Source organism: Triticum aestivum, chromosome 1A (genome assembly GCF_018294505.1).
Source record: "Triticum aestivum cultivar Chinese Spring chromosome 1A, IWGSC CS RefSeq v2.1, whole genome shotgun sequence".
Lineage (NCBI taxonomy): Eukaryota > Viridiplantae > Streptophyta > Magnoliopsida > Poales > Poaceae > Triticum > Triticum aestivum.
This window is the reverse complement of record NC_057794.1, coordinates 468,256,633-468,328,721: the sequence shown is the minus strand read 5'-3', so window position 1 is coordinate 468,328,721 and position 72,089 is coordinate 468,256,633. Positions and strand designations below refer to the sequence as shown.

General features: G+C 47.3%; 1 protein-coding gene across 10 annotated transcripts; it reads left to right on the top strand.

The window, feature by feature from the left end:
• The first annotated feature begins 36,438 nt into the window (after positions 1-36,438).
• Positions 36,439-41,696, top strand: LOC123057454 (uncharacterized). 10 transcript variants are annotated; one of them, XM_044480424.1, is made up of 16 exons: positions 36,440-36,689; positions 36,771-36,997; positions 37,392-37,487; positions 37,586-37,758; positions 37,874-38,646; positions 38,721-38,873; positions 38,967-39,224; positions 39,309-39,499; positions 39,634-39,702; positions 39,808-39,882; positions 39,979-40,198; positions 40,407-40,602; positions 40,703-40,795; positions 40,881-41,122; positions 41,213-41,288; positions 41,398-41,696. In XM_044480424.1, exons 5-8 carry the CDS (start codon positions 37,882-37,884, stop codon positions 39,426-39,428), a joined length of 1,296 nt encoding a protein of 431 aa, XP_044336359.1. In that variant the 5' UTR covers positions 36,440-36,689; positions 36,771-36,997; positions 37,392-37,487; positions 37,586-37,758; positions 37,874-37,881; the 3' UTR covers positions 39,429-39,499; positions 39,634-39,702; positions 39,808-39,882; positions 39,979-40,198; positions 40,407-40,602; positions 40,703-40,795; positions 40,881-41,122; positions 41,213-41,288; positions 41,398-41,696. The 10 variants fall into 10 exon arrangements, with proteins under 10 accessions (XP_044336398.1, XP_044336405.1, XP_044336387.1 ...); XM_044480463.1 differs by having other exon boundaries at positions 36,439-36,689; positions 37,392-37,758; positions 38,967-39,193; XM_044480470.1 differs by having other exon boundaries at positions 36,439-36,689; positions 37,392-37,758; positions 38,967-39,193; positions 39,309-39,529.
• The last annotated feature ends 30,393 nt before the right edge of the window (positions 41,697-72,089 follow it).

The window sequence follows — 72,089 nt, the reverse complement described above, 5'->3', positions numbered from 1 at the left end:
CGCACCTGCCTGTCCTCCTGGTAGGAGGAGGAAGACCACTCAGCCCCTGGTGGGCTGGGCCTCTTCTGCCATGTAAGGCCCAGGTACTCCCTCCTTCTCTGTTTTCTATTTTAATTACTGTTTTCTATTTTATTTCCTCTCTGTTTTGATTTAGTTTTAGCCACTAAATCATTTTCATAAATTCTGTAGGTTATTATATGGCTTGCTAAAATATATACAAAGCCACTCACAAACTTCTAGAATTATTGAAGTTATATTTAATATATATTAAATATAAATCCAAAGCAAATAATTATTGGATTAATTCAAATGGCTAAAATAAATGTTTCTGAGCTCATAAAAATATTGGTTTGAATTTTAGCTCTTGCCAATAATTCTATGGAATAACAGGAACATTTTATTGGACTCATTTGAGAAGATTTTTAAAGTTGGTTATTTTTGAACTGATTTCTGAGGGTTTCAACAAACCTCAATTCAACTTTCAGAAATTAGACATGATGCATGGATGCTCTCTTATGCAACTATTGCAAACAATTCTAGGGCTGTGAAAACTCACCCCCACTAAACAAGAATCTCGTCCCGAGATTCAGGACGTGAGGTAAGAAGACAGAGGGGACACAAATCTAATTCAATCCTCATGACCCAACTGCTCTTCTCGAATATATTGATCCATTGCATCATATTGATCTTGGCGTCTTGCTTTGAGAACTACGTCCAACATGACAACGAGTAGAAAGGGACAATTTTTACAAGAATCGATCTTCTTGAGGTTCGAGCAACTTAGGATCATCTTTATGATCACAAGATCAACTCTCGGAATGAGACATAGAAACATCTCTGGAGCTGAGAGGCAAAAATTGCATCAGGAGCGATAGAAGAAACAATTTGACGAGGTTTCAAAGTGGCGAGGAAATTTGCCATGATCCAAAACGGGGCACCTCAGGGAAGGTGACTCGAAGAACTATTCCCTGAAGTGGAAAAAAGAATTACTTTTGATACAAGATCATTGAAATTCTTTATACCAGCCTAAGGCATTCACAAATGATTGTGTGAACGAATTCGAAAGAATGGCATACCCATACCAGAATGGATGATGTGGACTACCTTGTTGAAGACAACACAATGGATGATTTTGCTTATCATCGGGGATGGATGGGACCCATAGTAGGACCACTTTTGAAGATGACCCTAAACAGTAATTACTGAGGTGCAAGCTGGGAACAAAATGCAAATGCTGGGAATGATTCTGGTAACTGGGAATAACTCAACGAGAGTGATTCCACCGTTCGAATGGTCATAGCTTAATCGAGGAAACCAAGAGCATAAGAATCCCTAAGGAACAACTTATAGGATAAGCCGCATGAAATCCTCGCGGAGAAGATGGACAAATTGCCCAATCAAGATACTATAGTGATAGATTCTCTGGCTAGGTGCGTCGGCCAGAACATCAACCTTGTCGGGACCTACATCATAGATCTTGGAGAGGTTCCAACCATCATATCTGCCTGAGATTCAGATATGGTTGGTAACGGGATATTTTAGGCAACATGTCTAGAAAGAAAGTTTGCAACACAAACCAACGAGACGATGTTGCGAGATTCTCGGGATTTGAACTACGATAGTAAACTCCAAAACATGAGCGGGTTCTGCTACACACATGTGAACACGTTGTCCAAGACAAGAATGGCCACATAGTAGTCTTATAATAAAACACTATCGAGTTCAGGTGGGGAACCATCATCGAGGATATCAAAGTCCTTGCATAAGGCATGCTCTTAAGAAGGAACTTCTTCTCCTTGAACAATTCAATCAGTGGCTTGGTGTGCTAGGGACACATATAGAATGAAGGTTGCAAGTCTCCAAACCACAGAATACTTCGCACGTATGCATGACTGATTTGGGATGATTCCAGAGGAAGCAAAACAAACTTTCTCAAATCCACGGCGGCAACTTGCATCAAATGCACGTGATTCAAAGGAAGTCACTTCTTTCATCCAAGCATATGCTTCATGAGCTAGCATGAAGAAATGCTTACAAAAGTTTCCAACACTAGCTTAATGTTCAACATGAATCATGGAGGAGATAAGATGCTACTAATGGGCTCAACAACAACTCATTAGGATTTCCATATAACTGGAATTCCACCATTATGTGAACAAGGTGATAGCACTGGTCAGTCCCAAAGATATAATGGTGCATGCTCGAGGGGTCAACCACGAGTAAGACAACATTACGAATATCGTTGGTTTTGATTTGATTTGACAATAGCCCATACTCAAATCAAGGTTTGGACAAGACAATAGATCCAATAACTGATCACGAGGACCAATCGATGAAGATATCATCTTTCTTCAACACACACACACAAGGATATCCCTTTGGAATAAACTAATTTAGACAAGCTTTTCTTCCAACTCTCCAAGTTGTTGTTTGGCTTAACCAACTAGCCCAGGGATATCCAACATAGATTCTTGGAGAAAGAGTGGTTTATTGGAAAACCAACTTGATCACGAACTCAACATATCGGTCAGGTGACAACCTGGTAATACTTCCGAGAAGATATTCGGAACATCACGAACCACCGATATGTTATTAAGCTCGAGAACAATCTTGCTTTTCAGAGCAAGATGACATGATCAAATAAGCAAGGGATTGAATAATCCTAACTCATTGATCGAAGAGTGCACTGGAGATAAGGACTAGGTGGCGCAATCTATCTTAGAATGATGATTCAATAACCAACACGCTAAGAATGAGAATATTGTCCATTTACTACTAAGCAACGGGGTTGCTAGTAGTATTGATTTCACACATCATGGTTCACTTCTCGGCATTCCGGTTGCGACAGCACGGGACCGAGGAATGAAACAATGATAGCGAGAAGTATCACTGCGTCAAGAATTCATAAGAGATGGTGCAATTCTCATGACAATCCTGACATAAAGGGGGTAATACTCCAGGGTAGAACAGAGCAAAAGCTGGATTGGCATTTGATCTGCAGAGCACAACTACTTTGACCCAATCCTGGAAATGGACGAGGTACTAGAGTTTGTTTCTCCTAGACATTCCGGAATAGAACGACTTGACAGACCACAAGAATAAAAGGCATCGATGAACACAAACGCACACACACTCTTGGCTATCAACTGATAGAGGATGGTCGGAATACAACTGAAGAGGAACAACTCAAGGAACATATAACTTTCTGAGTTGTGGATGCATAGATTAGTATGTCGAGCAAAACCCAACATTTCTTCCGGACAACCCATGCAGAAAGGTAGGACTGGCAGATTCACAATGCAGAATGGAGAACTCATCAAGAGCACTCTTATTGTGATCTTTTGGTTCAAAAGAACTCCTGCCAAGAATGGTTCATGGTAATTGGAAGAAGGATGTGCCATGAACCTCAAGGACTATCGCAAAGGTTACTAATATCCTAAAGGAACTAGCAACACTATCAACATGAGGTAAGTAGGGTGAATCTTGGGTCAAGAACCCAGGAGTAGAATACCTACTACTAAATGGCATCATCGGATGCTTTCGAGAATGGTGGCCAGAATCATCACAACGGGAACACAAAGCATTGCTAGATTCCTAGGTGACTCCCTAAAACACCTAGGGACATAATAATAGCTCCAACATATATGTCGAGGCAATAGAGTACCTCAACTCACAGATTAGTGTGGTTGAACTGGCCCAAAGGAACATCGGGAACGGAAAGAAGCGATTTGCAAATGCATCAGACTATTTAGAAACCTGGGATGACTCGGACATCATAACGGCTGTAAATGCTCAAAATGATTTGAGACATCCTGCAAAATGGTGGCATAACCACTTAACATCACAATATCAAAGTTCTAAGATGAACTACCAACACACAGAAGTAGTAGGAACCAACTCGGGCTTAAACTCAACAATCCTAGGCAACTACGGTTTAGTAACACGTCATCCTGATAGATAGAGGAGAAGACCTAGTTCTTAATCCCCGTAGAAAAGAAGAGGTTGAGTCAGATCAGAAGGGCATAGGGTAAAGGAGTAAAAAGAGCCTTACGTTCCCTTCCACAATCAATTCCCTTACATAACTAAGCATTTCTAGACTCAACTTCGATCAGCTTGGCTTGGTAATCCTACAGGTAGTCAGGCTCTGATACCAACCTTGTCAGGACCCTGGTTCCAAGTCACATCGATCTAGCCGGTAACACTTCATATCACTTTGCGGCCTCACACACGGTATTCCCACGGGTGTCGCCTTACCATGGCCCGGGACCGTTTGCGCCTTTCAGCTCACGTATATGATAGTGTCGCTAGCATCCATATGACAGGGAGCCTTGGCCGACATGGCTAGTCGTGAACCCAAAGCGGCACCAACCTATGGGGACAAGCATACATGAATCACATCGAGCATGTCGGTCAGCAGCGTGTGAATCCGGGCTGTAGCACTAGGCTAACAGGACTCCGGGAACCCGGGCTGTAGCAGGCTAGGCAGGACTTCCGATGTCACCGTGTGACATTTCCCCAAAGGGACAGACACAGGAACAAAGTGAAACACATCCCGGCCAGTCAAGTGTCCTGAGCAGTAGTGCTGGGCTAACAATACTCCGGTGAACCAGGCTGTAGCGGACTACTATGGCTCATGGAAGCACTAGACTACATTTCCCCATAAGAGAGGCTGCCAAGGATAAACAACTAGATTGTCGGATCCCACACATACCAAGCATTTCAATTATACACACAATATGCTCGATATGTGTAAATACAACATGGCATCACAACATAACTCTACAACTCAAGTATTTATTCATTAGGCTCCAAGGAGCGAGATATTACAAACATGGGTCTCATGACCCAACAATCATAGCATACAAATAAAAGCACATGCGGAAGCTTAACATGTCTGAGTACATACATCTACAAATGAAAAAGGCTAAGAAGTCTCACTATCTACCAGATCCTGCCGAGGGCACAAGATCGTAGCTGAGGTATCAAGCTAAACGTCGAAGTCCATGCGAAACTACTGGCGATACTGAAGTCTCTCTACAAAACATAAATTAAGCAAACGTGAGTACAAAAGTACTCAGCAAGACTTACATCATAACTAGCTACATATGCATCAGTATCAACAGGGGGGTGGTGGAGTTTAACTGCAGCAAGCCAGCTTTGACTCAGTGGCTATCTTAAACTACGACTGCAAGTAACTCTTTTGAGGTGGCGCACACGAGTCCACATATTCACCATATCGATACACCACTATGGATTCGCTCCCGTCTCCCTACGAGAACGCCATCCATAGCACTCATGCTTATCTTGCGCATTTTAGAGTATCCACTTTCACTTGTCTATGAACTGTTATAGGCAACCCAGAAGTCCTTTACCGCGGACGCGGCTATTCGAATAGTTTTATACCCTACAGGGGTGTACTTCACACATGTTTCCACCACTTAGCGTCTGCACACGACATGTGCTCGGCAGACTTCAAGCGAAAGCCGACGTGGGTGTAGACCACAACCTGACTAACCGCACAAGTCTCTAGTCCAGGTTTATCGCCTATTCGGGTTCCATCCGCGAGGAGATCCGGCCGGAGTTTCGCTCACAGCCCCAAACGATGTGTGCAGGGTTCTTGAGACACCAAACGGGCGCCCGGTACACCGTGCCACGGTGTATCTACCGCATCATAGCCCACCCCTAGGGTCAGCGCTACGCACGGCCGCCAACACATATCCTATAAACACTAGAAACTAGTTGCAACTCCTGGACAGAGGACGAGAGGGGCCAGTAAGTCGAGCGGGGTCATATTTTAGGGCCCAATGTGTGGTAGTAGCTGTTTCATGGATCACAAACACAGAACTCAGTTCCGAAGGACATCTTCAATGAAACAACCCACCATGTACTCCTACATGGCCTCTCATCGCTACCTTTACCAAATCATGTTCACACACTTAGCTCTTAACAGTGGGACATGTTCACACATCTCCGATTCATCCCCGATGAATCAGACCTGACACAATTCTATGCAATAGCAGGCATGACAAACAAGCATGAATGAGTAGGCACATCAGGGCTCAAACAACTCCTACTCATCTAGTGGGTTTCATCTATTTACTATGGCAATGACAGGTCATGCAGAGGATAAGGGGTTCAACTACCGCAACAAGTAACAGATGAATCATTGTTGTCCTAATGCAGTAAAAGAGAGCATGAGCGAGAGAGTGGGATTGTATCGAAATGAGCAAGGGGTTTTTGCTTGCCTGGCACTTCTGAAGATGATATAGCTCTTCATCGGTGTCATCGATCACGTCCTCGGAAACATCGTCTACTAAGACGGAACAACCACCGACAAACACAAAAGGAACCACAATCAATGCAATGCACATTTATATGAATGATATGTCATATTAAAGTACTGAATTGACCTAGTGCAACAGTTAGTCATATTCATTGAAGTGGAATTCAAACCTATAGCAAATTCCAACTTCAAAGCTAATTACCATCTATTCCATAATCATGAATTTTCCTATTTAGTGAGGTTAACTTGTTCAAACATGCATGAAAATTCCATAAACAGATTCTTTGGATTTTTCTGATCATTTTTCATATATAAATTATTTCCATTGGAGTGATAGATTATTTTCTATGATTTTTTTGAAGTTTTGAAATTTTTCTGAAAATAATAAATCATTTCTGATTTATTTCAAAATTCCAGAAAGTAATTACTACGTCAGCCTGATGTCAGGGTGATGTCAGCAGGTCAAAGGCGTCGACCAGGTCAAACCTGACCAGTGGGACCCACTGGTTAGTGACCTAGTCAACTAACTAAGTTAGTTAGCCCTAACTAACTAGCTTGGGCCCACTGGTCAGCGACTGTAGTGACTAACCTAACTAGTTAATTAGTGCTAACTAGAGTAATTAGTCGGGCGGGGCCCGTAAGTCTATGAGAGAGAGAGGGGGTCAAACCGGGCAGCGGGGTCAACCCACGCCGGCCAACGGGTCAGCGGTCGCCGGCGTTTAGCCGCCGGCGACGACAGAGACGGCGGGGCGGCTCGAAAATGCTTTACAGGGCACCATTCGACGCACGAGTTGCACCTACAGGTTCCTAGGAGTGAGGCGCATCCATTGGTGGTGGTGGTAGGAGCTGCGGTGGTCAGGATCGACAGCGGCAACCAAATCGGCGGCGGCCGGGAGTTCGGACAGGTGCGGTTTGGCGCTAGGGGGCACAACAGGTCAAATGGGTGGGCGCGCCCGGCTCTTGGGAGAGTGATGAGCATGGAGCAAAGCTAGGATGCAGGTGGCAGCAGCTGTGGCCACGACGGTGATGAGGCACGACGCCGGCGAGCTTCGGCGTCCGCGCAACTACGGCATAGAGGAAGCGACGAGCAACGGGGTTCGAGGAAGGAGGGAGAGAAGCTCACCGCGAGCACGATGGGAAGGTAAGTGGGCGCGGGGGAGGTCCAGAGCGAGCAGGGCGACGGTGGCGATCTCGGCGACCCGAGGTGGAAGAAGAGGTCAGGGCCGGCGCTTCGGGGCGTTTGGCGTCGCGTGAGTCGACAGAGAGACGTCGGCGATGGTGGCGGAGCTCCTGGGCATGTCGGAGAGGGGAGGGGGAGGCGGTGGCCGCGGTGGTGCACGTCGGCGGCGACGAGCTCTGCTCGGTCGCGAGAAAGAGAGAGAGAGCAGAGAGGGGAGTGAGGTCCAGGGAGAGGAGGGGAAGCGAGAAGGAGCGCTAGGCGTCTCCGTGGCACGTCTGGAGGGCCGGGGTCGTGCGGCTGAAGCAGGATGTGGCAAGGCGTCGTCGGCGCGCTCGCCACGCACCTGCCTGTCCTCCTGGCAGGAGGAAGAAGACCACTCAGCCCCCTGTGGGCTGGGCCTCTTCTGCCAGGTAAGGCCCAGGTACTCCGTCCTTCTCTGTTTTCTATTTTAATTTCTGTTTTCTATTTTATTTCCTCTCTGTTTTGATTTAGTTTTAGCCACTAAATCATTTTCATAAATTCTGTAGGTTATTATATGGCTTGCTAAAATATATACAAAGCCACTCACAAACTTCCAGAATTATTGAAGTTTTATTTAATATATATTAAATATAAATCCAAAGCAAATAATTATTGGATTAATTCAAATGGCCAAAATAAATGTTTTTGAGCTCATAAAAATATTGGTTTGAATTTTAGCTCTTGCCAATAATTCTATGGAATAACAGGAACATTTTATTGGACTCATTTGAGAAGATTTTTAAAGTTGGTTATTTTTGAACTGATTTCTGAGGGTTTCAACAAACCTCAATTCAACTTTCAGAAATTAGACATGATGCATGGATGCTCTCTTATGGAACTATTGCAAACAATTCTAGGGCTGTGACAGCATCCGAGTGATGTAGACGCGTCCCGCGGAGTGGCACGAGCGGGGCGTCCGAGTGAAGTAAACGCGTTTCGCGGAGTGGCGACGCATGGGGCGTCCAAGTGAAGTAGACGTGTTCCATGGAGTGATGCGCGGGGCGTCCGAATGATGTAGACGCGTCCCGTGGAATGGCACGAGCGAGGCATTCGAGTAAAGTAGATGCGTGCCACGGAATGACGATGCGTGGGCCGTCCGAGTAATGTAGACGCGTCCCGCAGAGTGGCGACGAGCGGGGCGTCAGGCTAATGTAGACGCGTGCCGTGGAATGGCTATGCTAGGGGAGTCCGAGTGATGAAGACGCGTCCGGCCGAGTGAGGAGTGAGGAGGACATGTCCAGCCGAGTGACGATGCATGGGGTGGCCGAGTTGGACACGTTGATGAAGGCATGTCCAGCTGAGCGATGGCGTGCGGGCGGCCGAATCTGCACGTTCAACGCATTGAAGGCGTTGAAGGCGTTGATAGTCGGACACGTTCAACGCATTGAAGGCGTTGCCCCACGTCCAGAATCTGCACACCTGATCTACATGCAAGAGGCATTAATGCTAATTAGCAAGAGTTAAAATCCCGTTAAGCATGCTAGGGACGTTTCCTTTTCCTGCGGCCATTTACCCCCTGCATGCAGGAAATGAATGGGATGGAATTAAGATTAGAAAGAAAGAGGAAGGCGGGGCAGGGCTCCCTGGTCGGCCATGACGGCAGCGCGCTCACGGATCCAGCGTGAGGTGAGGCGGCCTGCGACAGATCCAAGTACGGGGCGGCGTTCTCCTGCGAGGCTGCACAGGCAGAGCTTGAGGCGACGCTGAGTCGACATGCGGCCGCGTCTTGCAGTCGACTGCTCGGGGGAGCGCTGTGGTTGGGGACGTGGCTAGTCCCGACATCGGTGTCGCGTCAGGGCCGTGCGTCCGCTCCAGGGGTGCGCTGTGGTCGGGGACGTGGCTAGTCCCGGCATCGGTGTCGCGTCAGGACCGTGCGTCCGCTGTGGGGGTGGTCGTCGCGCATTTGAGTCCAGGCGTGTACTGCGAAGGCCATCGTCGAGCTGTTGCCTTCATCGTGGAGGTTGCTGTTGAAAGATCGATTGGAGAAAAGGTTGGGCTTGTGGCTAGCATCTGTGCTCCCTTTTCTTTTCTCCTTTTGTTTGATCTGTACTATAGCAATAACAAGATCACAGGTGATTGTTCCTACAGGAACAAAAACCAACAGATTTGTTAGATCGTCGATGATTAGGAATGCATCAGGTAGGACAGATTTTTCGGCTAATTTTCTCGTGAATCGTCGTGCATGTCCACGATGTTGGGTGAGGATGTATATTTTCCCCTTATTTTTTTTCTTGTTTGGATTACTCACTTCAGAGATGAACATTATGCATTGTACGAATAGGAATTAACGTAGATGAATAAATGAAAAACCATCTGCATAACGGCTCGATAGACGCCATGCCCCACGGTGGGCGCCAACTATTGTGTGAATGATTCCGACAATAAGAGAGGGGTAGGATAAAGGAGCATGATCTATCAAGATGCAAATAGATGACACGTGGTTTTAACGAGTTCGGGCCTCTCACGGTGGAGATAACAACCCTACATCTTGTTCTCCGGAGAGCCTTTGTTTATCCGAGTCTGTATCCGGAGATTACAATCTATGTGAGAGCAAGGAGAACGGATCCCCATGCCTGAGCTAAGTCCTAAGACTAGAGAGGAAGGAGAGAGAGAGAGAGAGAGAGGTGGAAGAAAAAGCCCCTGCCCCAATTCTAGTGGTGGGGGTGGCTTATATAGAATGCGCTACCCCCTCACCTCCTATGTTACAAAGCGGGGGTATGAATGCCATAATGCCAGCCCACTACCAAGCCTTCACTATGAGAATGATGCTTTGACTGCTTTGCTGCCTCCTGGTCTTCGTATACCCGAGTGAGTCGTACGGTCGAGTGGTAAACTATCATCTGAGTGGATGGTATGCTGCTTGGTCGAGTGGATAGTATGTCTATATGAAATTTATCTGGACCCACATGTTGTGTGGACCCCATGCTTGATGATATTTTGACCCTTCGTGGGCCTACATGTTATGTGTATCCCCAACACAGGCCACGGAGCGCAGCAGGCTAAAGGAGCTGGAGCAGAAGCTGCGGGCAGAGAAGGCCGAGCTTGACGCCAAGGCAAAGGTCCTGGCTGAGGACCGCGCGGCCTTCAAGCTCCTTGAGGAGAGGTCTCGAACGGTGCTGTAGTCACTCTACGAGAAGGGCTTGGAGGAGCTGCTGGCCGCCGACGACGAGGGCCCCACCCAGCTGCTTCCTTATCTGGTCGGTGCACTGGAAGACGTCGTGAGCGGTATCGGCCCCATGGTGGAGGAAGAAGCCCGCATTCTTTCCTCAGCCGCGCTGACGCGCGTCTTCAGTCACCTCCATCTCCACGATCCTGCCGCCCGCCTTGACGAGCTGCTGGAGCCTGTGGACGACGGGCATTGCACGGCCGCTGCTGCAGCCATGAAGGGTCAGGTGGAGGACCTGCTGAAGAGGTTCCGCGCCTTCGCTCCGCGCCCCGACCGGCGGTGCTACTGATCCTGCAACTCCGGCTGGTGGTACAGGTGAAGGTGACACCGTTGAAGGAGAATCATCCCTTGCAGGCGACGGTGGTGTCCATGGATGACTTGCTGGCGGCTCCTTTCCTGTCTAGTTTCTGCAATATGCACCATGCCTCGTGAAGGCGTTAAACTCGCGTTTGGTTTCAGGAGAACAATATGTATTGTAATTTATCTTTGAAATTCTGCGATTTCCATTCCATTTGCTTTACGTTCTATGTCGGCAGGACCCGACCCCACGCATACCTCAGCCACCATTGGGCCGTCCGGATCACTAGGACGGACCAAGGAGTGAGGGTCTACATGATCAGTTAGGCTCCTGAGTCGCGATGCTCAGGAGTCCCCCTTGACGCGCAAACAGCCTATAGGAAGGATATCTGGGAGTAGGCCTAGTATTCTACGTCGGCAGGGCCCGACCTCGCGCATACCTCAGCAGCCATTAGGACGTCCGGATCACCAGGACGGACCAAGGAGTGAGGGGCTACGTGGTCAGTTAGGCTCCATAGTCGCGATGCTCAAGAGTCCCCCTTGACATTCAAACGACCTTCGTACCTTAGCTCCGCTTGGGAGGGCACGCGATGACCAGGTCCGAGGGACCTGGCAGGGTGGCGTATGCTTGGGTGTGACCCGAGCGCCACCCCTGTGCCCAGCCCCCTCGCGCGACTCTCCCGAGGGGAGGTGTTGCGATCAGGCTAGACACCGAGCTCGGAGGCTCCTTGAGGTTGATACGGCGTGAGGCCGCCCTCTGTTGTTTATCACCAGCGCGGAGCATAGTGCTTCCGCACTTGCACGGGCATAGCCGCTCCTCGGCGGTGTTGACTCCCAGCGTGGAGCATGGTGCTTCCACTGGCACGTGGGAGGGGACTCCCTACTGCGGAGAGCCCCCGGGGCATGTACAGCCCCGCCCTGACACGTGGTGTAAGTGCATCTAGTGCCACCCCTAGTTGGTTTTGGAGTATTAACGACAAACCTAGTTGAGGGACTAATGTGTATGTGAGAATTGCAGGATAACACAGGTAGAAGTCCCTCATTGATTCGGTTTTCCTACCAAAGATGACCCCTAAAAATGTATGAAGACATTGAAGTCAAAGGTGGTAAGTGAAGACATTCACCTTGAAGACTATGACAAGAGAAGACATCGCATGAAGACTATGGAGCGCGAAGACTTAGATCTTTCGTAGTTCTTTTTCTTCTTTGTTGAGTCATAGGAACCAACGTACTGTTAAGTGGGGTCCAAGAAAACCAGTCAGAATGACTGAAGTGATGCTTAACCAAAATCCTATGTCTTCGAGTGAAGACTATGAGAGCGAATCTTGTTCAGAGTTGGACAAGTCAGCTTTGCTTGTAGCCCAAGTAAAGTTGTCGTGTGTGTTTGAAATCTGACCGTTGGAACGCGTGTCAGTTCCTTAGTGACCCAGGGTCATTTCAGACAAATCAGGTCGGGTTGCCTAGTGGCTATAAATAGCCCACCCCCTACAACCACAAACGGTTGGCTGCTCAGAGTTAAAATATGGCTTTTGTCATTTGAGAGCAACCCACCTCGAAGCCTTTGAGAGAGAATTCCTTGAGAGGATAAAGCCCTAACCACCCAGAGCCAAAGAGTGTTAGGCATCACTTAAGTCTTCTTGTCTGTGTGATCTGAAGACTTATTACACTTGAGGACTGTGAATCCTCCAGCCGCTTAGGCGTCGCGTTCTGAGCATCCAAGAGTCATTGTGGATCGCCGGTGAACGAAGTCTGTGAAGGTTTGGAAGTCTACCTTGAAGACTTACCAGAGTAATTGGGCGAGGACTGGGTGTCCTTAGCTCAAGGGGAATAAGGTGAAGACGAGGTCTTCTGAGTTGAATCTCAGCCTCCCTAACCAGACGTACAGTTGTCACAGCAACTAGAACTGGTCCAACAAATCATTGTCTTCAACGAGTCACTGGTTTCATCCTTCCCTTCCCTTACTTACTGTTGGTTCTTGTGAAGTCATTGTACGATAGCATCACCACTTGACTTCACTAAGTGATTACGTGTACTGATTGGCTTCTCAACATCTTCCTACCTGATCCTTACTGCCTAGCTGCTATTTGTCATTGTGCTTTCACTTCATTGAATACATGACTATGGTTTCCCTAGTATAGTCTACCTTCCGCTGCATGATAATAGGTTTATTTCTATCGTTTGTCTTCGAAACCCACATGTTTTGAAGACTTTCATAAAAATCGCCTATTCATCCCCCTCTAGTCGATCACTAGCACTTTCAATTGGTATCAGAGCAAGGTACTCCCTTGTTCTGTGTTATTCGGTTTAACCACCTGGAGTTTTAGCTATGTCGACTACAGGGATAATTAAAGTCTCTGCTGCGTGCCCCGTCTTCGATGGAATTGAATATCCCTACTGGAAGAATAAGATGTGCATGCATCTTGAAGCCATTGATGTCGACCTATGGTATGTCGTCAAGAACGGCATTCCCAAGGCTGGAGAAGGTGTCACTGCCGCTGATGTCAAGAAGTTCGTTCAACTGGACTCTACTGCCAAGAATATCATCTGTGGTCATCTGACCAAAGGACAGTATGGCCGCGTGAGTGCTTTGGAAACATCTAAGCTAGTCTGGGACTGGCTATCCAAGGTCAACGAAGGTGTCTCAACCCAGAGAGATCAGAGAATCAGTGTCCTTCGCAACCTCTTGAACTGCTTCAAGAGAAATGACAATGAGAATGTCCAGCTCATGTTCGATCGACTCACTGACATCACAAATGAGCTTCAAGCCCTCGGTGCTACTGAGATCACCAAGCATGAAGTCGTCAAGACACTCCTCAGATCACTTGATAGTTCGTTTGACACCCTAGCCCTGATGATTCAAGAACGTCCTGATTTCAAGACACTCGATCCGTCTGACATACTTGAAAGGCTCAACACACACGAATTTCAGTTTTCTGATAAAAGAGACATCTACGGTCCCAACTATGGGCGAACTCGTGCCTTGAAGGCAAAGGCTGTCTCCTCATCTGAAGAAAAGTCTGACAGCAGTTTTGATGATCCTAAAGACATTGGAAGGGAGCTTGCTATGCTTGTGAAGAATTTCCAAAAATTCACCAAGAAGAAAGGCTTCAGAAAGTCTTCACGATCAAGCTCAAGGAATGATGTAGCTTCTTCTCATGACTACAAGAAGAGAACATGTCACAAGTGCAAGAAACCTGTCCACTACATCTCTGAGTGTCCACAGTGGGACAATGAGAACAACAAGAAGAAGAAGAGCAAGGAGTATGACTCTGACGACAAGAAGAAGAAAATATACTAAAAATCTTCTTCCAAGTCTTCCTCCAAGTCTTTATCACACAAGAAGAGCTCATCTGGCAAGGCACGTGCGTTTGTTGGCAAGGAAATGGACTCTAAGGATGAGTCCGCTTCTGAGGAGGCGGAGGTGGAGTCTAAGGAGGAGTCCGATTCTGGCATTGCAAGTCTGGCTACAGCATACGTTGCCAAGTCCATCTTCAACACTGAAGAAAATGACTTCATCACCGACACCGATGCAAATGACAAGGACTACTTCACTCCTTCCTACTGCTTCATGGCACGTGGTGCCAAGGTAAACACACGCACTACTCACTATCAAACATCTAGTGACGATGACTCTGATTGTGTTTCCAAACCTAGCTACAAAACACTTATTAAAATTGCAACTGAACAACAGAAAACCATGGAACACATTCAAAAACTGTTAGACAAAAGCGATGATCTGTTAGATGCTGAAATGACTCGATCTCAGTCCTTAATTGAAGACATAACAAATCTTCATATTAAGTATGAGGAACTTGAAAGTCGTCATGAAACGCTCTCAACAGCTCATGAAAGGCTTTCCTATGATTATCTTCAAAGGAAGCAAGATCTTGAGAAATTGAGAGCGGCTCATGAAGATCTTCAAAAAGAAAACGAGTCACTTCGCGCCGAACAGATCAGTTCAGCTTAGGAAAGATTTGAACCACCATGTCTTAAATGTATTGAGCATGATACCGCTACTTCTGTTGCTGAATGTTCTACTGCTGCTACTGTTGCAATATCTTCAACTGTTGATGTGGAAACTAACCCCTCTGCTGAGGACACCACTGCTATTGCTGATGAGAATGCTAGGTTGAAGACACTGCTTGAAACAGGGATGTACAAAAGTCTCAAAGGGCATCAGACACTATGTGATGTCCTCAAAAGGCAGATCCTAAATCGCAAGTATTGGCCGACTTTGTCGCCGAATGGACGGAAGCCGAACTCCCTAAAGAGTACGACGCATACTCCAATTGGATCATGTACTTCGACGGCTCCAAAATGCTGGCTGGTCTGGGGGCTAGCATCGTCCTGACATCCCCAACCGGAGATACAGTTCAATACATACTGCATATACTGTATACAGACTCCAACAACGCAGCCGAATATGAAGCCTTGTTACATGGTCTTCGGATGGCAGTTTCCATGGGCATTCAACGCCTGGAGGTGCGTGGGGATTCGAACCTCGCAATATCGCAAATAAATGGAGACTTCGATGCCAAGGATCCGAAGATGGCGGCTATCGAAACGCTGTCCTAAAGATGTCAGCTCGGTTCGAGGGGCTCGAATTTCACCATGTGGCTCGGGAAAACAATCAGGCGGTGGATATCCTCGCCCGCATCGGCGCAAAACGCGATGCGTTCCCCCCGTCTTTTTGGAGAGGTTGTTTAAGCCATCTGTGGTATGGGAAGGGGACACCGGTAACAATAGTCTAGACCAGGCCAAAATGCCCGATACCGAACACTCTGACATAATCGGAGGCTCTGCCACCAAAATAACACCTTCAGCCCATGTAATAATGGCCATCATCGCCCCGTGGATAGAACCATTCCTGGCCTACCTAACTAGGCAGGAACTTCCAGAGGACCAAAATGAGGCATGCTACATAGTGCGGCTATCTAAAGCCTACAGGGTCCACGAGGGAGAGCTGTATAAAAAAAGCACTACCGGAGTCCTTCAAAGGTGCATCTCCAAAGAGGAAGGGCGGAAGCTTTTGGCAGAAATTCACGCCGGACTCGGCGGCTACCACGCCGTAGCCCAGGCCCTTGTAAGCAAGGCCTTCTGTACATGTTTTTATTGGCCGACGCCCCGGGCAGACGCACATGACTTGGTCCAACGCTGCGTCGGTTGCCAGCTTTTTGCAAAGCAAAGCCACATGCCGCCCATCGCGCTCCAAACAATCCCCATTACCTGGCCCTTCGCGGTCTGGGGGCTTGACATTGTTGGACCCCTTAAAGGGGGAACCCATAAAAAAATACTTACTGGTCAGGGTGGATAAATTCACCAAATGGATAGAAGCCAAACTTGTTAAAACAGCCAAATCCGGACCGGTGATAGACTTCATATCCGGGGTCATACACCGTTATGGCGTCCCCCACAGCATCATCACTGACAACGGCACGAACTTTACGGCCGATGAGGTAAAACTCTGGTACAGCAACATGGGCATCAAGCTCGATTATGCTTATGTCTATCACCCACAAACCAATGGCCAAGTTGAGCGAGCAAATGGTCTTATCATGAGCGGCATCAAACCCAGACTAGTGCAGTACTTAAAGGAGTCTAACACGCACTGGGTTGAGGAGCTCGACTATGTACTCTGGGGGTTGCGGACCACGCCGAATCGTACTACCGGATACACACCATTCTTTATGGTGTACGACGCAGAGGCGGTTTTGCCCTGCGACATAATTCATGACTCACCTCGAGTGCGCATGTATGAAGAAAGAGAAGTCGAGCTCGATCGGCGGGACAGTCTGGACACCCTGGAGGAGGAGCGCGACATGGCAAAATCCCGTTCCACATTCTATCAGCAACTGGCTCGCAGATACCAAAGAAGAGAAGTACGGGCCAAAACTTATAACGTTGGCGAGTTAGTTCTATGCCCGTCGGAGAAGAAAAAAACCAAGCTCGAGCCCAAATGGGAAGGTCCCTTCATTATTGACCAAGTTCTGTCCGGTGGAGCGTACCGTCTGCGGGACACATCGAATAATTGACTTGAGCCGAACCCGTGGAACGCAGCCAGACTCTAAAGATTCTACGCCTAGCGCCAGACTCTATGTTCGTCTCTTTCCTCTGTCCATTTTTTGCATATACATTATCTATCTTTTTTTCTCTTTCTTTCTTTTATTCTTTCTCCAAGCCTTCAAGGGCCAACTTGTGCCTCGCTTGCACACTATAGATGCGCTAACCGCGCTCATTATACCTCGGGGCTTCTTACAGAGAATCTTAATTATTTATCTAGGCTTCATGCCCCGCACATGTGTTATTCTTCCGCATGTACCTTTTCTTCGCCATTATATGCATCGATATGACTTAAGTTTTGGCCAAGCTGGGTTGCCTGGCTCTTGTATTTATGCCCTATGTTTCCGTTAATTCGGCTAGGGCATAAGGGAAGCACCTCTGCGATTGTTACTGCCGGGTCAGACGGATGTGTACCTCTGACTGGGTGAAGCCGAAAGCTAGCGTTCTTAAGGGAATATTCGGCCGGTGAACAAAATATGATTTTTATTTATTTTCCATATATGCCCCGGATGTTTTTGCCTGCGTCTCCTCTCGCAGTCTGGGCATGCACTTTAGGGCATGCGTACTCAGGGAAAGGAACCCCTAACGAAACTATTCTCCCTGGAAGATGTTTCTTACTACCCATGTAATATGACATAACTAGTTGGGTACTTGTCTGTTCAAGCACTAATGACCCCTACGCCTGGTTTCCACGCATACCCCGGTTCTTATATAACTGAGCGGGTGTTCGGACACACTCCGGACTATCGGGTCCCGAGGTTGAAGTGAAAAGGTCCGCCATGACAAATGATTTACAATCTGGCTATAAGGCATTATACATGTCACTTTAATTACATAGTCATGTAGACTGACTAAATTACTCTTCTATACCATCCAATAGGCTGTCTAGCCTGCAATCCTATTGGGAATACTTTGCGGCTAATTCTACTTTCCCATACACTAATCTAACGGGGATCTCTTTCCCATCGGGCCCCACAGGTCCGACCTCGGCCATGTGGTTTGGGTCAGCCTTGGTATACCGCGTCTTCACCATGGCCCAGGCTTCTCTGGCACCTTGACGGCATGTCGATATCTTCCATAATCGAAAGCGCCGCCGTGCTCCCTTGAGCTTCTCCGCAAGATCTCCAATGCCTTCTGGAAGGGAGACGGATGGCCACAAGGCCTGGGCAATACCTTGCATCACCTGCCGAACTTGTTCGTGCAGTTGTGAGAGCTCGCATAGAAGATCACTCGCAGACCGGGACATCTCCTCCGCGGGACGACCCGTCAGCATACCTGCAGACATAACTCTGTTAGCCGGCTTCTCCACCGCCCCCTTTTAAGGGTTCGTTCAAGAACTTACTGAAAATGCCGCGTCAAAGCCGCTTATTCTCCTTCTCGGAGGCCGCAAGCTGGGCTCGAACATCTTTCAGTTCCACGCTCAGCTTGGTATTGTCGTCTTGGAGATTGCTTTTCTCCTGCATGACCATAGTCAGCACGCGTTCGCCAGCCTTTAGCTGTCGTACGACATGCTGGTCCTCCAGATTCTCTCTGGATTCATCTGCAATATCTATTGTTAGATCTGCAGCCACGCCGCACGCTATATGGTACCTATCATTCTTTGAAACAAATGTTACTAGCGGGGGACTTTTTAGGTTCCTTTAATGCAGCAACGGCGGCCCGAAGTTGGGTCTTGCATTCGTCTAGCTCCTGTGACACTCGAGTATTCTTCTCTGTAAGAACCTGCACAATAGATGACCATTAAATCAGTTCTGCTAACTGTTTCAAGTCTTAGGGGCTACTGATACATATAATCGTCAGATTTGCTTACCAGTACATCCCTTACATACTGGTCCGTGGCTCTGGCTAGACATTTTGAGCAGCACGGAGGTACGCGTCTCTAGAATTGAAGGCATCAAATGCCTCTGGTGAGAAGCAAGTGTCATGGAGTACGGCCCGGCGACGCCTATGATTCATGGCGCTCTCCACTTATGAACTCGTAGCGGATAGTCTATCCGCATCCTCTGTAGAGGGAGTATCCGACGTCCGCCCCATGTCGGCTTCTGCCTATATGTCCGGTCCTGGAGCCCGACTGGTGGAAGCATGATCGGCAGCCTCACCGGACATATTCCGGCGAGCGTTTTTTCTGTTAAAGAAACATAGACGCCATTACATTTTGAGAAAGATGACAACCATGGAGAGGGGTTTTTGTCATACCTCTACACTGGCGTCTCCGTCCTGACCGCCTTCCTTTTTGGCCTACCCGGCCTTGGTGCCTCTTGTTGGCGAGTTGCTGCGGGTTCGGCATGGCGTCCCGAATACCTTCCCTGTAAAACACCATATGTATATGGTAGGTGAAGTATCTAAAAGGGGATCCTAGTTTTTCTAGTTGGGATTTTGGTTTTTCTTACGAGCAACGCAGGGAGCAGTCCGGGATAGTCGGCCAAAATGGCCACCATGGCATCATCACAGCTCAGTTGATAGAACTGCCGGTCTATCAACTCCACGAATATGTCCGGATCTTCTTCGAGTCCGGAACCGAGGGCCCGGTCGGGGTCCTCTGGTTGTGGGGGCGGGCTGTTGACCTCCCTTATGGCTTTTCGCAGTTCCTGCCTTAAAATGGCAAGGTGAGTACCTCCGACAAAGAATGTGGGAAGAATGGAAGTGAGGAGATATAACTCACCCAACTTGGAGGGTTGTACATGGAGAATCCATCCCGTGGTTTGACGCGGATGAACTCCTCTTCCTCTCCCTTGAACAGCTCGGACATGATTTTTGCTAAAGCAGCAACGTTGTCCGGACCCTTACGCCCGCAACAGGTGGCATCGTCTTCCCCGTTGAAACACCACAGGGGGTGCCCTCGATATTGAAGTGGCTGCACTCCCAGCATTATGCATATTGAGATAACCTCGATTACTTTCCATCCTAATTGAGCCAGCGCTTTAATCCGGTTCATTAGGTAAAGGACTTCTCCGTTGTCTTCCTCCTGGGGGCTCCGTGGGCGCCAGCTTCGGCGTTTCTTCAGAGGAGCATTGTTGAACTCAGGAAGACCCCACCAAACAGGGTCCGAAAGGGGGACGTCCTCCATATAAAACCATTCCGAAGGCCAGTCCTCGGATGTCTTCTTCGGAGTCCCGAACAGGTATCCGGTTTCGGTGATGCACCATACTTCGGCTCCGCCCACTTGATAAAGTGACCCCTCCTGTGTGCGGGGGACGAGACAAAATAACATTTTCCACAGCTCGAAATGAGCCTCGCAGCCCAAGAATAACTCGCAAAGGGAAACATAGCCGGTGATGTGTAATATGGAAGCAGGGGTGAAATTATGCAGTTGGAGGCCGTAAAACTCCAGGAGCCCATGGAGGAACAGATGAATTGGAAATCTGGGTCCCCTTAATAAGTAAGGAACAAGGCATACCCGCTCCCTCGTGGAGGGGCTGGGGAAGCTCTCCGCTTGCTCCCCGCCATTGTAGGTGGCGAGCCCAGCTCGGACGGGAACCATATACGCTGGAGGGAGAAATCCCTTAGTCTGCAGTTCGACTAATCGACTGTGTGGGACAGAACACCTCTCCCAATCACCGGGCTTAGGGCTACGGGGGCGGGAGGAGGAGCTGTGGTTGTCGGCCATGCTGGAGTGGATTTTTCCGAAGCGCGCTCCGATGGATTCTCGCTGGGGGAGGATGATGTGGATTGGATCTAAGAATCCCCATCCCTTTAATAGACAATTTATTTATCTGGCTAGGGGGTGTCGGTGTCAAAACCGGCGGATCTCGGGTAGGGGGTCCCGAACTGTGCGTCTAGGCGGATGGTAACAGGAGGCAGGGGACACGATGTTTTACCCAGGTTCATGCCCTCTTGATGGAGGTAAAACCCTACGTCCTGCTTGATTATTCTTGATAATATGAGTAGTACAAGAGTTGATCTACCACGAGATCAGAGAGGCTAAACCCTAGAAGTTAGCCTATGGTATGATCGTATGTTGTCCTACGGACTAAAACCCTCTGGTTTATATAGACACCGGAGGGGGCTAGGGTTACACAGAGTCGGTTACAAGGAAGGAGATCTACATATCCGTATTGCCAAGCTTGCCTTCCACGCCGCCAAGGAGAGTCCCATCCGGGCACGGGACGAAGTCTTCAATCTTGTATCTTCATAGTCCAACAGTCCGGCCAAAGGATATAATTCGGCTGTCCGGATACCCCCTAATCCAGGACTCCCTCAGTAGCCCCTGAACCAGGCTTCAATGACGATGAGTCCGGTGCGCAGATTGTCTTCGGCATTGCAAGGCGGGTTCCTCCTCCGAATACTTCATAGAAGATCTTGAACACGAGGATCGTGTCCGGCTCTGCAAAATAAGTTCCACATACCACCATAGAGGGAATAATATTTACACAAATCTAATCTGCTGACGTACCCCATAGTGTGACATCACACCACAATCATGTCTTTATTTGAATCGTTTTTCATAACCTATCTCAGCATGTTTCGTGAGGCAGTTTCCTTGGCACGTCTTGTCGAAGCAGAGATCATGTCCCCTTATTACGAGATTCCCATTAATACGGACGTGGGTAACCCAACCGCGCCTATTAGTAGGACTCCTAAATCTTAGGCAAGTCCCAAACGGCCATGAGCAGGACGCTTGATATTCACCCTCTTTATAAAGGGGACAAGGCCTTTTCCTCTCGATCTTAATCGAATCCGCCTCTCGCATCGAGTTCCAACACCCAAAGCTCAGGTTTAGGCACTTCGGAGCTTCAACTATGTTCGGATCCAACCTTCAAGGTCGGTGGATGCCTTCCCCCGTCACAGAGGAGGACATCAAGAAGTTGAGAGAGGCCAGATATCTGACCGCCGAAATTTCGCATCAGATGCCTGCCTGAGGGCAGGTCGTCCCTACTCCCGAGCCCAACGAGAGCGTCATGTTCATCTCCCACTTCCTCCGAGGACTAGGCCTCGCTCTGGATCCCTCCCTTTGTAAGGGGTCTTATGTTCTATTGCGGGCTAGATTTTCATGATCTGGCCTCGGATTCCCTTCTTCACATGTCGACATTTATTGTCATATGCGAGGCCTTCCTCCGCATTACCCCTCACTTCGGCCTGTGGCTCAAGACATTCGATGCGAAGCCGAAGATGATCGAGGGGTAGCACGCAGCATGCGGAGGCACTTCAATAAGCAAAATTGCTGACGCTCCCTTGCCTGAGGGTTACTTCCCAGAGGTGTCCAAATTGTGGCAGCGGGAGTGGTTCTACATCACAGCTCCCCGAAGTGCCAAGTGGGTAGCTGCCCCCGCCTTCCGCTCAGCCCCCCCACCACAATTGATGTCATGGATCAGCAGGGGGCTGAGCTGGGGTTCAGCCAAGGACGTGCCAATACTGCAAAGTCGTATCCGAGATCTCTTCGAGAGAGATATCAGTCTGGTTATGGTAGTGCAAGTTATGCTAGTCTGTCAAGTCCAGCCTTTCAAACGCCGGCCCCTTCGCATGTGGGAGTTCAACCCGGAAGGACCACGAGCTATCCAACATTTCCTCGGCATGACGCATGAAGAGATGTACAAATTGTTCTTCGGACCACAAATAATGTGTTCGAACATTACTGAGGATGCAATTGCCCGGATACCCCAGTAAGTGGCCCCGCATCCGAACACACCGTCCGTTTTATTTATAGCAACATTGCCCTAAAAAAGAAAAACCGCTCTTGGTCCAGGATTGGATAGCGAAGGAAAAGTTGATCAGGTGTCCGGCCCCCCTCCCTGAGACCTCACAAAATCCCGTGCTAACCAGGATGCAAGAGATCGCGCCTTATCAAGCGCCCTTGGGAGGATATAAAGGGGGGAACAAGGAGGTTAGTGCCTCCGTGAAGGAGGTTAGCCGGGGAGGAGGGACTGAAACTTTCTCTCCCCAGGGAAGGAAGAGGGCTGCCTCCGAGGACCCGGAGACAATGGTCTCCAAACGGGGAAGAAATCTTCACCGGAGGGTCCTGCCTCGGGGGCTACCCTGGCCGCACTATGCCCTCAAGGGGATCATCCCTCCACCGAGCAATAAGTAAAAGGGTATTTAATAATGAAAATATCTTGCTTTACTTCTAAGGAAAACAACCGAAGCATTTATCTTGCAGTTCGGAACTTAGCCCTTCTCAGCAGAGCTCGTCTTCAGGGGATCTTCTTCCAGAGATGATGGAGAGCGAAACACCTCCCCCTGCCACACCGCCTCACGAGGCGGGCGACCCCGAGGTGTCGTCGCAGAGGGTTTCTCCTGATCCGGCAAAGCCATAAGGTAATCCTATGGCCACCCGAAGTCCTCAGTATCCGGCTCTTGAAGAGAGCAATCGAAAGAGTCCAGCACCATCTGGTGTGCGGTCAGTCGTATTGAGGGATCTGCTGGAGCAAGTGGCTATCTCAGAAGAGCACCGCACATTGATGGGTACGGTGATTGAAAGGATTTCGTTTGCCGAAAGTGGGTTGCATGAAGCCTTTATGAGTCTACTGGCGGGTTTTGAGGTACGTGAAATGATGTGCATTTTTTATAGTACCGTGCATTTTTAGATGTGCCCTGTGTAGATAGTAGCCCCTAAGACTCTGGTTGCCGTCGAAAATAGCGGCAAACAGAGGATCATAGTCCCAGGTAATAACCAGACTGCCTCTATGTGCAGGTGGTGGAAGCTCCGGTGGCTAGACGGATTGATTGGTTTGCCGAACTGAAGTGGCAGCTGGATGCGGCAGATGCCGATATCGTGCTTGTCAACAAGCGGCTTGGCGAGGCACACGGTCAGTGATTTTTCTGGTGATCGTCACATAGTAAGAGCAGCATGATGCCAATATCTTTAATGTGTTGTGACTGCATATGGAGCTGGCACCGTGGAGACCCTTCTGGAGGAGCTTGCCCGAGCCAAGGAGCACGCAAGGAGCATCAATGCGGCCGCTTTAAAGGCGACCGAGGGTTTAAGGGCCGAACAGGCCGCACATTGCGAGAGCAAAGAAAAAATTTCCAAGATGGCCGTGGAGTTAAAAGATGCTGCTAACCGTTACCGGCTTCCTGAAGAAGAAAACCGGGCGAAGGCGACGGACCTGGAGAAGGCCCGCGTGGCTGCCAAGGAAGCCCGCTCCAAAATTAGAGCGACGAAGCAGGAGCTGAATCAAGCTGCGGATATCGTTTCTGGGAAGCCCTTCTTGTTGCGGACTAAGTTCGGAGATTCAAAATATGCTCCTCTAGACCGGCTATGGAGTTCTGCGGACGAGTACATGGATTTGGCTACAAGTGCTGCTGATGCGGCCGAGCACTTCAAGGATCAGAAAGGTCCTGAAGTGGAGAAGCTGTTCTGGTCACAATTTCACGCTCCAGTCCGTCCGCTATTGCTGAATGAGCGATTGACCAGTTGGGCCGAGCTCCATAGATTATCCGGACTTGCCATGAGGTCTGTAGTGGATCATCTGTGGCCAGGAGGGCCAAGGCCGAATAGCTACTTTAGCTTGGTGCAACAATTCCTTGGTGCTATGCCAGGCATCGATGCTGTAAAGAGGTCGGCGTGCATAGAGGGCTCGCGGATGGCCCTTGCCCATGTCAAAACATACTGGGCGGAGATGGATGCCAGCACTGTTGCGGCACAGGGTTCGTCCATAGGCGGAGTGGCTGCCGAGCACTACTCTGAAGAAGTTCTTGAAGGAGCTCGTTTGATAGAGGCTCATTGCTCGAAGAATATTATGTTGAAGTGACATGTATTCCCATTGTAAGAACAATGTTTATTGAATTTATCAAGGCTGTATTTATAATTTTGCTATGATACAAACGGACACAGGACACAGGACACAGGACGAAGTCTTCAATCTCGTATCTTAATAGTCCATCAGTCCGGCCAAAGGATATAGTCCGGCTGTCCGGAGACCCACTAATCCAGGACTCCCCCACCCGGCTCCTGTGTTTTGCTGCCTTACGTTCCGCTCTATCGGCTAAGGCGGCACCAAGAGAACTACTGCGATTGTGCCCTGGTTCATCCAGATGAGCACCTCAGTAGAGAAAGCCGAAAACTGACTGTCATGATATAGCGTGAGACTGCTCAACCACTCGATGACCTAGCGGAATCTTCAGGATTCCTCTGCTTTAATGAAGGGCCATTTCCCGGCCATGCATGTACGGACCCGAATTCGGATGAGTGCGGAGCCACCGGGGGCTATATGGTAGCCCCACTGTCAAACTCCTCTGGCTAAGTGAAAGTGTTAAAGCATTATAGTCCGGTTGCCTAGTCCACTGCACTATCACCTCCTTAATGGACCAAGACATTGGATCAAGTGTGAACATGCGTCTTCTGTGAACACCCCCGCATTATATGCGTGGGGGCTGAAGCCGACGACTGCCATCTTTCAGGTTATATACATATATACATAAACGGCCGCACAGGAGGCATCATAGCACTTTTGGGCAAAAGTATAAATACAGCCTTGATAAATTCAATAAAACATTGTTTTTACAATGGGAATACATGTTGCTGAAACATAATATTCTTTGAGCACTGAGCCTCTATTGAACGAGCGCCTTCAAGAACTTCTTCAAAGTATTGCTTGGCAGCCACTCAGCCTATGGCCGAACCCTGTGCCACAACAGTGGTGGCATCCATCTCCGCCCAGTATGTTTTGACACGGGCAAGGGCCATCCGCGAGCCTTCTATGCACGCTGACCTTTTCACAGCATCGATGCATGGCACAACGCCAAGGAATTGTTGCACTAAGCTAAAGTAGTTATTCGGCCTTGGCCCTCCTGGCCACAAATGATCCACAACAGACCTCGTGGCCAGTCCGGATAATCTATGGAGCTCGGCCCAACCGGTCAATCGCTCATTCAGCAGCAGCGGACGGACTGGAGCGTGAAACTATGACCAGAACAGCTTCTCCACTTCGGGACCTTTCTGATCCTTGAAGTACTCGGCGGCATCAGCAGCGCTGGCAGCCAAATCCATGTACGTGTCCGCAGAACTCCATAGCCGGTCCAGAGGAGCATACTTCGGATCTCCGAACTTAGTCCGCAACAAGAAAGGCTTCCCAGACACGATATCTGTAGCCTGATTCAGCTCCTCCTTTGTCACTCTAATTTTGGAGCGGGCTTCCTTGGCAGCCACCCGGGCCTTCTCCAGGTCTGTTGCTTTCGCCCGGTTTTCCACTTCAAGAAGCCGGTAACAGTCAGCAACATCTTTTAACTCCACAGTCATCTTGGAAATTTTTTCTTTGCTCCCACAATGTGTGGCCTGTTCGGCCCTTAACTCTTCGGCCGGCTGTAAAGCGGCCGCATTGCTACTCCTGGCTTGCTCCTTGGCTCGGGCAAGCTCCGCCGGAAGGGTCTCCATGGTGGCCGCTCCATCTGCAGTCACAAACATATTAAAGATACTAGCATCAGGCCTCTCTTATTAGGTGACAATCGCCAGAAAACTCACTGACCCTGCGCCTCGTCAAGCCGCTTGTTGACAAGCACGATGTCGGCATCTGCCGCATCCAGCTGCCGCTTTAGTTCGGCATACCCATCAGTCTGACTAGCCACCGGATCCTCCACCACCTGCACATAAAGGCAGTCTGGTTATTACCTAGGACTATGATCCTCTGTTTGCCGTCGTTTTCGACGACAACCAGAGTCTCAGGGGCTACTATCTACACAGGGCACATCTAAAAATGTGCGGTACTTTCAAAAATGTACATCATTTCACGTCCCTCAAAACCCGTCAGTAGACTCATAAAGGCTTCATGCAGCCCGCTTTCAGCGGACGAAATCCTTTCAATCACCGTACCCATCAATGTGTGGTGCTCTTCTGAGATAGCCGCTTTCTGCAGCAGATCCCTCCGTACATCCGACCGCATGCCAGATGGTGCCAGACTCTTTTGATTGCTCTCTTCGAGAAACGGATACTGAGGACTTTGGGTGGCCATAGGATTACCTTCCCGCCTTGCCGGATCAGGAGAAGCCCTCCGCGATGACACCTCAGGGTTGCCCGCTTCGTAAGGCGGTGTGGCAGGGGGAGGCATTTCGCTCTCCATCATCTCCGGAAGAAGATCCCCCGAAGACGAGCTCAGCTGAGAAGGGCTAAGATCCGAACTGCAAGATAAATGCTTCGATTACTTTCCTCAAAAATAGAGCAAGATATTTTCATTATTGAATACCCTTTTACTTACAGCTCGGTAGAGGGATGATCCCCGCGCGGACATTGTGCGGCAAGAGTACCATCTGAGGCAGGTCCCTCTGGCAGAGATTTCTTCTCCCGTTTGGAATTCTTAGTTTCCGAATCTTCAGAGGTAGACCTCTTCCTTCCCCGGGGAGAGAGAATGTCAGATTCTTCCCCTTGGTTATCCTCCCTCACGGAGGTGCTCATTCCCTCGGTTGGAATAGGTAGCGATGGAGGCCCGCTTTCGCCCTCTTTATTCCCCCCTTCATCTTCCTTTGAGGGCACCAGGCAAGGTGCTGGCTCGAGCATCTTTTCCAGCATCGGATTGTCCAAGCCTTCAGGAAGGGGGGCCGAACACTGGATCATCTTCGCCTTTGTTATCCAGTCCTGGTCAAAGAGCGATTCTTCAGAATGATGTCATGATAAATAAAAGGACAATGTGTTCGGCCATGGGATTACTTACTTGGGCAGCGGTGCGGTTCCTGCTCAGGCCCACATCCTCAGTAGTGTCCGAACACTCTATTTGGGGTCCAAAGAACGATTTGTATGTCTCCTTGTGTGTCATGCCGAGGAAATTCTGAATAGTGCGCGGTCCTTCCGGGTTGAATCCCCTCATGCGGAGGGGCCGACGTTTGCAAGGCTGGACTCGACGGACCAGCATAACTTGCATTACCATAACCAGACTGAAATCTCCCTCGAAGAGATCTCGGATACGGTTCTGCAGTATTGGCACGTCCTTGGCTGGACCCTAGCTCAGCCCCCTGTTGATCCATGACATCAGTTGTGGTGGAGGGCTCGAGCGAAAGGTGGGGGCAGCTACCCACTTGGCACTTCAGGGAGCTGTGACATAAAACCACTCCCGTTGCCACAATCCAGACACCTCTGGAAAGGAACCCTTTAGCCATGGAGCGTCAGCAATTTTGCTTATTAGAGCACCTCCGCACGCTGCGTACTGCCCCTCGACCATCTTCGGCCTCACATTGAAGGTCTTGAGACACAGGCCGAAGTGAGGGGTAATGCGAAGGAAGGCCTCACACACGACAATAAATGACGAGATGTGAAGAAGGGAATCCGGGGCCAGATCGTGAAAATCCAGCCCGTAATAGAACATAAGACCCCTAAAAAAGGGATCCAGAGCGAGGCCTAGTACTCAAAGGAAGTGGGAGACGAACACAATGCTCTCGTTGGGTTCCGGAGTAGGGACGACCTGCCCTCGGGCGGGCAGCCTATGCGAAATTTCAGCGGTCAGATATCTGGCCTCCCTCAACTTCTTGATATCCTCCGTGACGGAGGAAGGCATCCACCGGCCTTGAAGGCTGGATCCAGACATGATTGAAGGTCTGAAGTACCTGACCTGGGCTTTGGGTGTTAGAACTCGAGGTGGGGGAAGGATTCGATTGAGCATGGGAGGGGAAAAAATTAAAGGCCTTGTCCCTTTATAAAGAGGGTGAATATCAAGCGTCCTCCTCGTGGCCGTTTGGGACTTGCCTAAGATCTAGGAGTCCTAGGCACGGTTGGGTTACCCACATCCGTATTAATGAGAATCCCGTAATAAAGGGAACATGATCTCTGCTTTGACAAGACGTGTCAAGAAACCGGCTCGCGTTATGTACGGGGCTGTTTAAAGAAAAATGGTTAAAATAATTACCGGGCCGTGACGTGATGTCATGCAGCCAAAACGTGTCAGCAGATTAGATTTGTGGACATATTATTCTCTCTAGGGTGGTATGTGGAAATTATTTTGCAGGTGCGGACACTGTCATTGTATTCAAACTCTTCCATGGTGGATTTGAAGGAGGAACCCACCTTGCAATGTCGAAGACAATCTACGTGCCGGACTTATCGTCATTGAAGCCTGGTTCAGGGGCTACTGAGGGTGTCCTGGATTAGGGAGTATCCGGACAGCCGGACTATATCCTTTGGCCGGACTGTTGGACTATGAAGATACAAGATTGAAGACTTCGTCCCGTGTCTGGATGGGACTCTCCTTGGCGGCATGGAAGGCAAGCTTGGCAATACGGATATGTAGATCTCCTTCCTTGTAACCGACTCTGTGTAACCCTAGCCCCCTCCGGTGTCTATATAAACCAGAGGTTTTAGTCCATAGGACAACATACAATCATGCCATAGGCTAGCTTCTAGGGTTTAGCCTCTCTGATCTTGTGGTAGATCAACTCTTGTACTACTCATATTATCAAGAATAATCAAGCAGGATGTAGGGTTTTACCTCCATCAAGAGGGCCCGAACCTAGGTAAAACATCGTGTCCCCTGCCTCCTGTTACCATCCGGCTTAGACGCACAGTTTGGGATCCCCTACCTGAGATCCGCCAGTTTTGACACCGACACCGGGCAAACCCAACATTTGACCAAACACATGATTCGGAGCTCATGCATATAAGGCCAAACTCGCGACGCCGAACACTCCCTAGGGTATTCGGTCTTTATGTTGTAAACCGGGTCGAAACAGTGCCCTTTGTAATAAGCCCCTGGTGTCCAGGTACGTGTAGTATTCTGACATGGGCACATGCCAATACATCAGCATCCTTCTCAATTGGACTGAGAATCCGAGGTATGTGTATCAACAAGAGACAGTAAAAAAGGTTTACGTAGGGTCTTAATCTAAAAAGAATCCTTGGAACGGGTCCCTGCTGCACGTCTGCGCCTGTGTCTCCGTTGTGTCGTATTTTGGACGGGTGTAGCACGATGGTCATCTGGAAAAGAAAGGAACTTAATTGAAAAGTTTTTGTGCAAAAGGTAGGTTATACTAAATAAACCATGTATAGTTCAAAATGAGTAAAGTTGAGCCTAATTGTCACTTGTTTGCGCGCGTTGAGCCCCTTGTATTGTAATGAGGGTATAGCCATCAAACCTGCATCTATTACATATAGCTGCGCCAGACTCGTCCAACCGCGTTCGTGGTCTTAACGACGTGTCAGATGCTTTAGTTGGTGAGGCCGTTTAGTGTGCGGCTGTCAAGGCAGCCGCACGGTCTTCCGTGCGCAAGGAGTGCTCAATATTTCCATTTACTATAATGATGCCATGTGGACCGGGCATCTTAAGCATGAGAGAAGCGTAATGTGGTATTGCGTTAAAGCGAGCGAAAGCTTCACTCCGAGCAGTGCTTGATAACCACTTTGGAACGGAGCGAGGTAGAACGGTAAATTTTCGCCGCGGAAGTTATCGAGAAAGCAGAATATAACCTCTAGTAGCAGGGCGCCTGTGCAATGGGCCTCTGGGCCTGGCGTTACTCCTTTAAAGGTACTATTGCTGCGGCTAATTTTTGTTGGGTCTATCCCCATTTTGCGGACTGTGTCCTAATATATCAGGTTTAAACTGCCGTCGTTGTTCATCAGGACTTGTGTGAAGTGGTATCTGTGAATTATTGGGTCTAATACCAAGGCAGCCCATCCTACAAGCCGGATACTTGCCGAGTAATCCTGATGGTCAAAGGTGATTGGTTGGGACGACCAGTGGCAGAACTCCGCAGTGATAGGCCCTGGGGCATGTGTCTCTAGGAGTGCCGCTTTGTTTCTCCCCTTTGTCACGTGTAACACGTTTACTGTTTTGACTTCTGGTGGGAATTTCTTCTGTTCCTAGTGCTTTGCTTGCGAGGCTCGTCCTCGTCTTTGCTTGGTGTATGCTGCCCCTTATGTTCGGCGTTGAGCTTGCCGGACCGCTTGAACACCCAACATTCTCTATGGGTATGATTTGCAGGCTTATCGGGGGTGTTGTGGATCTGACATATTTTATCCAGAATCTTGTTTAGGCTAGATAGTTCATCTCTATTGCCTTTGGAGGGCAGCTTTTGTTGACCTGGCCGAGAGCTTCTAAATCCGGCATTTACCGCCATGCTCTTCGGTCTGTCTTCTTTATTCCGGTGCTTGTTTTTGCTGCGTCATGGTTTCCCGTTTCCGTCCTTGACTTTGGATGTACTTGGGTCGCTGGTGCTGCATCGGGCTAACCAGCTATCCTCGCCCACGCAAAAGCGGGTCATGAGGCTTGTTAATGCTGCCATTGTTCTCAGCTTTTCTTGGCCGAGGTGTCTGGCAAGCCATTCGTCTCGAACGCTATGCTTAAAAGCTGCTAAGGCTTCGGCATCCGGACAGTCGACTATTTGGTACTTTTTAGTGAGAAACCTGTTCCAAAGCTTTCGGGCTGACTCTCCGGGCTGCTGAGTTATATGACTCAAATTGTCTACATCCGATGGTCGGACATAGGTCCCTTGAAAATTTGCCCGAAAAGCGTCTTCGAGCTCTTCCCAGCTTCCAATGGAGTTTTCGGGGAGGCTTTTATGCCAGTGCCGAGCTGGCCCTTTGAGCTTGAGGGGTAAGTACTTGATGGCGTGCAGATCGTCTCCTCGAGCCATATGGATATGGAGGATGTCGTCCTCAATCCAGACCCCAGGGTCTGTCGTTCCGTCTTACGCCTCTATGTTTACGGGTTTGAATCCCTCTGGAAATTCATGGTCCAGCACCTCATCGGTGAAACATATGGGGTGTGCGGCACCCCTGTATTTTGGTGTACCTGGTGTTGGGATGTTTGTTGTGTTGCATTGCATGTTGGAGCGCACTTGCATGGCCCGCAGATGGATCTGGTTGTGCTGTCCTTTTGATGCGAGCCCTCACGCAGATCGCGTGCCATGAGGTCGTCTATCCGACCGGATGGCCGTTTTGTTTTTTGATTGCGGGGGATCTAAGGCCTCCTCATTGAATTCAGGTAGCAACTTTCGCTTCGGGTAGCTCTTGGTGTGGCGATTACCACCGTACTTCGCTGCAGTGTTGAGTACTTCACTCCATCTAATTCTGAGTGTGTCTTGTGCAGCCCTGAGCCTTTGCTTCTGCTTTTTCAGACTCCTCGCAGTGGCAACAAGCCTTTGATGGGTATTCTGTTGCTCCGGTGCCTGTCCGGTGTGATGTTATCCAGACAGTTATCTTCGACGGAGTCGGGTTGTTTGGTTTGATTCTCCGTGTTGCCGTGGTCGGATGATGGTTCAATGTCGTGTTTGTCGTTCGCTGGCTCACCATGCTCTATCGCTGGGTTTATATGATCGCTGCTTCTGCCGAGGTGGGATTTGGAGCGGCGCTTACGCCACCACTTTGAATACTTCTTGAGGGAACAACCCTTTGCTACGTCCTTCCGTTCTTCGTCGTTGTTTTCTTTGGGTGTGTCCACCATGTATACATCATATGATGAAGTGGGCGACCAGTGCCCTGTGGGCAGTGGTTCCTGTTTGTCTCCTGCATCGTCGTCCATACCGTCGATGCTTTCGGAGTCGAAGTCGAGCATGTCGGTCAAATCATCGACAGTGGCTACTAAGTGGGTGGTAGATGGGCGGCGAATTTCTTTGTCACCCACATCCCAATTCTGCCGGACATAGTTCGGCCAGGGCTCTCCTGACAGAGAGAGAGAGAGAAAGACCTTAATGAGTTCAGTATGTCGCCAAAAGGTGAGTGCTGAAAGATATCTGCGGAGGTGAACTCCATGATCGGCGCCTAGCCGGATTCGATGGGCACGGGCGCAGGCGGTTCGGAGTCCATGGCCGGGCAAGAATCCGGCAGTTTGGCGTCACGACTCTTGTGAAGGGTAAGGTCGATACTCGGCTCGATCGTCGATGAAAGTGTGGCCTCCGTGCCGGGGTCTATCCACCTGTCACTGGATGGCGCAATTGGCTCCAATTTGAAGGTCGGAGCGGTCGCCGGCGCGATCTCCCGAACACTGTCCGATGGTAGAGCTAAGTCATGCTCATCGTGATCGTGTGGCGCACTCGGCAAGGGCTCAAATCCGTCGAAGATCAAGTCTCCGTGGATGTCGGCTGTGTAGTTCAAGTTTCCAAATCTGACCTGATAGCCAAGGGGGTAGCTGTCGATCTGCTCTAGATGGCCAGGCGAGTTGGCCTGTAGTGTGGAGCTGCCGAATACAAAGATCTCTCTGGGGAGAAAAGTCTCACCATGGACTGCATCGCTATCGATGATCGAAGGAGCCATCAAGCCTAGTGACGATGACACAGAGGAACTCTCAATGAAAGCACCAATGTCAGTGTCAAAACCGGCGGATCTCGGGTAGGGGGTCCCGAACTGTGCGTCTAGGCGGATGGTAACATGAGGCAGGGGACATGATGTTTTACCCAGGTTCGGGCCCTCTTGATAGAGGTAAAACCCTACGTCCTGCTTGATTATTCTTGATAATATGAGTAGTACAAGAGTTGATCTACCACAAGATCAGAGAGGCTAAACCCTAGAAGCTAGCCTATGGTATGATTGTATGTTGTCCTATGGACTAAAACCCTCTAGTTTATATAGACACCGGAGGGGGCTAGGGTTACATAGAGTCGGTTACAAGGAAGGAGATCTACATATCCGTATTGCCAAGCTTGCCTTCCACGCCAAGGAGAGTCCCATCCGGACACGGGACGAAGTCTTTAATCTTGTATCTTCATAGTCCAACAGTCCGGCCAAAGGATATAATCCGACTGTCTGGATACCCCCTAATCCGGGACTCCCTCAGGGGGCGAATGTAAAAACGCCCTGGCTCCTCATATTCATTCGACGCGTGGAAGATAGCCCTTATTGGGCGCAGAAGCCAAGAGGTCCAACATTTATGGGGCCGGACACTACTTAACAAACATTCGAAATTTGGAGAAGAACCCGCCTTGCAATGCCGAAGACAATACCGCGTGTCGGACTTGACGTCATTGAAGCCTGGTTCGGGGGCTCCTGAGGGAGTCCTGGATTAGGGGGTCTCCGGACAGCCGGACTATATCCTTTGGCCGGACTATGAAGATACAAGATTGAAGACTTCGTCCCGTGTCCGGATGGGACTCTACTTGGCGTGGAAGGCAAGCTAGGCAATACGGATATGTATATCTCCTCCTTTGTAACCGACCTTGTGTAACCCTAACCCCCTCCGGTGTCTATGTAAACCGGAGGGTTTTAGTCCGTAGGACAACATATACAATCATACCATAGGCTAGCTTCTAGGGTTTAGCCTCTCTGATCTCGTGGTATATCAACTCTTGTACTACTCATATTATCAAGAATAATCAAGCAGGATGTAGGGTTTTACCTCCATCAAGAGGGCCCGAACCTGGGTAAAACATCGTGTCCCCTGCCTCCTGTTACCATCTGCCTTAGACGCACAGTTCGGGACCCCCTACCAGAGATCCGCCAGTTTTGACACCGACAAGGTGGTTGAGTTTTGCACCAAATACATGAAACAAAGACCTATAGGTTTGCCCCTCTCTCGCCACGAGGGAAGGCTGAAAGGTAAGCCGGTCCTTACTAGCACGCAAATGGCTGCACTTGGAGAATTGGCAGAGAAAGCCCATTTGATGGTACTGCTTAACAACCCAGTTCTCAGCGCTTATGCCGAAGAAAACTTGGCGGAGATACGCAAAAGCTTCTTACCAATGGTGCCTTCATCAGATGTGGAGATGAAGGAGCACACTAACAACTATGCCGAATGGCCGAAGGCTCGTTTGGCATAAGGATCCATCGATGAAATTGCTACATGGTTGGCACAAAAGCCATCACCTACAATGTTGACGTACCAAGCATATGACATAAATGGATACACATTCTACACTAAGGAACGTGATCAGAACACCTCAGATCAGAATAACTTTGTTCAAATAGAATGCATGACTGTAAATGAAGCTGATAAAAGGGTATACTATGGAACCATCAAAGAGATTTGGGAGCTTGACTATGTGAAAGTTAAGGTGGCATTATTCAGGTGCGCATGGATCCCTCTTGGTCAGGTAAGGATTGCTGAGTACAGGAAGACATGTGTTAACAGGACAACAATGGCATATCACGCGGACCCATTCATTCTTGCCAGTGATGCTACCCAAATTTTCTTTGTGGAAGACCCCTTGCATAAGAACTGCCATGTAGCGATGCATGGGAAGAGAAGGGTACTAGGTGTTGACGATGTTGCCAATGAGGACGAGTATGATGAATTTGATGAGTTGCCAGCCAAGGGATCAAGCACCCATGGAACAGAGAAGCATAAAATCATCATAAAACTCAAGTTCATTCGGGGTCAACGTAATGATCCAAGTTCCCCCATGTACATGAGAATTAAGCTGTAAGACTAGTCTTTATGCCTACCCTGCAACTTAATTCATTCAATTTAGAACTGTCGTGTGTACTGAATTTGTGAGCTTAGCCCGGTTTTCTGTTGATGTAAGAACCATTAATATGTTGACCTTGATATGCTGTCAGCTCAGGCAATGAATATGAACTGTTTTTGTTGTTATTATTATTATATCATAGAGGTAGCACACTCAACTGATCTCACTACAGTATGTGTGAACAAAAATATGCAATCTGGTTTGTGAATAGCACACGGTTCATTGATGAAAGCCATGTGCAGACCAAACCCTGCCCACGATCTGAGTTGTGCTTTCTGATTGGCCAGAATTCAAACCCACGGATCATACGTCTGCACCGTTGGATGCTCCCAGATCGAACGGTGATCCTCATCCCTTTCGATAGCACATGCAGTTCTGGTTGTAATTTTATTTTTATGCACAAAATGCACGTTAATCTCAAAAAATGTCTTAAATATAGCTAACGATACCTGAAATGCGCCAGAAAATCAAACCCATGGTATAATAGTGATTGCATACCGTGGACATTTTTATGAAGCCAGACGATGAAGTCACCGGCCACAGGAGTTTGAATTGACATGTCTCCTTTTGGAAACCATGATCCTTCATGTGAGATGCTCCGGTTTGGAAGCAGCGGTCATCAAAACTTGTGCCAAACTTTACCAATTTTTTCCACGGGGCCGTGAGAGCACGCCACGGGCACACACCGAATTTGATGATGTCTGAACTCCATCTGAATTTCCTGTAATTAAAATACCAACTAGGCCTATGCAAGTGGCCGCACCTCACGGCCGAAATGTTTGAAACTTCTCCCTGTTTCTCGAACAAATGGATGCAAACTCACAAAGTGATGCACAAATGATCTGTAGACCTTCTTTGCTAGGCTGATAGTAAGGGGGTATCATACCGAAAATTAGAAGGCGAGGACGAGCGCGCGCGCTCCTGGTATCTGCAGCCATCGGTTTTGCTATGGGGATGTGTTTTCTGGAACGTAATAAATGAGGTGTCATTGTATGTGGACGGTATACGGGCATGTATGGTTTGGTGTACGTACAAAATGTAGGGGGGCAGCGACGGTCGAGATGGTCTGTTTTGGGGCTTCGGTTATGTTTCAAAGTGTACCACTGGTACATCCACATAGGTTAACTGTGCGCCGCTGTCGCCATCGGCGGACGGCGACACCGACAGATGGTGGGGAAGTTCTGTTTGTGCGGGCTAGCTAACTCATTTATTACGAGACCGTCCCAGCGACCCCGTCCATATCTGCTCATTTATCCCCACAAAGTCGAGAGGAAGAACCCTAGGTACACCTCATGGAGAACGCCAACCAAGGTGTGGATCCGCACGTGCTTGATATAGTCAATTGCCCGGATTGTGGAAGGCGGGTGGTGACGTTTGTGGCGAGGCGCAGCCAGTTTGCGGGCAAGAGGTTCTACAAGTGCCGCAACCACAACGTAAGTGGATCTTGGTTGGAAGTTTCTTTGCCATTTTTTTAGGTTTTTTCTATCTTACTCCACTTTTCCAATCCATGGCAGCTGGGGAGAGGCGGGTGTGATTTCTATTGGTGGCAACAAGCATATGCGGAGCACTTGGCTGGGCTTGGACCAGTCGTGCCTCCATTGGCGCAGATCAATCAGGGAGAAAATGGCATCGGAGGAGCAGATCAAGGTGGTCAGATGCAGCCGGCGGATCTAGCAGGAGGCCAGTAGATCGGAGGGCTGGATGCCTCCAACATGGCATCCACGGCGGCCGATGTTGCAAGGTCTTCGATCCACGTGGTGGCTGTTGGTCGGCGTCAGGAAGCCACAACTCTTGATCCCGCATTTATCAATATGGTCATGTCTGTCGGCAATATGGCTATTTGCGTTGCCATCCTTTACTGGTTGTGGCTGCAATCGTGATCGATGCGCTTGATGAGTCGATCCAATATTAGCAGCTTATGGATGCTTAGTAGGTGTCAAGGGTTAAGTAGTATTAGCGGTGTGCGCGTGTTAGCCATATGCTTTTGGCTTGGTAACCTTGTTGCTTGTATGTTTGGACCTATGGCTAGTTTTATTTAATGAAATGTTTGTAATGTAGACGTAATGATGGACAACATCTGTAGTATGTTTCCTTTCTTTAAAAAATTCAGTGATGAATGCTTTTATTGCATGCAGTCCACGTGGATGGGGGGCACCTACCCATGTGCCTACAACAACTAGCATTTTGAGCCATGAAGTAACACGTACCACAGAGTCGGGGAGTTTCAGACGGTGATGTTACTCACCAACCACCCGGCTCGCAGCTGTTTTCATTTCCCCAGCCCCATTCACATTCCCATCAACTTGCCATAATGAATGCTCTATGCCAGGTGTAAAGCTTGAAGGTTGCTTTCTCTCAACCAGGGGGTGTGCTGGTGGGGGTTCTCGAATTGCAATGTTGGTCTAGATCTGGCTGACTAGCTCGATCCAGACGAACTCATCTGCGTGAATCGGCCTCTTGTTCTAAAGTCTTGGTTCACGGGCGTCTACGCGAGATCGTCAGGTATGCGAGTTGTAAGTTCTGACTCTGTTTTCCTTGCAATGCTTCTGTATAGTTAGATCTGAGGTCTGGATTCTTTTTGGAGGTGTGATCTAAAACATGTTAATGCTTTTTGAAGGTTAATAGATGGAGGAAGAGGATGAAAACCATGGGTGGGGAGGCGGAAGTCATGAGCAAATAGAATTTACTTATGGTGTTGCTAAAATTCAAGGAGATGTTTTGGATGATCAGACAGGGCTGACTTTGTGGCTATCTGTCAAGCATGTAGTCAAGGTCGTCACAAGATTTGATGAGTACAAGAGATGGCTTGTGTCTGAGATTGGTTTTGATGGTATGCTCAAACTTCCAATGCTGGGGAAGATGGATTTAAGGATGAGTGTGTGGATTATGCGGAAGGTGAAGGTTAAGTTGCACACAATAGTTGTTGATGAAGATAGGGTGATTCCTTTTGTCCCAGAGGATTTTCACAAAGTTTTTGGGGTGCCATGCGGCAACCGTGCTGTTCGTGGAAGGGACCGCGAAATCAAGACTGCAGCAGTAGAGTTCATGAAGCTGACAATTGGGATGAATGCATCACCTGCTCACAATTTGAAGGCGGCAAAATATTTTCTCAGTAGGGATATAACAGAGGACTCAAGCAAGATTGAGAAGGATTGTTTCCAGATTTCTTTTGTTATCTTTGTGATGGGTTACGTATTGTCATCGGGCACAAAATACGAGCACATGACGATTGACTTTTGGGGCGCTCTTGCCAATACTGAATTAATATCTCAATTTAATTTGTGCGAGTATGCCGTTGATAATCTCATGGCAGCCGTGATCAAGTTGCAGATGGAATATCATAACAAGGCACAAGTAGTTCATCTTTCCGGATGTCATTTGTTCTTTCAGGTATGTTATATCTCGTTGTTGACTCGAATACCCTTTTTTCTTGAAACTGAGCAATCCATTTGTTTTGTGAGCAGATTTTCTTGTTGGACAACATTGATCTTGGGATTTTCAACATGATACATTCTGTATTCCCGCGAATCCAGTGTTTTGACTATAAAATACTTCGTCAGATGATTACGATGGCGCGGTGCGAGCAGCGAGGGAGTATAACCTATGTCCCTGGTGTTGTAAGTTCCTGATCAATTTTTTGGGTATGGTGCAGACTAATAATATGGATAAGCCCTTTTACACGGACTCATTTTTTGTGTGTGTGTTTGCAGCTGCGGCCAGCAGATTCTGTGTGCTATGTCTGGGTCTTTGCGGCTAGCTCATTGTGTATGGAAGGTAAATCACGTCCATCTTCACCGAAGCAACCATCTTCAAGGATGTCTGTGACACCTAAATATCAGACATCAAAGGTTCGCTTAGATGGGAAGACAGGGCCATTCAACTATCTTGGGGACCCTATGGCTGCGCATAAGTCAGTGGGTCCAAGTGATTTTAGCAAGTATGTTCGTCAGATTTGCAAAGATGATCCGGTATTTGCTGTGTCATTGTTGTTTCCCTTTTTTGTCTGTTGATGTTTTTAGATATTCATTTAGCAGGATGACTGTGTCCAACAGGCCCTGCAGGAGTTGAGCCTCATGTTGAAGCAGCACAATGCCAAGTGCATGTTGAGCACGACATTGTTAAGGAACCAGTTGCAGTCTGACATGTTCTTTTTTTGCGGAAAAAATGGTTGAACTTGTGAAGGACCGATGTAGATGTTGTTCAAATCGAGGATTGTCGAAGTGTATTAGTCTCCAGAACGCTGGTTTGTATTGTTCAAGTGCTTATATATAATGTTAGTCATGATTTACCGCAATAAATATTACAAAGCATTTTCTTTTTCATAATTTCAGTTTTGTTTTTCTTTTCATGTTTTTTGTCTTATGTGCATGTATACAGATGCGGCTGGTAATCACCGCAGGACAGTTTTTGAAGTTGGCCGTCGTCTTGATATGGGTTGTGATGAAGGTATCATGTAATAGTGCCTTTGTTTTTTAGATTCATCTACTATAGGGCAGGTACACTGTACGGTTTTGTAAAATGTTAATTTGGTGCTATGTTATTATGCATCAGTCCCCAGAAATTCAAATGTTGAGGAAGGCCAGCAAAGAATGAAAAGGATTTGTGTTGAACAGAACAAAAACAAAGGTGGTATATATTTATTGGATTTTCTAATTATATATGAAATGTATGGAACACGCATGGGTGTAACATATATATTTATGATATGCTGAATTGTCGCAGAATTAGCAGAGGGCGAGGCGCGGAATGAAGATGATGCCCCTGTGTACAACAATCCCGTGGTGCAGAGAGAACCAGATGATACGACGAAGATGTTTGAAGACAGAATTGTAGTCTATGCATAGACTATCGTTGAAATGGTTAAATCTCTATATGATACAAATGCAGAGGAGGCAAATTGTGTTTACTTTCATTCAATGGAGGCTAAGTTACCCAGGCTTAGGTATGTAATGTTGGCAAGTTTTTGCACTGATCCATGGTCAAGGGGATATGTCCCGCAACCGCCTCCAATCCCGTTGGTAGAAAAGTTCAATGACTGGATAGCTGGTCAGAAAGACCTTGATTTGAATAGTTATTTTTACATGTGTCAATTTCCATTTTTTTGCTGCTCATTTTTCACATTGTTTAACATGTTTTTTTCAATATCTTAGCATTTGGTTCCTGCACGCATCGCCAAGGCTGTTGAGGGTAAATGATGTATGTGTTCAGCAGTAGATTGTTGGATCGCATGCTCTTGATCATGAGGTTGCTACTCTTCTTCTGCGGAGGTTTCATCAGCTTGACATTGGGCTTGGGGGAGTAAATACATATATGATGTGGAAGGAAGTTCTTGAACCAGATTTTTCGGTGCGTTCATTTTGTACTACACATACATTTGTTTATTCAGCACAATGCAGTTCAGCAATGTACATTGTAATGTCAAATAATGGATTTCCCCCCACAACAGATGCACGCTCTTGCTGGGGAGAAAGTATTGCACGTGAAAGCTGTCCAGGGTGTACTTGCGCAAGCGATTCATGATATAACAACATGTAGGATGGTAAGCTCATCTGCCTGTTGGAAGCTTTTTTTATGGGAGTATGCATAATTGTTCTCTTTTTTATAACATTTCTGAAATGATGTAGTTTTTTGTCCCTACCGTGCTCGATCAAGGGTGGGCGGCGTATATGTGGGACATGATGAGGAAGGAGATTCATGTCCTCGACCCTTTGTGTCGCAAACAACGTAAGCTCATGCATGAGGAGGCAGTTTCACAGATACATGCTGCATTATTCAGCTGCTTGAATGAATACTTTGCAAAGTGGCATTGCACATCTGAAAGTTGGAAGCGCAAGTTCCCAAAGATTACAAATGACATTTTCACAAGGTATTTGGGTAATTTGGAAATCAATGTTTCAGGACAAAGGAATGATTTTGTTAATGTTATTTTATGTTTTTCATGTCTTTGTTCTTGTAGGGATGAGTCTGGAATATGCATGATGCATGCAATTAGGAATTACAGTGGGGAGAAGATGATGTGTCCACTGACGAAGGTAATTGATCGTGTCTGAATCTTTTGTATTTTTTGTATTAAGAAATGATTTCAGTTTGACTATATAGCACTTTAAGAGCTCAATAAGCGGTTGATTTTGAAATATGCAGAATAATATTGCAAGTTTTAGGAAAGTGGTTGCATATGAGGTTTTCCGGTTACGGGATGATCAAGGTGAATTCATGGCTGACGATGTTCTGCGTGCTACATTTGGTGAACCCGAGGAATGATTTGCATGAAACAGGTTTATGTGCTTCGGGTGTTGGGTTTTATCACCTAGGAGTAAGTAAATAATGTGGTAAGACGAGTGCACTGAGATGAAGGAAATGCTGAAAAATCATGTATTGTATATGTATGCGATGTATGATGGACTATGTTTCAAGTAATAATGTTGTACTTTTTATTTAAATGTTTACGGATGTGAACAAATAGTTTAATGTCTTAACAGCACTAGATGGAAGTTGTATGGCCATTGTAAGCGAAATGTTTTCAATCAACTCTAGTTCTCGCAATTTTAAATGTTCTTGCTTTTCAAATGCTTTTTTCTAAAAGTTTGCATCAACCTTTTTAGCATGTGGTGGTAAATGGAAGTTGGTTTTTGTAGAGGAGGGGTGGTGGGTAGGTTGTGGATTGCAATGGTTCTCACATCACTTGCTGTGGGATAGGATATTTTGCTTGTTGTCTTTATCAAAGGAAATGTTGATCTTTTATGTGGGATTTTAATGAAATGTGCAATAGTTGTATTGTCAGAATTTTTTGTGTAGTTGATAGAAGAAAGCTTGTTGGTGTACAGGGAATATAGCATGTTGCCACGGAGTTTCAGTGATTATGTTTTGAGGAAATTCAATTTTTTCAACTTTTATTGGTGCTCATCAAAACATGGGTTAATTAAATATACAACTTTTTTATTTTGTTGTATCATATTATGTGTGTACGTACAAAAGTTTGTTTTTCATATGATGTCGTACGCAGGTAAATGGGTAATGGAGAAATGGATGGGAGGGACATGCGTTTATTGGGTTTGGTTTTTTGGGTGGGGGTGTGCTGTTGGGAGGAGGGTATGGGAGTAATGGATGGGAAGATGAGTTCTGTGGTATTTTTCATGAGTCCCTTGTTTTTTTAAATGGCCGAAGTTAATTTACCGACATGTTTAGCTGTTTTAATTTCTTGCGATTGTAGTGAATTTGGTTTCCCTTTTATGCAAGTTGAATGACATGGTATAACTGGTGTATTCAAAAAAATTCAGGAGCAGTTGATGCATGAAGGCAACCTAAGAATATATGCAAGATATGTGCAAGGTCAAGGGCATGGTAAATGTAGGTATGCATATAATGTTTGTTCATCAGCATGATGCTAGTTTGATCATAGAAAGGTAAGTGCGTAGTAGTAGAGGCAGCTCCAGATAAAAGTCATATTACATGAACATACTACTTAGTTCATAATCCGACGGTGGTCATCAACATAATTAGGCTAAAAGTCGATGATGTACACCATAACTAGGCTAAAAGTCTTGCCAATTAACTTCATTACATAGTGGAATATAGAATATATGATCCATAGTACGCGTAGCGGTCGCGGTGACCAACATCATAATGGTTTGTTCAACCAGGAGTGATGCGCGTCCATAGCTTCTCTCATTCATGAACATTTTGCACTGGATTTAGGCTGCCTTCTTTTGTAGTAACATTGAACGATGGATTTAAGCATGGTCATCCCCGTACATGTTGTCTGGGAGGCGCTCTTGGTTCCCCGTCATGTGGAGAACCTCATACGCTAGCTGCATATACAGGTATCCAGTTAAAGCCTGTAGATAGCATTAGATTGTGGCTAAGCATTTTTGTTTGTGGGTGTCTGAATTCTTTCTAATGTATATTCAAGAGGTTTATAAGCTTACCGGGGTTGGCATTATATGGATTCTGGAACCGTTGTACACCTTGATGTAGTTTAGGACGTAGAAGCCACTCTCAGAACTGAAAGGTTTCAAGTCAGAAACTCATTACTTAGGGGAAGACAAGTTTTTGTGGAAATCCGACCCTTAAGTAGTTTTGTTGGGTTAACTTAGGAATTGCAGTTCGCGTGCATGCCATAGGTATATTTGTAAGTCCAAGGAGATGTAGGGAAATGCCAGTCTGGACAACATGCATGCAGGCATGTGAATAGGCGACGCATGATGCGCTTGCATATTTCTTTGTGCTTGTCTTCTAGCGATCCTGGTGGGGAGGTGGTAAGCATGGGATCCATTATGCGTAGAGTTCTCGCAGTGATGTCGATCTCATAAAGACACCACCCCTTTGCGACCTCGAGTATAACAAAAACCTAGTTGTTGATGCAGGGGACACAAAGTTTTAATTGTTGTTAGTATGCATTTCATCATGTTTGAAAGGCATAATAAATAAGTAGGCAATTTGTATTGGCATTTGGATTTGTTGGACTTACTTTCGTGCATTCCTCCAGCTTGTAATTAAGGTTTTCTTTGTTGAACATCCAGTACCACTACAAAAAAAAAGACACATCCGTGACATTTTGGGCCGAACGAATTTTTTTCTGTCATACATATGACACTTCTATGACGATAATTGTGACTGTAAGTGCATCTAGTGCCACCGCTAGTTGGTTTTGGAGTATTGACGACAAACCTAGTTAAGGGACTAATGTGTTTGTGAGAATTGCAGGATAACACAGGTAGAAGTCCCTCATTGATTCGGTTTTCCTACCAGAGATGACCCCTAAAAATGTATGAAGACATTGAAGTCAAAGGTGGTATATGAAGATATTCACATTTAAGACTATGACAAGAGAAGACACCACATGAAGCCTATGGAGCTCGAAGACTTAGATCTTTCGTAGTTCTCTTTCTTCTATGTTGAGTCATAGGAACCACCGTACTGTTAAGTGGGGTCCAAGAGAACCAGTGAGAATGACTGAAGTGATGCTTAAACAAAACCTATGTCTTCGAGTGAAGACTTTGAGAGCGAATCTTGTCCAGAGTCGGGCAAGTCAGCTTTGCTTGAAGCCCAAGTAAAGTTTCCGTGTGAGTTTGAAATCTGACCGTTGGAACACGTGTCAGTTCCTTAGTGACCCAGGGTCATTTCGAACAAATCAGGTCGGGTTGCCAAGTGGCTATAAATAGCCCACCCCCTACAACCATAAACGGTTGGCTGCTCAGATTTAGAGTACGGCTTTTGTCGTTTGAGAGCAACCCACCTCGAAGCCTTTGAGAGAGAATTCCTTGCGAGGATAAAGCCCTAACCACCCAGAGCAAAAGAGAATTAGGCATCACTTAAGTCTTCTTGTCTGTGTGATCTGAAGACTTATTACACTTGAGGACTGTGCATCCTCCAGCCGGTTAGGCATCGCGTTCTGAGCATCCAAGAGACATTGTGGATTGCCGGTGAACAAAGTCTGTGAAGGTTTGGGAGTCTACCTTGAAGACTTACCAGAGTGATTGGGCGAGGTCTGTGTGACCTTAGCTCAAGGGGAATACGGTGAGGACTGGGTGTCCTGAGCTGCGTGTTCAGGACTGGTTGTCCGAGACTGTGTGTCCTAAGGTTTAAATACCTAGCCGCCCTAACCAGACGTACAGTTGTCATAGCAACTAGAACTGGTCCAACAAATCATTGTCTTCAGCGAGTCAGTGGTTTCATCCTACCTTCCCTTTACTTACTGTTACTCCTTGTGAAGTCATTGTATGTTCGCACTATCTTTTGTCTTCACTGAGTGACTGCGTGTTCTGTGTGGCTTCACAATATCTTCCTACCTGATCCTTACTACATTGCTACTATTAGTCATTGTGCTTTCACTCTATTGAATACTTGACTATGGCTTGCCTAGTGTAGTCTACCTTCCGCTTCAGGGTAATAGGTTTATTTCTATCGTTTGTCTTCATAACTTCCACGTTTTGAAGACTTCCATAAAAATCGCCTATTCACCCCCCCCTCTAGTCGATATAACACACTTTCAATTGGTATCAGAGCAAGGTGCTCCCTTGTTCTGTGTGATTCGGTTTAACCACCTGGAGTTTTAGCTATGTCGACTGCAGGGATAATTAAAGTCTCTGCTGCGTGTCCCGTCTTCGATGGAACTGAATATCCCTACTGGAAGAATAAGATGCGCATGCATCTTGAAGCCATTGACGTCGACCTATGGTATGTCGTCAAGAACGTCGTTCCCAAGGCTGGAGAAGGTTTCACAGCTGCTGATGTCAACAAGTTCGTTCAACTGGACTCTACTGCCAAGAACATCATCTGTGGTCATCTGACCAAAGGACAGTATGGCCGTGTGAGTGCTTTGGAAACATCTAAGCTGGTCTGGGACTGGCTCTCCAAGGTCAATGAAGGCGTCTCAACCCAGAGAGATCAGAGAATCAGTGTCCTTCGCAACCTCTTCAACCGCTTCAAGCGACATGACAATGAGAATGTCCAGCTCACATTTGACCAACTCACTGACATCACAAATGAGCTTCAAGCCCTCTGCGCTACTAAGATCACCAAACATGAAGTCGTCAAGACACTACTGAGATCACTTGATAGTTCGTTTGACACCCTAGCCCTGATGATTTAGGAACGTCCTGATTTCAAGACACTCGATCCGTCTAACATACTTGAGAGGCTCAATACACATGAGTTTCAGCTTTCTGAGAAAAGAGATGTCTACGGTCCAAACTATGGGCGAACTCGTGCCTTGAAGGCAAAAGCTATCTCCTCATCTGAAGAAGAATCTGACAGCAGTTCGGATGATCCTGAAGACATTGGAAGGGAACTTGCTATGCTTGTGAAGAAGTTCCAAAAATTCACCAAGAAGAAAGGTTTCAGAAAGTCTTCCCGATCAAGCTCAAGGAATGATGAAGCTTCTGCTCACGACTACAAGAAGAAAACATGTCACAAGTGCAAGAAACCTGGCCACTTCATCTCTGAGTGTCCAAAGTGGGACAATGAGAACAAAAAGAAGAAGAAGAGCAAGGAATATGACTCTGACGACAAGAAGAAGAAGAAATACTCAAAGTCTTCTTCCAAGTCTTCCTCAAAGTCTTCATCACACAAGAAGAGCTCATCTGGCAAGGCACGTGCGTTTGTTGGCAAGGAAATGGATTTAGAGGAGGAGTCTGAAGGAAATATGCCCTAGAGGCAATAATAAAGTTATTATTTATTTCCTTATATCATGATAAATGTTTATTATTCATGCTAGAATTGTATTAACCAGAAACATAATACATGTGTGAATACATAGACAAACAGAGTGTCACTAGTATGCCTCTACTTGACTAGCTCGTTAATCAAAGATGGTTATGTTTCCTAACCATGGACAAAAGAGTTGTTATTTGATTAATGAGATCACATCATTAGTTGAATGATCTGATTGACATGACCCATTCCATTAGCTTAGCACCCGATCGTTTAGTATGTTGCTATTGCTTTCTTCATGACTTATACATGTTCCTATGACTATGAGATTATGCAACTCCCGTTTACCAGAGGAACACTTTGTGTGCTACCAAACGTCACAACGTAACTAGGTGATTATAAAGGAGCTCTACAGGTGTCTCCAAAGGTAGATGTTGGGTTGGCGTATTTCGAGATTAGGATTTGTCACTCTGATTGTCGGAGAGGTATCTCTGGGCCCTCTCGGTAATGCACATCACTTAAGCCTTGCAAGCATTGCAACTAAATGAGTTAGTTGCGGGATGATGTATTACAGAACGAGTAAAGAGACTTGCCGGTAACGAGATTGAACTAGGTATTATATACCGACGATCGAATCTCGGGCAAGTAGCATACCGATGACAAAGGGAACAACGTATGTTGTTATGCGGTCTGACCGATAAAGATCTTCGTAGAATATGTAGGAGCCAATATGGGCATCCAGGTCCCGCTATTGGTTATTGACCGAAGAAGTGTCTCAGTCATGTCTACATTGTTCTCGAACCGTAGGGCCCGCACGCTTAATGTTACGATGACAGTTATTATGAGTTTATGCATTTTGATGTACTGAAGGTTGTTCGGAGTCCCAGATGTGATCACGGACATTACGAGGAGTCTCGAAAGGGTCGAGACATAAAGATTGATATATTGGAAGCCTATATTTGGATATCGGAAGTGTTCCGGGTGAAATCGGGATTTTACCGGAGTACCGGGAGGTTACCGGAACCCCCCGGGAGCTAAATGGGCCTTAGTGGGCTTTAGTGGAAAGGAGAAAGGGGCAGCCCTAGGTGGCCGCGTGCCTCCCCCCTCCCCTTGTCCTATTAGGACTAGGAGAGGTGGCCGGCCCCCCTCTCTCTCTTTCCCCCCCTTGAGGATTCCTATTCCAACTAGGATTGGGGGGGAATCCTACTCCCAGAGGGAGTAGGACTCCTCCTGGCGTGCCCCAAGGCTAGCCGCACCTCTCCCCCCTTGCTCCTTTATATACAAGGGTAGGGGGCACCTCTAGACACACAATTGATCCCCGTGATCGTTCCATAGCCGTGTGCGGTGCCCCCTGCCACCATATTCCACCTCGATCATATTGTAGCGGTGCTTAGGCGAAGCCCTGCGACAGTAGAACATTAAGATCGTCACCACGCCGTCGTGCTGACGGAACTTTTCCCCGACGCTTTGCTGGATCGGAGCCCGGGGATCGTCATCGAGCTGTACGTGTGCTAAGAACTCAGAGGTGCCGGAGTAACGGTGCTTGGATCGGTCGGATCGGGAAAACGTACGACTACTTCCTCTACGTTGTGTGATCGCTTCCGCAGTCGGTCTGCGTTGGTACGTAGACAACACTCTCCCCTCTCGTTGCTTTGCATCACCATGATCTTGCGTGTGTGTAGGATTTTTTTTTTGAAATTACTACATTCCCAACAGAGTCCGCTTCTGAGGAGGCGGAGGTGGAGTCTGGGGAGGATTCCGATTCAGGCGTCGCAAGTCTGGCTACAGCATACATTGCCAAGTCCATCTTCAACACTGAAGACAATGACTTCATCACCAACACTGATGCAAATGACAAGCACTACTCCGCTTCTACCTACTACTTCATGGCATGCGGTGCCAAGGTAAACACACGCACTACTCACTATCAAACATCTAGTGACAATGACTCTGATTGTGGTTCAAAACCCAGCTACAAAACACTTGCCAAAATTGCAACTGAACAACAGAGAGCTATGGAACATATTCAAAAACTGTTAGACAGAAGCGATGATCTGTTAGGTTGCTGAAATGACTCGATCTGAATCCTTAATTGAAGACATAAAAAATCTTCACGTTAAGTATGAGGAACTTGAAAGTCGTCATGAAACTCTCTCAACAACTCATGAAAAGCTTTCCTATGATTATCTTCAAAGGAAGCAAGATCTTGAGAAATTGAGAGCGGCTCATGAAGATCTTCAAAAGGAAAATGAGTCACTTCGCGCCAAACAGATCAGTTCCGCTCAGGAAGGATTTGAACCACCATGTCTTAAATGCATTGAGCGTGATAATGCTACTTCTGTTGCTGAATGTTCTACTTCTACTACTGTTGCAATATCTTCAACTGTTGATGTGGTAACTAACCCCTCTGCTGAGGATACCACTGCTATTGCTGATGAGAATGCTAGGTTGAAGACATTGCTTGAAACAGGGATGTACAAAAGTCTTAAAGGGCATCAGACACTATGTGATGTCCTCAAAAAGCATATTCTGAACCGAAACCCGAGGAAAGAGGGTGTTGGGTTCGTAAGGAAAATGAATGCTGATGGCTCTTACTGGAAACCTGAGCAGTACCCCAAAACCACATGGGTTGCTGCAAAGGAACCTTCAGCAGATCCATCCAATCTATCTGGCTTCACTTGTGCTAACCCCATTATCATTGATGAATCCCTTGATGCAAACTATAAACTATTTAAGAATCAGAATGGTGAAGTGTTTGTCAGGTACATTGGTACTAACTGCAGGAATGGACCGCCTATGAAGAAGATCTGGGTTCCGAAAAGGTGTCTGGAGAATCTTCCTGTGAATGTCATCATGACACCTCACGTGAAGAAGACAAACCTCAGACCAAAGGCTTCATACGGTCCAAAGGCTTCATACAAACAAAGGACTCACCTAAGTTGCACTAACGCAAATGTTTTGCATGGAAACCATACTCAGGCATATGAATATGAGAGTGGTTCATCAAACCGCCATGTTCATAAGACCAAGAACTATTCTGCTTATTCTTATGAGTACTATTGTCCGCCTGCAAGACTGTTTGCTAGGGCTCCAAAGCCAAAGTTCTCAGATGTTGCACTTAGACTTATTGCTTCTAAGCCACCCTTGAAGATGTGGGTGGCTAAGAAAGCTTAACTCTCTTTTGTAGGGAAAGGTCTCCAGCAGAAAACCAAAATCGTCTGACGCTATTGCTGGGGACCTTAAACATCTTGTAGGGCGCAAGATCAAATGCCCGAATTGTCTTACTATGTACTTCGTTCCTGAATCGCTTGCTAATCTCCCTATTAGTCCTAATCTGGATCTAAGCTTTCATAACCCACTGGTTCGTCAAATGTTTTTGCTTCACAATGCTCTTCGTGAAGTCTATCCCCCTAACTGCACTATAGGGTACGACACCAGCGTCTTCAGAATGGATTATTGATAGTGGGTGTACAAATCACATGACTAGAAAAAGAAGCCTTCTTATGGACTCAACCTTACGTCCATCCGACAAGAGCCACATCACATTTGCTGACACTAGTAAAAGTAAGGTATTGGGTCTAGGTAGAGTTGCAATCTCAAGGGATCAACACATGGATAAAGTCATGCTTGTTGAATCCCTTGGCTTCAACTTAATGTCTGTCTCAATGCTTTGCGATTTAAACATGATCGTAATATTTGGAAAATATCGTTGCCTTGTTCTAATGGAATCTGACAAGTCTCTAGTATTTGAAGGGTATCGAAAAGATGATTTGTACGTGGTAGATTTCTCAGCAGGACCACAGCTTGCCGTATGTCTTCTAGCAAAAGCTTCAGAATGCTGGCTCTGGCATCGGAGGCTTGGGTATGCTGGCACGAGGAACCGCCACACCCTGGCAAAGAAGAAGCATGTCATAGGCATCGAGGGCGTCAAGTTCAAGAAAGATCACTTATGCGGTGCCTGTGAGGCAGGAAAGATGACAAGGGCCAAACATCCCTCAAAGACAATCATGACCACTACTCGACCCTTCGAACTGCTTCACATGGATCTTTTCGGTCCCACTCATTACTCAACTCTTACTACTACTGCTCGTCTCTATGGCTTTGTCATTGTTGATGATTATTCTAGATATACTTGGGTGCACATAATCCTTTACAAGGCTGAAGTGCAGGATGTCTTCAAACGCTTCGCCAATCGAGCAATGAACAACTATGGCGCCAAGATAAAGCATATCAGAAGTGACAATGGCACTGAATTCAAGAACACTGGTCTTGATACATATCTTGATACCTTGGGCATCACACATGAATTCTCAGCCCCGTACACGCCACAGCAGAATGGGGTCGTCGAACGCAAGAACAGAACACTCATTGAGATGGCCAGAACGATGCTAGATGAATACAAGACTCCAAGAAAATTCTGGCCTGAAGCCATTGATACTGCATGCCATACAATCAATCGTGTTTATCTTCACAAGCTTCTGAACAAGACATCTTATGAGCTCCTTACTGGCAAGAAGCCAAATGTCAGTTACTTCAGAGTATTTGGCGCCAGGTGTTGGATCAAGGACCCACATCACACCTCAAAGTTTGCACCAAAAGCACATGAGGGTTTTATGCTTGGATATGGAAAGGATTCACACTCCTACAGAGTCTTCAATCTCTTTCATTACAAAGTGGTTGAAACAGTGGATGTGCGGTTCAATGAGACCAACGGTTCACAAAGAGAGCAACTGCCAAATGTGCTAGATGAAGTTCCATCCAGTGAATCAATCAAGCTAATGGGAACTGGAGAAATTATACCTTCTGAAGCTCATCCTGAAGAAGAACTTATCATCTCAGCACCTAATCAACATGAAGACAATGCTCAGCCTGAAGACATTCCTTCTAACAACGACAATGATCAGCAAGAGCAAAATCTTCGCCCTGTACATCCTCGCGTTGCCAATGAAGTGCAGATTGAAAGAATAATTGATAACATCAATGCACCCGGTCCACTCACTCGTTCAAGGGCAACTCATCTAGCAAATTTTTGTGGGCACTTTGCATTCGTCTCAATAACAGAACCCAAGAAAGTTGAAGAAGCCTTCATGGAACCTAAATGGATTCAAGCTATGCAAGATGAGCTTCAACAGTTTGAGCTGAATAATGTATGGGAACTAGTCAAGCGTCCCGATCCTCGGAAGCACAACATAATAGGCACCAAATGGATATACCGCAACAAGCAAGACGAGCATGGTCAAGTTGTCAGAAACAAAGCTCGTCTCGTTGCTCAAGGATATACTCAAGTGGAAGGCATTGACTTCGATGAAACATTTGCTCCTGTGGCTAGACTTGAAGCCATACGCATATTGCTGGCCTATGCAAATCATCACAACATACTTCTTTATCAAATGGATGTGAAGAGTGCCTTCCTCAATGGCAAGATTGAAGAAGAAGTGTATGTTGCACAACCTCCTGGCTTTGAAGATCCAAAACATCCTGACATGGTATACAAGCTCAACAAGGCACTGTATGGCCTCAAACAAGCCCCTCGGGCCTGGTATGACACACTCAAATACTTCCTGAAGAGCAAAGGCTTCATACCTGGTTCTCTCGACCCCACTCTCTTCACGAAGACATATGATGGTGAACTGTTTGTGTGCCAAATATATGTGGATGACATTATCTTCGGCTGCACCAATCAGAAGTACAGTGAAGAGTTTGGATATATGATGCAAGAGCAATATCAAATGTCTATGATGGGAGAGCTGAAGTTCTTTCTCGGTCTTCAAATACGACAGCAACGCAACGGCATCTTCATATCTCAAGAGAAGTATCTCAAAGATTGCCTGAAGAAGTTCGGTATGCAAGACTGCAAAGGCTTCACGACGCCAATTCCAGCCAAGCATCATCTGGGTCCTGACGACAATGGTAAAGAGTTCGATCAAAAGGTATACCACTCCATGATTGGTTCTTTACTTTATCTATGTGCATCTAGGCCAGATATTATGCTTAGTGTTTGCATGTGTGCTCAATTTCAAGCGGCACCAAAGGAGTCGAATCACTTAGCTGTGAAGCAAATTCTTCAATATTTGGCTCACACCCCAACTCTAGGATTATGGTATCCAAAGGGCTCAGAGTTTGATCTGGTTGGATTCTCGGATGCTGATTATGCTGGTGACAAAGTTGATTGCAAGTCTACATCAGGCACATGTCACTTTCTGGGACGATCACTTGTATGTTGGTCTTCAAAGAAGCAGAACTGTGTACCTCTCTCCACTGCTAAATCTGAATACATTGCTGCTGGATCTTGCTGCGCTCAGCTTCTGTGGATGAAGCAAACGCTCAAAGACTGTGGCATTCATCTGAAGCAAGTGCCACTCTACTGCGACAACGAAAGCGCCATCAAGATTGCCAACAACCCAGTTCAGCACTCGAAGACAAAGCACATTGAAATTCGTCATCACTTTCTCAGAGATCATGTTGTGAAGGAAGATATTGATATCATACACGTCAACACTGAAGAGCAATTGGCAGATATCTTTACCAAGCCCTTGGATGAGAAGAGATTTTGCAAGTTACGGTGTGAGCTAAATATCCTGGAATCCTCAAATGTCCTGTGATCAGGCACACATCCTAACCCTTATGCATATTGATGACTTAGATATGCAACACACGAAGTAAAGTATATCTTCAATCAATGAAGACATACATTCTAAGTGTGAATACATTAATGTGGAATTTGACTTCGGAGTGCCACGATAATTGTGCGCCATGTCTGGGTCTAATACTTCCTATACGATGGGTAACGCCACCACCAAATGTTCTATTTTAAAGTGTTTCACTCATGGCGTTACCTTGCTATGTCTTCACATTTGGTTTGGCTTCGATCTCAACATGTCTTCATGAGTATCTTCACTATGTTGATTATATATATACTAGTGTTCTGCCCTCTACAGCATTCACTTATAGCTATGTCTTCTAGTTGTATCTTTTGAACTAAGTGAATGTGATCGGACCCTAACCTCTCTATGCTATCTATCTCAAACTCTATCTCTCCAAATCATAATCATTCTATTGAAACTGTCGAATGTCTTCTCTGCGTCCTTGTCAGCAGAAGATACAAAGACAAACCTTAAGTCCACTTTCAATGCTCATTCCTCCACATGAAACCCGGAGAAGTAGGAATGACCACTCGACAATCCAGGTGTGCGTGGGACGTGGAACAAACCCCAAAATTTTGTATGATGGCCACGTGGTCCTCAGATGCGAATCGCCAGGGGCACCTATGTAATAACACAGTGCCGCCCCTATACCTAGAAATACACACTTCACAGCGGTCATTATCTCTTCTTCCACTCTCGCATGAACCCTAGCGCCACCGCTAGCCCTCGACGACGCCGGCGACGAAGCGCTTCGCTGTCGCAACCTCTCCGACACCGTATTCACGCCGACCGCGGACATCGTCCTCTCCACCGCCGCTGTAGGTGTCCTCCGTCGCCAAGTTAGGGCACGGAAGATCGAACTGCTCGGCCTCATCTTCCACTCCGTCTAGCAGTTCTTAGTGTGGTAAATAAAACTTCCTTTTTACGGGACCGTTGATCCTATGGCTTTGTCACTTTCTACCACAGGCAGTTTCTATTCACACAAGTTAGATCTCTCTCATACTGCATCTCATAACATGCCTAGTATATTCACTTATGCTTCACAAAGTAGTTAGATTCCTCACTTGTACTGAACTCTGGATTCGTACAAATCTGGAACAAACTCCTTATCTATGAGTGAATGTCTTCGCACGATGAGGTCAATGTCTTCTAAACTGATTTATATTCAAAATCTTCTGAGAATGCATATGACCTCTTCCCCTTCCCTCGCACCTTAATGCTGTCACAGGCACATGTCCGTGGGAGAATCCCTTGGTTCTCATAGTCTGCATTCATTTGCAGAATTCTTACAACATCATATAAATTCTCCCGAAGCAAGTTCCTATTTGTCCAGCAAGCGAAAATCTTTGAAGCCTTTGAACGTGTTGAAGCCTTTCAGTTTAAAGTTCATGGCTTCAGAGAAATGAGCAAGGAAGGGTGGCAGAAAGCGTCGTGGAGAAACATCTAGAGATCTGCCAGATGACCTCTCAGAACTGTACAAGACAGATCCTGAAGAGGATTACAATCAGCGCAAGACCCGAATCCAATGGATTCGAAGATATTGGGCAGAACAATGGTTCAAATACCGATTTGTAACCCAGGAATATGCTGAGAAAAATGCCATTAAGGGACCATGGGGAGACATCCTATACAAGAATCTTCAACCCAGGTCCGGAGATGAAGTCATTGAACAAGGCTTCTATCCCTGCATGGTCCGTGGGCCACAGCCTGTTGATGCACACCCATCGTCACTACTATGGTGTCGTGACGACATTCTACTCAAGCGCAACTTCCAGTTTGCCCAGAACTCAGCAAAGCAAAACAAGAAGACATTGGGACTAGACTTCAACCCTGGTCCCTCAGCTCCAAGGGCTGATGGCACACGAGATGCAGAACCCAATGTCGTCGGTCCTTTCTACAACCTTGAAGGCCTCATCACCCATATCTTGGTTCAAGGGACTGCAGTGAATGAGCCTGAAGCTGACGCTGAATCAGATGAAGCGCCTGCAGCACCGAAGCGAAAGAAGCAGCCAAAAGCTTCAAAGCCTGCCTCTGCTCCAAAACTCTCACGAGCGAAGCCACTGACAACTGCACCTCCTGAAGACAGTGCGCAGTCTAAAGATTTGTCACACATCTCCAAGCCCCAGAAGGTCAAGATGCCTCTGCCACACACCGGCCAAGAGCTAACAGCTGCTGCCATTCTGCGCAATGATGCCATTGATCTGTCAAGTGCTGAAGATCTTGCAGATGACGCTCTTGAGCAACTCATCAAGAGCAAAGAAGAAGCAGAAATCTTCAATGATCTGCCTCTCTTTGATGTAACAATCATCCACAACATCATTAATGAATCATTTGACATGCCAAACATCAGCTTCGAAGATCTGCAACTACCCATTGGCCTCATTGTCGCCTTCCATGGCGCCATTGCTTCAGACTTAGCTATCGCCCAGCGCATTGTTGAACTGAAGCAAAAGATTGACTATGAAAAGGCTCAGTTCAAGAAGCATATGGCCAAGCTCAGCGTGCAAGAGGTGAAGAACTTCAAGATTATGCTGCACGAGCTCAAGGAAGCCTTTCTAAAGAAACGTGCAGAAGCTCAGGGGTCGCGTGAGCGCATGAAGGTTCTGGCTGACAGATGTGTGCAAGCCTACAATGAGGCTAAGAAGCGCAAGGCCCTTGGGCATCCTGGCATCAACCCCAGGATGGTAGCAAAGAAGATGAAGAAGCCCGCCACGGCTGAACCTGACGCACCAAGGCAGGAAGCAGATCCCATTGTCTTCCCAACTAGAATGACTGGATCGAAGCCAAAAAGCCGGTCAACCGCTTCAGAGCTCAAGAAGACGAGGACTGCTGAGGCTGAAGCCAGGAAGAGGAAACATCCTGAAGCCTCTCCTATTGCCCCCTCCAAGAAGAAGAGGAAGACCAAGAAAGATCGGGCTTCTCCCACAGAGCCTTTGATAGTTGAACCCATTTCCATGGTTCATCCTAACGCTGAACGCCAACTGACAATCCATGAGCCTGCTTTCACAGAGGCTCATGAAGCTAAAGACTTTCCAGCAGCTCATCCCATCGCTGCTGAAGACATTGGTCAACATGACCATGTAGAAGATGGTGCAGTCCTTCCTCAACTCGAGAACAGCGAACTCATCAGCATTGGTCGTCCTCTGACGCCAATCGCTCAGGATGCTTCATGGGCTGATCGTCCACAAGAGGAAGAAGACTTTGAGGCCCAGCCAACTCCAACTACACAGGTGTCGCCTGCGTTGTGCAGGCTTCGCAAAGGTCCAAGGCCTCAAGTCTCTGCTGAAGACAATCCGGCTGCATCAGCCACGGAAGAAGAAGTCCCACAAGTTACCACTCCCCTGTCCCACCAAGAAGCAGTTCTCGAGGAGAACATGATCGTGACCGATCCTCCTGCTCGTCAAGTGGAGGTTGAACATCTTGAGGCTGCCACCACCAACACCACTGAAGCCACTGACGCTGTCATGGCTGAAGCTAATGTGGAGCCCTCACCAACAAAAGCACCAGAAGTCACCGAAGCCATTGATCCCGCCACTTCTGTTCCTGAGTCTGCTGCCGGTCCCCAGTTCGACTATCATGTTGAGCACAGGCCTCAGGTACAGAAGCCAATCCCAAGATTTCCAAGGTTCCTAGGTCCTGCATCAGCACCTGGCTCCTTCAATATCAATGGCTTCAGAGCAGACAACACATTCTTCAACAGCTCCAGGAACCCCTACTCAAGGGAAAGAATATCATTTGATCGGTTCTGGAGTTATCCGCAGCGAAGCTATTACTCATGCGTTCTTTACAACCAAGGTCGCATCTTCCCACACAAGCGCCTTGACATTGAAGCAATAGCTGGTCTGCCCTATCTGGAAGAAGCTCTGGATTGCTTCAAAGAGGTTGGACTGCTGCCGTTCGTCACTGACCAAGAACATTGGAATGAAGAGTTGCTGCTCCAATTCTATGCCACACTTCACATCCGCGGGTATAGCAGAGATCCGAAGACTTGGGTCCTGGAGTGGATGACAGGAAACATTCATCACGAAGCCAAAGCCTTTGACATCATTGAGATCACTAGTTTTCCCACTCCTGGTGATCTCTACGAGCATGGCTGTCAGCTTCATAGTGAAGCTATTGAGAGCATCTTTCAGAAGACTGAACCTAATATGAGTGAGATGCTCAGTATGATGAAGCCATTGCCCCAAGATGCTGCTTATCCCACGGAGTTCTTCGTTGAAGACCTTGAGTATCTGCCAAGAACCATTTATCACATCATAAGGCGAACTCTCTGGCCAATCAAAGGACATTCTCCCCATGCCAAGATGGAAGGTGCAATGAAGACTTTGGTCTTCTACATTCTTCATGGAAAATGCTTCAATACACAGGATTTCTTCATTCGCAAACTTGTTGCATCTGGCTCTGATCTGTTTGGTTTGAAGTTCTACGCCCCTTGGGTGATGCGGCTGATCAAACTTCACTCTGCTATCTCATATCAGCCCTCGGCCCGCAACCATCGGATCTTTTTGCCTGATGTGGATATTTCTATTGAAGCCATCTATCCTGAGCCTGCCAAGGAACCTCTCAGTCTTCAGAATGCAGAGCATCAAAGTTTCACTTAGAACGTTGAAGGCATGGAAGCCGTAACTCGTGTGTATCCTTTGGCTGGCACTACACGTGCACCACATCCTGCTCTCACTGAAGCCACTGATAGTACAACTGCTCCACGACCCAAGAAGCGCACTCGTGTTCTCAACGACCGAGAGCTTCTTGTGGCTCTTCATCTGAAACAGGACAGGCATCATGACTGGCTGAAGCGTCAGATGCAAAGCCTCTTGGTGGATGTTAATCGCATTTGCAATCTTGCCACCAAGAATGCTTTTGTTGCCCATGAAAACTCTCGCCGCACATGGAAAGGGCTAACGCTGATGTGTTCTGAAGATGATCTTCAAGAGGATGGCTTCACTGAGCGATTCAAGTTTGACTCCACACCTCCTCGAAGGGCAGTGCTGCGACGAACTCCATCCCTTGAAGACTCTGAGTTCTCTTCCTCTGCTGCAACTGTGAATGCTAGAGTGATCGAGGATGAAGACAATGCTACTTCACCGCCACCTCCTTCAGCATGCTTCGACTCTGCTCCAAGCTCTTCAGCACCGCCAAACACCCCCAGCGACCCTGCTGCTTCACCTACTCCTCATGGGAACAAGTAGATGCTCTATGTCTTCAAACCTTTTTGGTCCGTACTGACAAAAGGGGGAGAAGCATATGAGGTTGATAGTCTTCAAGCGGGTCCATATGGGCGGGTGCTTTATATTTTGCTTCGTGCTTACAACTCTCGTTTTGCTACATTTGGTTCTTTGAGTTGTAACACTTAAACTCGATGGTCGTCTGCTACTTATCTGCCACCTTGTGTTGCGATGATAAATTCCGCACTTAGATCATTCTGCAGACGTCCATTATGCATGTCATTATCTTCATATACTTTCACATGCATAGTGGATTGTCGTCATAAGTTGAAGTGGATCTCCACAAGTACAACCTGCCATGTGCATTTGCATTCCAAAAGCAAATTAGTTATATGCACATCTTCAGGGGGAGCCCTTGCAACTTATGAAGACAATTCCTTATCCTTTACAATTTCACAGATTATATTCCCCGTTGAAAACTTCAACTAGTTTGTCATCAATCACCAAAAAGGGGGAGATTGTAAGTGCATCTAGTGCCACCCCTAGTTGGTTTTGGAGTATTGACGACAAACCTAGTTGAGGGACTAATGTGTTTGTGAGAATTGCAGGATAACACAGGTAGAAGTCCCTCATTGATTCGGTTTTCCTACCAGAGATGACCCCTAAAAATGTATGAAGACATTGAAGTCAAAGGTGGTATATGAAGATATTCACATTGAAGACTATGACAAGAGAAGACACCACATGAAGCCTATGGAGCTCGAAGACTTAGATCTTTCGTAGTTCTCTTTCTTCTGTGTTGAGTCATAGGAACCACCGTACTATTAAGTGGGGTCCAAGAGAACCAGTCAGAATGACTGAAGTGATGCTTAAACAAAACCTATGTCTTCGAGTGAAGACTTTAAGAGCGAATCTTGTCCAGAGCCGGGCAAGTCAGCTTTGCTTGAAGACCAAGTAAAGTTGCCGTGTGAGTTTGAAATCTGACCGTTGGAACACGTGTCAGTTCCTTAGTGACTCAGGGTCATTTCGGACAAATCAGGTCGGGTTGCCAAGTGGCTATAAATAGCCCACCCCCTACAACCATAAACGGTTGGCTGCTCAGATTTAGAGTACGGCTTTTGTCGTTTGAGAGCAACCCACCTCGAAGCCTTTGAGAGAGAATTCCTTGCGAGGATAAAGCCCTAACCACCCAGAGCAAAAGAGAATTAGGCATCACTTAAGTCTTCTTGTCTGTGTGATCTGAAGACTTATTACACTTGAGGAATGTGCATCCTCCAGCCGGTTAGGCGTCGCGTTCTGAGCATCCAAGAGACATTGTGGATTGCCGGTGAACAAAGTCTGTGAAGGTTTGGGAGTCTACCTTGAAGACTTACCCGAGTGATTGGGTGAGGTCTGTGTGACCTTAGCTCAAGGGGAATATGGTGAGGACTGGGTTTCCTGAGCTGCGTGTTCAGGACTGGGTGTCCGGGATTGTGTGTCCTAAGGTTTAAATACCTAGCCGCCCTAACCAGACGTACAGTTGTCACAGCAACTGGAACTGGTCCAACAAATCATTGTCTTCAGCGAGTCACTGGTTTCATCTTCCTTTCCCTTTACTTACTGTTACTCCTTGTGAAGTCATTGTATGTTCGCACTATCTTTTGTCTTCACTGAGTGACTGCGTGTTCTGTGTGGCTTCACAATATCTTCCTACCTGATCCTTACTACATTGCTACTATTAGTCATTGTGCTTTCACTCTATTGAATACTTGACTATGGCTTGCCTAGTGTAGTCTACCTTCCGCTTTAGGGTAATAGGTTTATTTCTATCGTTTGTCTTCATAACTTCCACGTTTTGAAGACTTTCATAAAAATGGCCTATTCACCCCCTCTCTAGTCGATATAACGCACTTTGAGTGACAAAACCCGGTATCATCATAGATGTGGTGGGCTCCTACTTCTATGACAAAAAATCATGACAGAAAATGGGCATTTTGTCCTGGGCGGGCCGGATACACAGTTGCATGACATTCTTTGGGCCGTCCATGACGGAAAAAACCATGGTAGAAGCGAGGGGGAGGAAAATTTTGGGGAGTTCCCGGTTACGGTGGGAGGTCGGGGCCGAGCGATGCGCGTTTCTCTCGTACACGTACACGCGTGTGTGCGAGGCGTTGGCTTTAACTGAACCCAAGCGAGGCGTTGGGCTCTAACTGAACCCAAGCGATTGCACTGCAGGCTACGTGTTACTGAACCCGAGTGATCGATCGATGGCTGTTAACTAAACCCGATCGAGCGATTCCTTCGCTACTGCTGCTAACTGAAGCCGATCGATGGGATGAACAGTGAGCATTGTGGGGGGTTTTGGATGAGCAGTGAGCGGTGGTGTTGCCTCTGGATGAACAGGACCCCGTGGTGTAGTGGAGGGCTGGATGAACAGTAGACGGTGGAGGGGTGCCTGTGGAGGGGTGGATGAACAGGACCCCGTGATGTGGAGGGCTGGATGAACAATAGACGGTGGAGGGGTGGTTGAACACGACCCCGTGGTGTGGAGGGCTGGATGAACAGTAGACGGTGGAGGGGTGCCCGTGGAGGGGTGGTTGAACATGACCCCGTGGTGTGGAGGGCTGGATGAACAGTAGACGGTGGAGGGGTGGTTGAACAGTAGCCAGTGGAGTAGCACGCAGTGGAGGCTGGATGAACAGGAGCCCGTGGATGAACAGTCGCCAGTGGAGGCTGGAGGAGGTCGACGGTGGATGAACAGTAGCTCGTGGAGGCTGGAGGGGGTTGCAGTGGAGATGAATAGTATCCCGTGGAGTCCCGTTTTGCGGTACGCCACACCCCTCCCAATGAAAAGGACCCCCGTTTTTCGACCGCAGCGCTCCAACACAAGTCTGTTTCCTCCGTTTTGCGGTATGCCACACCCCTCCCGATCAACAGGACCCCCGTTTCGACCGTAGGAGGTCCGTTTCCTCCGTTTTGCGGTACGCCAAACCCCTACCGATGAACAGGATCCCGTTTCGAAAGTGGTCGGTCAAACACAAGGCTGTTTCCTCCGTTCTGCGGTATGCCAGGCCTCGTTTCCATCGCCTGTTCCATCCAAGCCCTCCCGATGAATACGACACATTCCGTTGCCTCCCCATGAACACGATGCATTCCGTTGCCTCCCCATGAACACGACGACGACGCTGTTTCTCCGTTCCGACCCAGCCATGTATACGAGCCCTCGCCGTATGTATGCGCGAGTAGGCGTTCGAGACCCCACCCGTATGTACACATACGTGGCCGTATTTTCTTTCTTGCACCCTGGCCGCTGTACGTACGTGTACATGCTACGTGCACGCCTCTACTACGACACGTGCGCGCCTCTACTATGACACATGCGCGCCTCTACTACGACACATGTGCGCCTCTACTATGACACATGCGCGCCTCTACTACGACACGTGCGCGCCTCTACATCGACCAGTATGTACGTACACGTTCGCGACCACAATGACAATGCTACGTACGCTTCGACCAGGTGGGTCCCGACTGTCAGGCACTTCCTTGCCTGCGAAGATGTAGCTGGTTGGTCCCAGCAGTCAGGGGGCGAATCGTTTTGTTTTTTTGCCTGGACGCACTTCCTTGCGTGCGAAGATGTAGCTGGTGGGTCCCAGCAGTCGGGAGCCTTGTGGGTCCCAGCAGTCAGGGGGGCGAATCGTTTTTTTCGGACGCACTTTATTGCATGCGAAGATGTAGCTCGTGGGTCCTAGCAGTCAGGGGGCAAATCATTTTTTTTCACGAAATACGGTGGCCCATCCGGTTGGTCCCCGCTGTCAGGTGGAGGAATAATTATTTTGCGTGTAATAAGGAGGAACTTCCTTGCGGCTGCCGTGGACCCAGCTGTTAGCCTCTCCACGTATAGTACTCTTCCGATGGAAGTCGGTCGTTGAGAACGTTGACCACGCCGCGCCGAGAGCACCAGGGCGGTGGTCTGGACGACGGCGAGGCCTAGGAAGGGGACGACGCGGAGCCGGGGAAGACGCAGCAGTGGAAGCCCGCACGGAGAGGAGTACGAGGGTTCACTGGTTCGGCTGCGGTGTGAGGCTGCCGTCACCGCAGAATAACAGGGGGTGTGGGTGAGTAGAGGGATGGTCTGGCCAGCAGTGGGAGTAGTACGGGGTGGTGAGGCCTCCGCGGCATCACAGCCGGCCATGGGAGGCAGGAGCACGCGACACGACCGGTGCTGCTTTGGGCGGCTGGAACAAGAAGACCAGAGGTTGAAGAAGCACTATGGCCGTTGGATGGACATCGTACGATCACTGTAGCTAGAATCGTTTATATTGACTAAGTTGACAAAGCCCTTGGTACGCGTTAACTTAGTAGGCCCATAACTCGGATTTGGCAGAGAACATATAGCCCATTTGCGATTTGTAAGAATGTACAACCCATTTTTTAATTCTAATGGAATTTCTTACAGCCCATTTACAGTTTGTTAAAAGTACAGCCCAACTTCTAGCTAGGACAATGATTCATAATTTCAAACAACCGCTCAAAACAGAATTCAAAAAAATTCCCACATTTTGATGGGATCCGAAATATTTGTATCCGAAATTTCTAGTCAGGTTAAATATAATTTCAAAATAAAGTTGTATTACATTAAAATCCAACGAAATATTGCACGCGCAACAAGTAATGAAATTAAAATTTTCAAATTCCAAAAATAATATATTTTTCAAACTAATCGCATCTTTGGTGCATAGTAACTATCTAGTTATTATAATTACATCCCATTTATTATTTCTTAAAGTCCATTTTCTTGTTAAGCCTAATGCATACCTCCTAGAAAAGTTTGCAGCCCAGCGGGGCGGAGAATAACAAGTTGACCCGGATATTGTGTCCAACCGTCAGCCCAGTTGCATTGCTGATGTTGAAAAAAGCTATTTTTTATACACACATTAAAAAAATTTGTATAGATAAGGAACATTTTTTATACACACATTTAACAATTTTTAAATACATGATTAATACTTTTTAAAACCTATTTTTTAGTCAACAATGGGCCCACAGCGAGCGGAGGAGGTCACAATACACAGATTTTTAAATACATGATTAACACTTTTTCAAAAACAATTAGCCCATAGCAAGCCAATTAGCTCCAGTCGGCCCACAGTGGGCCGACAAGGGCCAGTCGGCCAGCTGTAGGCCGACTGGAATCCAATCGGCCTGCTGTGGGCTGACTAGGCCCAGTCGGCCTACAGCGGGCGAACGGTGTATTATTTTTGAAAAAAAATCACCCAGCATAATATTTATGAAAATTAATAAAAAATGTATTATTTAAGAAAAAATAGCGAAAAAGGCCTGTGTAGTACAGTACAACCTAACATGGTTACTCAGCCCACATTCAGCGACGTCGGAAAGGCCCAAACAAGGCTTCTGTACAACTTTTTGAAGTCACTGAGCTCAATTAATAACTTAAGAAAAAAGTTAGATTAGAGTGGAACCTAATTAAAAGCTGTCACGAGCAAATAAATAATTCAACGGGTCCCACTTGTGTGCACGTGTGTGTGTGTGTGTGAGAGAGAGAGAGAGATAGATAGGTAGATAGAGATAGAGACCCATCGGTCGATGCTCGTAAATACATCTTTCAGCCATATGCATTGCTGATGCCCAGTAAAAACTTATATAGTTGACACAATCATATAGAACATCATAGCACACTGAACTTGCATACAAAAATTTCACGCAGGCGGCACAATCAGGATGGAAGCAGTGGATCGCTACGGGAAGGACTATGTTGAAACCAACGAAGTCGTACATAACGGTTCATCGTCTTTATCAATGACGGGGAAATATCTTGAATGTTGTGCAAAGAAAACAGACAGACAACACAATAAGTTCTCCTAGCACATTAAGTTGACGTACGACCCTTTGTAAAAAAAGTTCAGTTACAAAATTAGAACATGTCACAATCAAATGTAATGGCATATCAGTGCTTCACACCCATAGCTCGGATTTAACTAGTATCTGACAAGATTCAGTTGTTACCTCAAATTAGAGCACATCCAGGCAGCCAACCCTGCCTCTTCTCCCAAAGAAGCAGTGGCCTCCGCCGCGCGATGGAGTAGGCCCTGTGCCATCCATCATTTCGAGCAACACGGGGAAAGTCTGACGTTGACTCCTGTAATGGACGTCGTTGACGAACCCTGGCACCAGCGGCGGCGGCAGGACTTCGATTGATGGATTGACCACTTCTTCAACATGCACGAACACTCGATACAGGTACATCCCTAACGTGGTCTGCAGCAGCCTTGGTGGCGACAAATAGTACAACCCCAGTTCCTGCACCGGTATCTCAACACCAATCACCTTCGGTATGGTGGACGGCTTCTTCATCCATGCCATAACCGTCAGAGCCCAGCTGTGTGGAGGAACAAACATACTTACAAGCTCACCTCCAAGGTCGTTGATAAGCTCGTTTATGGACTCACTGTTCCAAGCACGTCAAGGCATGCCATGGAAGGTAAGCTTTGTTAAAAACTCAAGCTTAGAGGGCACCGAGCCCCATCATGGGTGCCACCAATCAAAGCTCAACAGCGCGCCATCGCAGAACAAACGCCGGGAAGATTCGAACACACAACTACAGTCGAAAGTTGTCCGGAACCTGACAAAGAAATCAGCCGGTGGCGGACAGACTTCGACGAGCAAGTCACTTATTGGGATGCCGTGCACAATGCCAAGAGCTTTGACAAGGTCATCCGGCGAGACAGGAGGTCGGTCGCCGTTGATGGTTACCATCAGCACTTTGCCAGCAAACTAGTCGTCAAGCGCCGCCATGCCACTGTTGAGCGACAGCACGCAGCGACCGAAAGCAGGACGGACCTCAGGATCTCCGGCTCGGAGATCCGCGTTGACCGGTGACATGATAGTGCACTTGAGTACAGGGAGTACAGGAGGGGGATTTGGGGGAACTGGAGTAGGAATCGAGATTCCAGAGGTGGGGGAGGGGCGGGAGACTGCAGATGAAAAGGTAGCATGAATTTCAAGCACGCGCCAATATGCTCTCGGCGCGCAAGCGCACGAAAACACCGGTGGCGCCCACATGTCGGCCTAAGAGTCCTTATCATTCTTTTTTGGAGAGCCCGGCCTTTTTTCCAGGATCTTTTGAGAGCCCGGCCTGAGAGTCATAATTGACCTGTTTGGCATTGCGTTACTACTCGGCCCATATTCAATGACATCTCACTAGCCCAAACAAGTGTACATCATCAAAAAGGCACTAAGCTCAAATTATATAACTTGAAAAAAGGATATATATATATATATATATACTCTGAACACTGGAGAATGGTGATGCCCTCATTTAGCCCACCAATAGTTCGAGACAATAAACAGTTCAAAACAACGATATATACAACATTCAAACACTGACTAGTGACTACTACTGACATAAACAGCAAGACATGATAGTTCATAAGAAGTCTTGCTACACCACCAAAATGCACCCATCTGCAGCGCTCAGACTCTCATGATCCAGATGAGAATGACATTCTAAACAGAAGCAACTATTACATAGTAAGAGTGACATAGACGAGGATGACCAAATGACAAGGAATATGCATAACAAAAGAAAGAACTACCCATCCAGAACCAGCAGCAAAGACAACAAAGTCATTCGAAGAGATGATCCAACACCATCATAATTTGTAGCCTTGCTTCAGCAACCAGTGATCCGGAGACACCAGTACTCCACCTTTCGATGCAACAGCCCAGTTACCTATCAACCTAAAGGCTCGAACCACATCACTGCCTGTCGTAATTGAGAAATCCCAGGATCAAAGTTAATCCGGATGCCTTTGTCATTCTCACCTTCTTTTGGCTGCAGGCTGTATCGTTGACTATCAGGGGAGTTTGCTCCCGAACTCCTAGGGCTCGCCGTGTAGACACAGTTTTCCATAGCAAACAGAGCCTCTATGCCATCAAGGTCCTTGCCAACGGTGATCTCCTGGTTAATCGGATAATTGAGTCTGAGAAACAGAGAGTGTGAACCAAGGCTGTTTACCCGCCTCCAACTAAAAAATCCTAAAGGCCCCAACAAGCTGGTATCCTGCTCATAGACGTAATAGCCACTGTCCGGATACTCACGTATTACACGGTGCTTGTATACAGTGGGGTTTTTGCAATATAACTTTTCCGGCTCATGTGTCCGAATGATCACCAGTCTTTTGTCGTCGTCTGATTGAGTGAGGAACCAGTTATGCTTCCCTATTTTTGGCAAAGGTGGTGTGATTACAAAGGGCACTAACTGTAGGGACACTGCATCATATCAAAAAGGACATGCATTGTTAATGTAAGATCAGCATTGTTCAGAGTATGAGTAGGATAATGCAAGAAACATCATTGATATGTCCCTGTTGGAACTAGGAGGAAAATACAGGGGAATGTATACTGGGTTCGAAAATATAGAAGTGACATGCATAGTTATACTCATGTTATCTCGCAATCGATTCTTCACAGGAAACTAGCATGTCATGCATGTTATGTAATCATGTTCTATCGTCACAAACAAATTCTTCAAGGTGACTAACAGACCATGCATTGTTATATACTCGTGTTCTGTGGGCAAAAATTTTGTGAGGATATTATTCTAGCCATTGATTGCTGAAGGGCGAATACAGGTATGTACACATGGTAAGCATTGTAGGATTTCACTACTTCTAAATATAGAGTTCTCCATATGCACATTTACTTCCCTAATGTATGGTTAGATGAAACCAACAGTGTGGTGCATGTTTCTACATCATGAAAATGAGGAAACTAACATGGCCATTGATACACACTCATATTTAGTAGTAGTATATAGATTACTGTAAAATAAGGATAATATCCATGTATTCCTAACCGTTTGATTATTCAGGGTACAAATTGGCTGTAATGACATGGTCACAATCACATGAATTAACTCATTCCAAATATAGCTGATTTACGGCGTCTCTAATACATTGCCATAGTTCTACTCAAATTCTGCTCAAACAGAGATATGCCAATCATCACAAAAAGTTCAAACAGTGTCATGGCGTCATCATTAACATGAGAGGAAACAACTTACACGCGTTGTCCCAGCAATACGTGGTGCCATCTGCTTTGTCGATCGCGTAGATGATGCCAGTGTGTTCAATAGCATCACAGAAGTGTGTATCAGCTTTGATGATGATCCACTGTGAGCCGAGTTGTCTCCAGCTAAAGAAGGCACCGGCGTAAAGATAGGCGAGTCCGTGGTCGAACAAGGCAATTAGCTTGAAGTCTGCGTAATTCGCATGTCGTGTGGGCACTTGGCAGATAACAATCTTCTACAAAACAAAGTCCGTCCAACTGAAATAGTAATCTAGATGACTTGGACCACGATGGTAATACTCTATATAATCCAACGGAGGAAGGATAATCTCATGGGAGGTCTGGAAGTTCACGAGAACCAACTTTTTACCGTCTTCTCTGAAGGCAGCCATCCAGCGGGAGTTCATGCCGACCCAGTACATACCTGTCACATCCCTAGTCTGGTATGACTTAGACTAGCTAGCCATTTGTGCATCATATTTAAATTTCATTTAAATTTGAAATGAGGATTGGTGGAACCCTCAGGATCATTTTTGAAAATGACCCAAATAAAAATTTCTCCAAAAGGGTCCAAGAAAATGCTCATGTTGCCCTCTGAAAATATTGGACAGAGATAAAAATCAAACCAATATTTTTAGGAGCTCATGGATATTTAATTTTGGCCATTTGGATTAATCCGATAATTATTTGCTTTGGATATATATTGTTATATATATGAAATATGGTCCAAAAATTATGCCATTTATAAAGGAGCTCTGGAATAATATAGTTAGCCCCTGCAAAAATTGGCATAAGTAAATAAATTGATTTAGTATTATTACTAAATCAAAACAAATGTCAGAAAAATTAGAAAACAAAAAAATAAAAGAAGGAGAAGCTTACCTGGGGCTCCCCCCTGTGCAGCCCAGCAGCAGCAGGCCGGCCCAGCCAGCAGGCGGCCCAGCCCGCCTCCTCCTCTGTCGTCTTCGTCCTCGACAGAGGGAGGGGAGCGTGCCCGGCGCGCGCGCGCGCCACCGCGCCACGCCACCAGTCTCCCTGCTTGCCTGGCGCCCTCCTCGTCGCCCTGGAACGCCCGGACGACGCCACGCAGCCACCCCGACCTCTCTCGCACTCTCCCTCGCCCTCCTTCTCTCCCCCTGCTCTCTCTCTCTCTCACCCGAAGCACTGCCGCCGCCGCAGCTCACCACCGACGCGCTCCCCGCCGTCCCCTCGCCCCTCCGTAGAGTTCCCGAGCTCCACCGCGACCCCCTCTCCCTCCTCACTGAGCAAGCAACCCGGGCGAGCTCCGCTTCATCGCACTCGCCGTCGTATTCAAGCTCCGGCTGACGAGATCGCCGTGTCGCTCCGGCTGCCCCAAGCCTTCCCCGAGCTCGCCGACGACTCCGTTGGATCCGCGGTGAGCTCCGCCACCGTTCCCCTCTCTTCTCCCCCTCGTTTCCGCGCCGTAGCGCCGTTTCCCACCATGGCCGAAGCCTCTCGCCGCCGTCCATGTCGCCGTCGCCGTCTCGGCCCGCCTCCGCCCAAACCGAGCATCCCATCGCGCTCCCAGTGCCACGAGGGTGCCGCCGAGCCCCTCAGGTGGCCTCCCCGTGCCCCGCAGCCCGTTCCCGCTCGAAGCCGAGCTCCGGCCGCCGCCGCGAGCTTTGCTCCAGCGAGCTCCGGCCTCCCCCGCTCCTTCCACCTGCCCCACCAGATGCGCGAGAGCCCGGGCTACGCCCCGGTGCTCTCTGACGCCGCCCCCGTGGCCTGTTTCGCGGACGCCGCCGCGTCCAGAGGTCGCTGCCGACGACCTCGCCGGCCTGACGAGTGGGCCCCGTCGGCAGGTGGTTAGCTTAGTGCTAATCACTGTTAATTAACCCCCCCTAACACTGACAGTGGGCCCCAGCGCCACTAACTTTTAATTAGGATTAAATTAACCCCCTGTCTAACCCCCTGTCACTGATGTGTGGGCCCCACACGTCAGGTTTGACCCCATCAGCCGCAGTTGACTGCTGACGTCATGCTTACTCAATGCTGACGCAGTATATGATTTCTGGATTTATATTAAATCAGAAAATTCCAGAAATTGTTTTAAACTTCAAAAATTCATAACAATTCAACCATAGCTCAGATTAAAATAATTTATATATGAAAAATTATCAAAAAAATGCAATCTTTCCATCTGTACTAGTTTCATGCATGACAAACCAATTTATACATGCTGAATATGAGAAAACACATTATGGCATATATAGGAGCTTAATTTGGAGATGCATTTGAACCTTTGGTTCAAATGGACTTCAAACCAAATGATTACTAGTTGCATTAGCTCAAACAACATCACATCTACATGCCATGTTCATGCATCATATTGTTGCATATGATTGTGTTTGATTGCCGACACTGTTCCTTCTCGATAGGTCCTGCTCCGGAGTCTGTTCCAGAGTGCCTATCTATGAAGCAGTGCCTTCCTTGCTGATCTACCAGGCAAGCAAACCCCCTTGTTCATTTCGATAAAACCCTACTCTCTCGCTCCTGCTCTCAGTTATTGCATTAGGACAACAACGATTCATCTGCTACTTTGTGCTGCGGTAGTTGAACCCATTCCTCTGCATGACCTGTCATTGCCACAGTAAATAGTTGAAACCCACTAGCATGTGTAGGAGTTGATTGAGCCATGTTGTGTTCCTACCATGCTATGCCTGCTATTGCTTAGAGTTGTGTCAGGTCTGATTCATTGGGAATGAATTGGAGTGTCACGATATGTTCTGATGCTGAGAGTGAAGTGTGTGAATACGATTTGGTAAAGGTAGCGGTGAGAGGCCATGTAGGAGTACATGGTGGGTTGTCTCACTGGAACCGTCCTTAAGCACTGAGTTCTATGTATGTTGTCCAATGACTCGATACTACCACACATTGGGTTCCGGTAACTCGACCCCTCTCGACTTATTAACCAACTTGGTCTCTGTCCAGGAGTCGCAACTAGTTTCTGGTGTTTGTAGGTAGTGCTATTTTTCTACCAAGTGGCACCCGGCAGGGTGGGCTTGGGACAGACTAGGCACACGTGGTACGGTGTACCAAGTGGCACCCGGATGGTGGGCTTGGGAACCCTGCTCACATCGTTTGGGGCCGTGAGCGACACCCCGGCCGGATCTCCTTGCGGATGGAACCCGAATAGGCGATAAACCTGGGCTAGAGTCTTGTGTGGTTAGTCAGGTCGTGGCCGACACCCTCGCCAGGCTTCCGCTTGAAGGTTGCCGAGATACATGATGTGTACATGGCGGTAAGTGGCGAGAGCGTGTGTGAAGAAGTACACCCCTGCAGGGTTAACATGATCTATTCGAATAGCCGGGTCCGCGGTTATGGACTTCTTGGATGCTTACATGGTACATAGACAACTTGAAGTGGATACTCTAAAATGCTCAAGACAAGTGTGAGTGCTATGGATGGCCTTCTCGTAGGGAGACGGGGATGAATCCATAGTAGTGTATTGTGTGGTGATTAGTGGACTCGTGTACGTTGTCTCACCTCAAGAGTTTCTGGTAGTCGTAGAACAGGATAGCCACAGAGTCAAAGCTGGCTTGCTGCAACTAAACTCCACATTACCCTCTTGACACAAATGCATGTATGGTAGGATCTGATGTAAGTCTTGCTGAGTACCTTTGTACTCATGTTGCTTTATTTATGTTTTTGCAGCGGAGACTTCGGTCTTACTAGTGTTCTCATGGACTTCAACTAGTAGCTAGTACCTCAGCTACGATCTTGATCGGATGTTGTAGATAGTCAGGCTCTTCAGCCTTTTTCATTTGTAGATGTCTGTACCCAGACATGTAATGCTTCCGCTTGTTGCTTGTATGCTCTGTATGATGGGTTTTGTGACCCCTGTTTGCAATAAATGCTATGATGGCTCTTCTGAGCCTTTATCTATTTGAGTTGTTGAGTTATGCTGTGATGCCATGTTGTACAGCACATACTTGCATGTTATGCGTACGTGTAATGTGTATTGCTATGTGTGGGATCTGACTATCTAGTTGTTTATCCTTAGTAGACTCTCTTACCGGGAAATGTCTCCTAGTGCTTCCACTGAGCCCTGGTAGCTTGCTACTGCTCCGGAACACTTAGGTTGGCCGGCATGTGTCCTTCTTCGATCATGTGTCTGTCCCTTCGGGGAAATGTCACGCGATGAATACCGGAGTCCTGCTAGCCCGCTACAGCCCGGTTCACCGGAGTCCTGTTAGCCCAGTGCTACAGCCTGGATTCACTCGCTGATGACCGACACGTTCGATGTTGGGTCATGGATGCCTGTCCCTGTAAGTTAGTGCCACTTTGGGTTTACGACTAGCCATGTCAGCCCGGGCTCTTTATCATATGGATGCTAGCGACACCATCATATACGTGTGCCAAAAGGCGCAAACGGTCCCGGGCAAAGGTAAGGCGACACCCGTGGGGATACCGTGCGTGAGGCCGCAAAGTGATATGAGGTGTTACATGCTAGATCGATGTGGCATTGAGTCGGGGTCCTGACAGCACTGGTATCAGAGCTTGACTGCCTGTAGGATTACCAAGCCAAACCGGTCGAAGTTGAGTCTAGAAAATCTTTAGTTATGTAAGGGAATTGATTGTGGGTTGGAACGTAAGGCTCTTTTTACTCCTTATACCTCATGACCTTCTGATCTGAGTCGTCCTATCTTTCCGACGGGATTAAGGAACTAGGCTTCTCTTCCGTCTATCAGGATCGCGTGTTACTACTCCGTAGTCCCTTAGGATTGGTTGATCAGAGTCATACCCCAGTTTTCGAGTACTTCCGGTGTAGTCTGTTTAGTAC

What these genes read in the sequence shown, in the direction of transcription:
- LOC123057454 (XM_044480442.1), top strand. Translation starts at nt 37,882, where the DNA reads ATGGAGGAAGAGGATGAAAACCATGGGTGGGGAGGCGGAAGTCATGAG. An exon ending in GATGTCATTTGTTCTTTCAG is followed by an intron (nt 38,647 to 38,720) that starts GTATGTTATATC and finishes TTTTGTGAGCAG; the next exon opens with ATTTTCTTGTTGGACAACAT. An exon ending in TAACCTATGTCCCTGGTGTT is followed by an intron (nt 38,874 to 38,966) that starts GTAAGTTCCTGA and finishes GTGTGTTTGCAG; the next exon opens with CTGCGGCCAGCAGATTCTGT.